This window comes from Coregonus clupeaformis, chromosome 26, assembly GCF_020615455.1.
Source record: "Coregonus clupeaformis isolate EN_2021a chromosome 26, ASM2061545v1, whole genome shotgun sequence".
Lineage (NCBI taxonomy): Eukaryota > Metazoa > Chordata > Actinopteri > Salmoniformes > Salmonidae > Coregonus > Coregonus clupeaformis.
This window is the reverse complement of record NC_059217.1, coordinates 43,322,802-43,394,890: the sequence shown is the minus strand read 5'-3', so window position 1 is coordinate 43,394,890 and position 72,089 is coordinate 43,322,802. Positions and strand designations below refer to the sequence as shown.

The window sequence follows — 72,089 nt, the reverse complement described above, 5'->3', positions numbered from 1 at the left end:
GTAAAAATAATCAAGGGTGTTCTTTCACATTCCTCAACACTGCATAAACAATATGCATTTCCATAAACAAATGAAATATCAGCTGAAAATACAGCATCTTGGTATTTGTTCAGATTGCAGGATCAACAAGAGCTTTTACCAAATTTTTTTGCCTCATGGTTGAATTGGAAATATGTGCACCTGAGCATAATTCACAACAAGCAAGCAGGAGCTTTTGATAGAGGCTACTGAAAACATTGATGCAAGTTATTGGTAATAAGACATTTTTATAGACTTCCATATTCTGCCCTCTTGTATAGATTTGTGAAAATGAACAGTGATAGACATTTTGCCTGAAAACAGAATTTGAAAGTAATTTCTAGAAAAGGTAAACACAGCTATCTGTATGGCTTTGTAAAAATGAACAACCATATTCTGGCCAATTGTATAGATTTGTAAATATGAACAACCATATTCTGGCCAATTGTATAGATTTGTAAAAATGAACATGAACAGATTATTTTTTTTTACTTTTTTTTAAATGAAAAATAACTATTTTAAACAACATCAACTGTGAACTGATTTGGGCGTGTGTGTGTTAAAGAGACAGACAGGGAGGGACAAAGAGAGAGAGAGGCTACATTACTTGTACTGAAACTGTTCTCTTCTCTGTTTCAATACAGCAAAGCGTTCAATGACTTTCTCATTGAAATCAGGCATGCTGAGGACTAGTTCCCTCTCCATGGAAAGCATGGCCAGTGCATTCAGACGTTCCTGGCCCATTGAATTTCGCAGGAATGTCTTAACTCGTGTCAAAGTTGAGAAACATCTCTCAGCTTCAGCTGTTGTCATGGGAGTAGTTATGAGGATGTTCAACAGAGTCACAGTCTCAGAGAACGTCTCCTGGAGGTTGTAGCTCATGAGAACCTGGTACAGTGCCAGTGCACCACAGCATCCCTTGAATTCAGGATTCTCATAGATCAGAGATAGTTCTGTCTTGAGCTTTGCCTTGCTCAGCATGGGGTATGCATTCACAGTGGCATTCAGAGCCTCATCAGGAAATGAATGGCAGTACCTTTCAAACATGTCTGCTTGCAGTAAGGTAGCACTCACAAGGTGGCCAGAGAAAGAGAACCTTTCTTTGGTGTGATCCAGGATGGTGTTGCAGACCTCTTCAGACAGCCTCTGCTTCTCCTCTTCTCTCAAAGCTGTTCTGGGTCTTTTGGCTCCTGTTGCTTCTTGCAGCTGCTGTTGAGAGGAGTCCCTGAAGGCAAACAGACCAATGTGTTTGTTGGCTTTGTACAGTATTGTTGTCTATGTGATGCACAGGTATATGCAATGTATCCATGTATAGTACAAATACTTCAGTTCCACTTAAAATGGGCAGGGATGCATAAAGTCTTTAGTGTTTAAGTTAGCCTTTGTGTCTCACATAGCCTGGATGTTCAGCACAGTATACAGTGGTGCTCATAAGCTTATGATCCCATGCTAAAGTTGACTAAAAATAGGAATAAAAAAGAAAAGAAAATTGGTGTCCTTAAAGGTTGGATTTTCCAACTTTTTTAATTAAGTCATTAAGATCAATTTCCAAAAGATGATTTTTTTATTTTTGTATTCCTCTTTTTAGTCAACTTTAGAATGTGTTCATACACTTATGAGCACCACTGTACAGTACACATAGTATATAAAATAAGCTAGATTACACCACTGGCCATATATAATGAGAATAATGTAATTTCAAACACAAATGCAGTCTCCTTTCATGCATACATTTTCAAATAAAGCTCTGCTTTGAGAAAGATCGAATGATATTGTTTAATCTTACCTTATGGCCTGCACACTGCTTGTGAAGCTGTCGAGGGCACGTTTGATAAAGACAGCATCGATGTCCTTCTTCTGTAGCTTCTGGTACAGAATGTCGACGTGGGGGCATGATTTTGTGGAAAAGCCGCAGGAAAAAATAAAATCTTCATCATGTAGCATCCTCACGTAGCCAGATGCCTCTCTCACGGTGGGCTGGTCAAATGAACCCAATGAACCCGTCCGAATGGCTTCAAAACATTCTATGAGGTCGTCTCGATTCTCGTAGACAGTGTTCACGACTCTGCTTAGTAGAAACCTGTTGAATTATTAAATTTGGTCTGGGAGGTCCTAATTGTTTCGTTGCCAATTTATCTTGATTTGTTCGCCGACAAAAAGGAACTTCTTTCAAAGAGACAATCGAGTTGCACTGAAGGCTAGCCATTTTGACAGTAGTAGTGAATTGATTGATGAGGCTACCCGCTCTTTTCTTAGTTACGTTCATGGTTATGTTACGTATGACGAAAGCGCGTAAGTGCAAGCCCTCAGAAACCCATAGAGATTGTATTGAAAGCTCTGATATTTGAAAAAATTTTATTTTACATTAGAGGCTATGAGAGACTTCTGGGCGATTTTCAACCTGACTGAAATCGCCCCAAAACGGGCGGGGACATTTGAAGCACGACTTTAGCCTGATTGGACATTTAGTGGCAGATCAGACGTCTAGATTAGAACACTGATAACTACTGTTGCCGTGATATAATTGATTAGAAAAAAAATCCCTTCATTTTCCCGTTTGGCAGTGCGTCGCCCATATCGCCCTAATGAACACACCGCCCCTGTGTATTACTAATAAAAAACGGAAATACCTTATTTACGTAAGTATTCAGACCCTTTGCTATGACACTCGAAATTGAGCTCAGGTGCAGATCCTTGATGAAAACCTGCTCCAGAGCGCTTAGAACCTCAGACTGGGGCAAAGGTTCACCTTCCAACAGGACAATGACCCTAAGCACACAGCCAATACAATGCAGGAGTAGCTTCGGGACAAGTCTCTGAATGTCCTTGAGTGGCCCAGCCAAAGCCCAGACTTGAACCCGATCAAACATCTCTGAGGAGACCTGAAAATAGCTGTGCAGCAACGCTCCCCATCCAACCTGACATTGCTTGAGAGGATCTGCAGAGAAGAATGGAAGAAACTCCCCAAATACAGGTGTGCCAAGCTTGTAGCGTCATACCCAAGAAGACTAGAGGCTGTAATCGCTGCCAAAGGTGCTTCAACAAAGTCATGAGTAAAGGGTCTGAATACTTATGTAAATGTGATATTTCCGTTTTTTATTTTTAACAAATTAGAAAACATTTCTAAAAACCTGTTTTTGCTTTGTCATTATGGGGTATTGTGTTTAGATTGATGAGGGGGAAAAAAACAATTTAATCAATTTTAGAATAAGGCTGTAACCTAACAAAATGTGGAAAAAGTCAAGGGCTCTGAATACTTTCCCGAAGGCACTGTATATAACAGCATATATGGATAGCTTTCTGCCACAGAGATCCTCACTCTGTTGTGGTTTTTTTCGGCACTCAGACTGGCATCGCCAAACTGTCTGAGAAATGTGCAAATTTCAGCAGGGGAGTCAGCAGTTTACCATGGCTTTGGAATTAGACTGGCGCCATACTGACACCGTTATCTGCCAACTTGGGCAGAGGCTAACACAAACACACTTTGACAAACTGCTAAATCGCTATTTGATCTCTCACTCTCTCCGTGTGTGTGTGTGTGTGTGTTGTTCTCAAAGTAGGTGATAAGCTACTGAAAATAAACTTTGAGATGCTGCCGATGTCAGCACATTGGTAGTTTGGTATTTACAATTTACCTTTGAGATTTCAACCTAATCATAGTTTTTGGGGGGCTCACCATTTCCAAAATCAAAGGTCCTACCCCTTGGACGTGCAAAGGTCCTACCCCTTGGACGTGCCCGATCACTCAATATGTGACATCATCCTGCTACATGGGCCTTTCGACCAATCAAATGGAAGTAAATAGCTCAAAAAGTGAACGTTCGGATAGCCCTGCTAACCCTCCTCCTACTGCACACACAGTGCTTGTGGAAGTTGTCATGGAGATAGAACCATCCCCGGCGTCGGCTCGCTGGGGTGTTGCCATGGAGATTCCTGCTCGAGGTCCGCTCAAGGCAGTGCAGGAGGAAGAGAGTAGCTCGCGGCTGGGGTCGGAGAAGCGAATTCAGGACCTTGGAGAGCAGCGGCGCCGAGGACCCCCTTTCAGCCAAGGGAACTACTACATGCTCATAGTGATCGGAGAGATAGCGACAGACCACCAGCTGCAACGCGCCAGAGACCACTTAGAGCGGGGTGAGTAGCCAACTTCAACTACTCTCACTTTTACACACTAATTCTGTAATTCCAGCATGCATGACCTCCAATATATATATATAAAATGATAGCATAAAAAGGATTGAAATGTATAAGATGCAATTGAAAGATATGAAGAATGTGCTGCCGGTTTCCTAATAAAAAAATGACGCATTAGGCATATTGAATCAGCAGTTTTGCACAAACGAATAGCCTACTACGCCACTTTTTAGTGGAACGAAAACGTTGTGTAGCCTTGCCTACACGTTTCACATTCGTTTTATAATTATTTGATAAAAAAATCTATACATTTATTCGTTTTTCAAATAGGGACACAAACAGACAATTATCATGGCTTCCCAGAAAATGTATGCATGTTTTATATAGCCTCCAAAATAGTATGTAGCCTTCAGTTTTTTTCTACCACATGTATTTACAAAAATGTGTGTGTGATCCTAAAAACCAACATGGTCTCAGAGCATTTCGTATTATTCTGTACATAAATCCGAGACACTCCATTTAGTATGACATGTTACATTTTGTATGGTACAGTATGTATTAATTTGTGGATGACATCCATTTCGTATGATATGTTACGAATTACAATTAGTATGATATGTTATGAATTGCAACTCGCACAATATGTTATGAACTTGCAAACGTATGATATGTTGCAAATTCCTAGCTGGCTAACGTTAGATAGGCTAGGGGTTAGGGTTAAGGTTACGGTTAGGAGTTAGGTTAAAGAGTTAAGGTTAGAGTTAGGGAGAAGGGTTAGCTAAAAGGGTTAAGGTTAGGGTTAGGGGAAAGGTTAGCTAACATGCTAAGTAGTTGCAAAGTAGCTAAAATGTAGGAAGTACTTGCAAAGTTGCTAATTAGCTAAAATGCTAAAGTTGTCCGTGATGAATTTCAAACATTCCACCTTTGGGTTGCTAGATGTTTGCGTTATATGCCCACCCTTCTTTCATTTTTGCCTTAAGTAAACTTCTGTCTTATGTAACCATACCAAAGTAACATATCATACTCATTTGAGTGGCTCGGATTTACATGTATTATGTTACGTCTAGTCTATGAGACCAGTCTGTACTAACTGACATGTAGCCTGCCATGAGAGGGCCTGCTACAGGAAGAAAACAGTTGCACACATTCTCAGCAATGGTGTGATAGAAAAACAACAACAATATGGAAGCCTAAATAGACCATGAAGGGGACAATCCGTAGACTAACTGGTTTGGCTTGTTCAAAATGCACACTGCCAAACTCCTGGGACATTGCCCTCATAAATAATGAGTCATCCGTCGCACTAAAGCATTCAGAATGATGTTCAGTTAAATACAGTAATGTTGTTGTCTTGTTCAAAATCATGGCTGTCATGTTCTTTCTGAATCAAGGTAACCCAGGGTTACGCCAATTGTTGCACATACAGAAAATCTTCAATATGAGCTAAAAAAAGGGCCAGTTGGATGATAGAAAGTTGGGTACAAATGGAGGGTGTTGTCCAGTGTTTCTTGACACATAGGATCTGTGTCCTAAAAGTCACCCTCTTCCCTTTATAGTGCACTACTTTTGACCAGGGCCCAATAGGGTGCCATTTGGCTCACACTCATGGTGTGAAATATGCTAGGTGTTTACACAGGAGTTTACTGGTCACCAGAGTCGGCCAATGAGGAATCACCCTATTAAGTGCCAGGCTGGCACCATGGCAACCGCCTCATTACCATCGTTACTAAGGACCGTGCCCACCGTTATACTTTTTCTCAGGATATGAGAGTTTGTCATCATCATCATATTGTTTGTCATACAGAGTGATATCAAAATAGTATGAATGCCAGTCTGTTTCCACTCATGCCAACTTGTTGTTGAATGCCAACAGTGTCATTGTTGAAGGCAGAATGAGCCTAACATACAACTGTAATTGAACACTCTCCCTGCTAGTTTCATTAGGCTTTTACACTGTAAGACTTGTAAATCTGTAGAGCAAAACAACACTGATCTCTCCATTCTCTTGTAGTCTGAAAGTGACGTCAATACCTGGTACCTTTGATGGAGATGAGTGGTCACTTTGTGCTGCCTTGGATCAGACCACTGGGCCCCAGATGGGTTTATTCCTCTGATAAAGTTCTGAATGATGGTACCACTGGGCCCCAGATGGGTTTATTCCTCTGATAAAGTTCTGAATGATGGTACCACTGGTCCCCAGCTGGCTTTATCCCTATGATAAAGTTCTGAATGATGGTACCACTGGTCCCCAGATGGGTTTATCCCTCTTAAAAAAGTTCTGAATGATGGTACCACTGGTCCCCAGATGGGTTTATTCCTCTGATAAAGTTCTGAATGATGGTACCACTGGTCCCCAGATGGGTTTATTCCTCTGATAAAGTTCTGAATGATGGTACCACTGGTCCCCAGATGGGTTTATTCCTCTGATAAAGTTCTGAATGATGGTACCACTGGTCCCCAGATGGGTTTATTCCTCTGATAAAGTTCTGAATGATGGTACCACTGGTCCCCAGATGGCTTTATCCCTCTTAAAAAAGTTCTGAATGATGGTACCACTGGTCCCCAGATGGCTTTATCCCTCTGATAAAGTTCTGAATGATGGTACCACTGGTCCCCAGATGGCTTTATCCCTCTGATAAAGTTCTGAATGATGGTACCACTGGTCCCCAGATGGCTTTATCCCTCTTAAAAAAGTTCTGAATGATGGTACCACTGGTCCCCAGATGGCTTTATCCCTCTTAAAAAGTTCTGAATGATGGTACCACTGGTCCCCAGATGGCTTTATCCCTCTTAAAAAAAGTTCTGAATGATGGTACCACTGGTCCCCAGATGGCTTTATCCCTCTTAAAAAAGTTCTGAATGATGGTACCACTGGTCCCCAGATGGCTTTATCCCTCTTAAAAAAGTTCTGAATGATGGTACCACTGGTCCCCAGATGGCTTTATCCCTCTGATAAAGTTCTGAATGATGGTACCACTGGTCCCCAGATGGCTTTATCCCTCTGATAAAGTTCTGAATGATGGTACCACTGGTCCCCAGATGGCTTTATCCCTCTTAAAAAAGTTCTGAATGATGGTACCACTGGTCCCCAGATGGGTTTATTCCTCTGATAAAGTTCTGAATGATGGTACCACTGGTCCCCAGATGGCTTTATCCCTCTTAAAAAAGTTCTGAATGATGGTACCACTGGTCCCCAGATGGCTTTATCCCTCTTAAAAAAGTTCTGAATGATGGTACCACTGGTCCCCAGATGGCTTTATCCCTCTTAAAAAAGTTCTGAATGATGGTACCACTGGTCCCCAGATGGCTTTATCCCTCTTAAAAAAGTTCTGAATGATGGTACCACTGGTCCCCAGATGGGTTTATTCCTCTGATAAAGTTCTGAATGATGGTACCACTGGTCCCCAGCTGGGCACAGATGTCATTTCAATGTGAAATCAACAAAAAATGTCACCATGTCATTGAATTCAGGTTAAAAGTTGGGTGAAAAAAAGACAACATTTCCTTACGTTAATGACTTTTTTCAAATTCAATCCGTTTTCCATGTTGATTCAATAGCATCACATTACATATTTTTGTTGAAATTATGTGGAAAGTTTTTGCCCAGTGGGTAGGCTTTTGGCCTATTGTTGCATCTCGTGCCAGCCAACCCAAGTTGACCACTGTCTGAACTCTTATTAGCAGGGACAATTAGCTAGCAAGCTCCCGGTGGCCATGAGCGGCCTACCATTAGCAAAGTTTGCGACCCACTGCCTTTTGCTCATGGGGTTAACGGCAGGCTGAAAACAACAAGCTATACTGAACTAAAATATAAAACGCAACATGCAACAATTTCAAAGATTTTACTGAGTTACAGTTCATGTAAGTAAAATCGGTTAATAATAAATTCATTAGGCCCTAATCTATGGATTTCACATGACTACAGCAGCGGCGGTCAGTGTCGTTTATGATGACGGAGGACCTTTTTTTTTTCTCATGAGAATGGTCTTATTTCTATTACAGCATATTGGATGACTGTCATTCACATTCCATTCACCCAGTTCATTGTAAAATCGCTAGGTTTAGGCTACTACGTGATACTCAAATTTTCCCTATATCCATCATGAGGTTGCTACAACCTAGCCTATGAATGAAAGTTTACAATGTAGGTGCACACAGGTTGAGAAAATGTTGAGGTGACAGACAGTGACACATGGACAGACAGTGACACATTCAATACCGCCTTGCACACTCTTGCCTGCATCTAGGTGATCTAGGGTGTAATTATTAGTCCAATAGTTGCAAACGAGAATTTCTATTGGACAAATTCAGGTATGCTTATCCCCGTTTCGTTCTGTTTTCTTCCGTTTAAGAAACGTTTTTCAACAGAATCGGCAGAATGAATACACCCCTGATCACGTGTGAACACAGTTCACTTTCATAGCAGCCACGTTGTATTCCTTCTCTCATCTATGCGCTCTCCTCCTCTTACCTTTTTCCTTCATTTGTGGATTTCAATGTACAACACATCAGCTGTATGTGACCAGGCGAAAAAACCTTTCCAAGCCAAACCATATCATAAGGGGTGTATCACAACCGGCCGTGATTGGGAGTCCCATAGGGCGGCGCACAATTGGCCCAGCGTCGTCCGGGTTTGGCCGGTGTAGGCCGTCATTGTAAATAAGAATTTGTTCTTAACTGACTTGCCTAGTTAAATAAAGGTAAAACAATATATAAAATAAATAACTGCTACACACAGCCTACATCGTTGTCACAATATTATTTAAAGTAACGTCATAGTCAACATAGCTAATAGAACAAATGCGTTAGTAAACCCGCTACAATCATGCAATAACGTTACAGTGTATAGTCAGCAAGCAGTTTAGCAGTTACACCGGCAGGCCCAGGTGGCAATAAATTCATAAAACCAAAAGCTTACCTTGACTTGGAAGAGTTCCTGTGTTGTGTTGGATACATTTACATTACATTTTAGTCATTTAGCAGACGCTCTTATCCAGAGCGACTTACAGTTAGTGAGTGCATACATTATTTTTATTTTTTCATTCAGTCCCCCCGTGGGAATCAAACCCACAACCCTGGCGTTGCAAACGCCATGCTCTACCAACTGAGCTACATCCCTGCCGGCCATTCCCTCCCCTACCCTGGACGACGCTGGGCCAATTGTGCGCCGCCCCATGGGTCTCCCGGTCGCGGCCGGCTACGACAGAGCCTGGATTCGAACCAGGATCTCTAGTGGCACAGCTAGCACTGTGATAGTCATAGCCAGCTAGCTAACATAGCATCCCTCTGTTTGAGCAGGGTGTTTGAGTAGGCTAAACTAGCTAGCTGCATTTGCTAGCTAAATAAGTGAAACTGAAAGTGAAAAGTGAAAAAATTATGAAATCTCTCTCTTGCTTCTCCTTCATTTTTGAAGAAATGAATTTGTTCAAAACTGATCAACTATGGTCTTTCTCTCTCTTTGAGTCAACTACTAACCACATTTAATGCATTGCAGTGCTAGCTAACTGTAGCTTATGCTTTCAGTAGTAGATTGATTCTCTGATCCTTTGATTGGGTGGACAACATGTCAGTTCATGCTGCAAGAGCTCTGATAGGTTGGAGGACGTCCTCCGGAAGTTGTCATAATTACTATGCAAGTCTATGGAAGGGGGTGAGAACCAAGGGCGTCCTAGGTTTTGTATTGAAGTCAATGTACCAAGAGGAGGACGGAAGCTAGCTGTCCTCCGGCTACACCATGGTGCTACCCTACAGAGTGCTGTTGAGGCTACAGTAGACGTTCGTTGCAAAACAATGTGTTTTAATCAATTATTTGGTGACGTGAAAATATTTAGTATAGTTTTATCTAAAAAGGATAACTTTTTTTTTAAAGTAACTTTTTTATGAAATTCACTGAGGAGGATGGTCCTCCCCTTCCTCCTCTGCGGAGCCTCCACTGGAATACAGATATGCATCTGTTGGTCACAGATACACTATATATACAAAAGTATGTGGACACCCCTTCAAATTAGTTGATTCAGCTGTTTCAGCCACACCCGTTGCTGCCAGGTGTATAAAATTGAGCACACAGCCATGCAATCTCCATAGACAAACATTGGCAGTAGAATGGCCTTACTGAAGTGCTCTTTGACTTTCAACGTGGCACCGTCATAGGATGCCACCTTTCCAACAAGTCAGTTCTTACAATTTCTGCCCTTATAGAGCTGTCCCGGTCAACTGTAAGTGCTGTTATTGTGAAATGGAAATGTCTAGGAGCACCAATGGCTCAGCTGCGAAGTAATAGGTCACACAAGCTCACAGAACGGGACCGGCGAGTGCTGAAGCGCGTAGCACGTAAATATTGTCTGTCCTCGGTTGAAACACTCACTACCGAGTTCCGAACTGCCTCTGGAAGCAACGTCAGCACAAGAACTGAACTTCATCCGGAGATTCATGAAATGGGTTTCCATGGCCGAGCAGCCGCACACAAGCCTAAGATCACCATGCACAATGCCAAGCGTCAGCTGGAGTGGTGTAAAGCTCGCCGCCATTGGACTCTGGAGCTGTGGAAATGCGTTCTCTGGAGTGATGAATCACGCTTCACCATCTGGCAGTCCGATGGACGAATCTGGGTGTGCCAGGAGAACGCTACCTGCCCCAATGCATAGTGCCAACTGTAAAGTTTGGTGAAGGAGGAATAATGGTCTGGGGCTGTTTTTCATGGTTCGGGCTAGGCCCCTTAGTTCCAGTTAAGGAAAATGTTAACGCTACAGCATACAATGATATTCTAGAAGATTTTGTGCATCCAACTTTGTGGCAACAGTTTGGGGAAGGCCCTTTCCTGTTTCAGCATGACAATGCCCCCGTGCACAAAGCGAGGTCCATACAGAAATGGTTTGTCGAGATCGGTGTGGAAGAACTTGACTGGCTTGCACAGAGCCCTGACCTCAACCCCATCGAACACCTTTGGGATGAATTGGAATGCAGACTGCGAGCCAGGCCTAATCGCCCAACATCAGTACCTGACCTCACTAATGCTCTTGTGGCTGAATGGAAGCAAGTCCCCGCAGCAATGTTCCAACATCTAGTGGAAATCCTTCCCAGAAGTGTGGAGGCTGTTATAGCAGCAAAGGGGGGACCAACTCCATATTAATGCCCATGATTTTGGAATGGGATGTTCATTGAGAGAATGCCAAGAGTGTGCAAACCTGTCATCAAAGCAAAGGGTGGCTATTTGAAGAATCTCAAATATAAAATATATTTGGATTTGTTTAACACTTTTTTGGTTACTACATGATTCCATATGTGTTATGTCATAGTTTTGATGACTTCACTATTATTCTACAATGTAAAAAATAGTAAAAATAAAGAAAAACCCTTGAATGGGTAGGTGTGTCCAAACCTTTGACTGGTAGTGTAAATACATTCATGATTTCTTACTCAAAGCGGGCGGCCATTCGTGTGCCAAGTATATGGTTACTGTAGGTGAGAGTAGTTTCTGAATGTACCAATGTTAAGTGTCTCTGTCCCTCTCTCTAACCCTCTCCATCGCTTCTTTAACAAGCAGCCATGTTGTTGTCATTCCGCGTATTCCAACGTATTAAGTCTCAAGTCAATAACCAGCGCAGTGTGTGTGTTTATCCTGTGTTCCCATTTAATTAGCTAGTAAATAAATAATTAAACCAATTTGTGTAGTACTGAATCATAAGAAGGCTCAGGTTTTTGCAGATGCAAGGAGGTTACGACTGTTCAGAATGAAGATATGATATGAGGTTGTGATTAATAAGTTGACTGTTTATAGATGTGATAGGTAAAGACCTTTTAGAGTTTAATTAGGAAGATGGTGACTCTTTAAAGAACTGCTCTCGTGGTGCCCCCGATCGTAATGAGTTAATTGTTACATGATTAATTTAAATTGGGTAACAATTAAACATAGTTAGTTCGATAAATAACAGTCATCAGATTATTGTTAAAGTCACGACACGACACACTCTTGTTCCCAACCTCTCGTGTCGTACAACTAACAATGACATTTCAGCTGAAGCTTTTGACTTCCTCCATTTCAGCTGGAGCTTTTGACTTCCTCCATTTCAGCTGAAGCTTTTGACTTCCTCCATTTCAGCTGGAGCTTTTGACTTCCTCCATTTCAGCTGGAGCTTTTGACTTCCTCCATTTCAGCTGGAGCTTTTGACTTTCTCCATTTCCTCCTTCTGGTTCCTAAGAGAGAGATAGCACAAGACTTGAAAAGCAAAAAGAAACACAAAACATAGCAAGTATTAATAATGCGTTATGTAAATAAGGAATGTCTTTTTGTTATTTTTAATACATTAATAAACATTCTAATAACCTGTTTTCACTTTGTCATTATGGGTTATTGTGTGTAGATTGATAAGGATTTTTATTTATTTAATCCATTTTAGAATAAGGCTGTAATGTAACAAAATGTGGAAAAAGTGACTGTAATGAGTATTTAATCGACCTCTTCAATGGTGCTAATTGGCTCTGAGCCAATCAGTTGTTGAGCTGCAGTGTCATTCAGTGGGTGGTTGGTGGTTAGTCAGAGAGCTCTCCTGAACACAGTTTTCCTACGACTATTGAGTGATCTCACACACTCTCACACATACACACACACACACACACACACACACACACACTCACACACCTTCCCCCAGTCCAGGAAATTACATTTTAGGCATGTCTAAACATGTCAAGTTGTCTGTCATAATGATCGATGTCATTGTCACCTCTTTGAGAGGGGTTTTGTCGGTGCAAACACAAAATGCCAATTTCAGCAAGGCGCATTGAGCCCTTTACCAGAATTGATATCAGGTGACACAGCATTTCTGAGAATAGACCGCAGTCGTCTGCAGCAGGGGAACATTTCTCTCTCTCTCAGTGAATCAAAACAGAGGCTGGACAAAATCCAAAAGAACCTAAGTACAGTCATCCTCTTCTTATTGAGGCATGGGGAGATAAGGGGGTGGAGGAAAGGAAATTATATTCATCTCCTATCCCAGACTCAGCCAGTGTATCCACCAGTGAATAGGATCAGAGACAGGGTTCTCCTGCGGTTAAGGCCCTGTTGAATGAGATCTGACGTAGATTTCTCTCTGAACTTCTGAGAATCTTCGCTCGAATCCAATCTGACAAAGGCTCTCCCTAATGTTGGGTGGAATGAGGACGTTGACTGGAACATTATTGACAATCGTTGTACCCCCTTCCTTGTACTGAACCCCCTGCTCTTTAATCAGTGTGTCTGTTCTGGTAACACCCAACTTTAAATCCAGGTATAATGTGTTATGATGCAGTTATAATGCATTGTAAGACTTGTTATAAGCATGTATGACCCCCAGGAACATTGCTTAGAAATACTGAACCCGTTGCTCCTTAATCAGTGTGTCTGTTCCAGTAATATACTTTAAAGTATGTATAACGCGTTATGATGCAGTTATATTGTAAGTCATGTCATAAGGATATTACCCCCTTATAATGCCATAATGATTCTGACAGTTATTTTCAGGTAAACTCTGTTCCTTAACTAAATGACCAATGTTCTAGTCCAGTACATTCATAAAAAAATACATCTATATTATAGAAAACATCATATCTGTCTGGACCAGCTGTTATTCTTTACAGTATCAATGGGGGTTAAATTAAGTCTTGGAGAAATGAAGTCTCCCATGAAACGGAGAAAACAATTCACACTGAAATATAACAAAATAATAAGGTTACAGAGATTTAAGAGACGTTGGTTGTTTTCCAATTTCCTTTCCCCGACTTCCTATCCTTGTGCCCTTGCACAGGATCTGCAGATAATGAGAAATACTCAAATGGAAGTTTAGTGTTTTATACAGTTATTTTAGATGGTTTCTCTCCATGAAAGTAGTCTATGGGCCACTATTGCATGGTTACCCTAATCACGTCCATTGAAGTTAGTAGTGGGCTGTTTAATAAAGAAAACTAAACGATGGATTACAGTTTCTTCTGGCCCATAGACTACTATCAGGATAAGGAACTATATAACAGTAAGGTCTAAAATAGCCAACTCGTCCTTTAATGTCACATAACCCTCTTCTTCTGTCTCGTTATACCAGGGATACGCTCCTGGGACGTCAGCCTCAAGTCATGTGACCTGGACCAGCAGCTGCAGCTGTTTGTGACGCGTCACTCCGCCCAGTTCTCCGCAGAGGTCAGAGGTCAGTCAAAACCTGGGTCATGTGACATCACATATCATGACGTTGGACTATATGGGCCTGGTCCCAGATCTGTTTGTGTTACCTTGCCAACTCCTATGTCTTTGTCACGCCAAACAATGACAATGACACAGGAGTTGGCAAGATAGATCTGGGACCAGGCCAGGTTCTAACACCTAGTGACAAGAATTAATGTTAGAATAAATAAGATGATTACTTCATTATTACTTCAGGTACAGTAATAGTACTCTGGTGCAAGGTGGGTTGAGGTACTCTATAGAGACTTGGGTCCTTCCATCTTCACACATATGAGATGTTTCTAGTACCACTGTAATGCATTTATTTAATGATAAGTCATGATAATAATATGAACTTACTCATGTATCTTTATCAGATAAATTGAGCTGTTGAACACAATACTAGGATGGCCAGGGTTTGAAACTGCATCAGTAAGGTATTTTTTATCAATTATTTAACTATTTAGATACATACATGGTGTGGTCCATAAACGTTTGAAATATTATCCCGCATTTTGTTGTGTTACAGCCTGAATTTAAAATGGCTTATTGTAATTCTTCAAGCTCTGTTAAATTGGTTGTTGATCATTGCTAGACAACCATTTTCAGTTCTTGACATAGATTTTCAAGTAGATTTAATTCAAAACTGTAACAACACAGCCACTCAGGAACTCACCGTTTTCTTGGTAAGCAACTCCAATGTAGATTTGGCCTTTTGTTTTAGGTTATTGTCCTGCTAAAAGGTGAATTAATCTCCCAGTGTCGGGTGGAAAGCAGACTGAACCAGGTTTTCCTCTAGGATTTTGCCTGTGCTTAGCTCCATTCCGTTTATTTTTTATCCTGAAAAACTCCCAGTCCTTAACGATTACAAGCATACCCATAACATGATGCAGCCACCACTATGCTTGAAAATATGGAGAGTAGTACTCAGTAATGTGTTGTATTGGATTTGTCCCAAACATAACACTTTGTATTCAGGACAGAAAGTGAATTGCTTTGCCACATTTTTTGCAGTATTACTTTAGTGCCTTGTTGCAAACAGGTTGCATGTTTTGGAATATTTGTATTCTGTACAGGCTTCCTTCTTTTCACTCTGTCAATTAGGTTAGTATTGTGCACTTTTCTCCTGGCACAAACATTAAACTCTGTAACTGTTTTAAAGTCACCATTGGCCTCATAGTGAAATCCCTGCGCGGTTTCCTTCCTCTCCGGCAACTGAGTTAGGAAGGACACCTGTATCTTTATAGTGACTGGGTGTATTGACACCATCCAAAGTGTAATTAATAACTTCACCATGCTCAAAGGGATATTCAATGTCTACTTTTTTTTGTACCCATCTACCAGTAGGTGCCCATTCTTGCGAGGCATTAGAAAACCTCCCTGGTCTTTGTGGTTGAATCGGTGTTTGAAATTCACTGCTCGACTGAGGGACCTTACAGATAATTGTATGTGTGGGGTACAGAAATGAGGTAGTCATTCAAAAATAATGTTAAACACTATTGAACACACAGAGTGAGTCCATGCAACTTATTATGTCACTTGTTAAGCACACTTTTACTCCTGAACTTATTTAAGCTTGCCTTAACAAAGGGGTTGAATACTTATTGACTCAAGACATTTCAGCTTTTCATTTTGAATTCCTTTATAAACACTTTGAAAAACATAATTCCACTTTGACATTATGGGGTATTGTGTGTAGGCCAGTGACCAGAAACCTACATTTAATCCATTTTAAATTAATGAATACTTTCTGAAGGCACTGTAATTGTAATTTTCTTATCTTCAAAGTATTTATGATTCATCTCCACAGCTAGGAAGAAATATTATGGTCTCAAGGCACAGTATTTCAATGCAGTCTGAATTCATTGCTCAAAGATAACATAAGCCACACTTTGCTACAGTGGACAGGTCCTAAACCACACACATCTCCTGTGATGGTGATTGATACTTATGCATCACATCCAGGGGCTTGACTGCTTTCCCATAACCTCTATATTGCGCACACACACACACACACACACACACACACACACACTGTAAATAGGAAACTATAGGAGTGCTGGGCTACATCGGAGCCAGCAGAAATGACACAGCATTTTTCAAGAGGAAGACATCCAGAGAATGTCCTATCTTATAAGAATGCTTATTTTCAGTGGTGTAACTTGTATTCGGACCATCCCTTCCGGGTTTCCAGGTGGCTATAAGGTGTCGAAAGCGTCAGTATGGATCATAAATACACACTGACGCTGTGCTGCATAAGCCCTCTCCTCTATCAGTGACCTTGTTTGGGCAGCTTTGATCTAAAGTCAATATTTTCTTAGCGATCTGGTCGCAGAGGACCATTGCTCTGAAAGGGGGGCTGAACTCATCGATTTCACCTGGGATTTTGTCCTCCTCATTAAGAATATAAAATGATTTGCATCTTGGGGGTGTGGTTTGATGTGGGTGTGTAATGTCCGTTATATCCTTCCCTGGCAGTTATGGTTGTTTGTTCCTCTTCACTCACCGCAGTTGAGTTATCACTGTAGTTGATTATCTCTGTAGCAGATTATCTCTGTAGTTGATTATCTCTGTAGATGAGGAACCACTGTACTATCTATTGCTGGCTAAAGGAATGACAGTAATAATAATAATAAGGTGGGTTGTTATATTTGTCCTATTTCACACATGTGCAAGTGTGTATTAATACGCATGTGTGAATTGAAAATTTTGCTTATCCCAATTCTCCATGAAACATCCTCGGAGAGTGGGGTCACGGCCAGTCATTATCAATGGCAACCCTAGAGCAATTAGGGTTAATTGCCTTGATCAAGGGCACATCGGCAGATTTCTCACCTTGTCGACTAGGGGATTCGAACTAGCGACATTTATAAAGAACAAGTCTGGTTCTTTAACATAACTTTGGGGGCGATGTATTGTAGCCATGTCTGCCTCTTTAACATAACATTGGGGGCGATGTATTGTATCTATGTTGCGTTCATTGTCTCATGTCAATCAAACCCCAAAGTCTGTGTGTAATTGGGCAGTTCTGCTGTCTGTAAAGAAATGTGTGGGCTGTGGGTTGATTCTGCTGCTATGATTGGATGCAGCTGTGATCTGATTGATTTTGGTGCTGCCAGGCAGCGGTCCCGTGTTAGTGGGCATGTGGGCATGACTGAAATCTTAACCCAACAAAAACGACAACGTCTTCGAATTCTTAAATCTCACAAAACACTGTTAAAGGAAAATACTTAACATTATGTCAAAATGTATCTGACATTTTTTTTGTCCGTTTTGGGACTACAGATGTTTCTGACTACTATCGATGACCACATAGGCCATTGTCAACCAGAGAAGTCGATTTTTTTTGTTCAGACGCCCTTTAAGAATTTCATAACAATGTGGATATTTACTGTGATTGAATGTGATTTTTTTTTTTATATACTTGGTTTCAGCCCAAGGGAACTATGATATGTTTACAAGCAATTTAGCACTTATTTACTTCAATAGAAGTGGCAAATTGGCCTTGACACAATAATGATGATGAGTTAATGGACCATACTGTCACCTCTCTCTATTTGGTGTTTAACGTTCAGCTAGGTTTTCCACTTAACTTTGAACTGTATTTTATTGATTCATGCCATTTGCAGAAACTGAAGAAATGCAGAATACTCCGAACATACAACCATGCCGGTGGCTTTTTGCAGTTGCTGGATGTCCAGAAAAAGTATCTCAAGTCAATATTACGCTCTCAAAGGGGTTTATTCTGTCAACGCTTGGGTTGAAACACTGACATAATAAAGAGTTGAAAAAAATGGTCCCATACAGTGTGTATAGCTTAGTGTGTTGTTTTAACCTTAGACCACCTCTGCATTTCCTCACATCTGCATGCTGGTCCACCAGGTAGAGAGGGGGTGAGCGAGGCCACCAAACCCAGTCAAGGGCACTCGGGAATGGGATCAGATTGTGTTGAGTCTGGGCTTTGTGGTGAAGAGTGGAGACACAGGGACTGCTGGTTCTCTGAGGCAGCTTAGGTTGAGTGGGGCTGGAGCTTCTGAGGAGCGGGAGGGCCAGGGATGGCTGGGATGGGGGCTGGGTAGAGAGGGGGGCTGGTGATGGCTGGGATGGGGGCTGAGTAGAGAGGGGGGCTGGTGATGGCTGGGATGGGGGCTGAGTAGAGAGGGGGGCTGGTGATGGGGGGGGTAGAGGGGGGGGCTGGGGATGGTGAGGATGGGGGGAAAGAGGAGGGCTGGCGATGGTGAGGATGGGGGTAGAGAGGAGGGCTGGCGATGGTGAGGATGGGGGGTAGAGAGGAGGGCTGGGGATGGTGAGGATGGGGGGTAGAGAGGAGGGCTGGCGATGGTGTGGATGGGGGGTAGAGAGGAGGGCTGGGGATGGTGAGGATGGGGGGGTAGAGAGGAGGGCTGGGACTATCGATTGCATTCCTCTATTCAGCATGAGAAAGGCTACAACGCAGATCAATGGCACTGAATGTGGAGGGGAATTCAACACTACAGAAATAGATAAAGTGAGCATGTTGCTCAGAGTCGATGAAAAACACCCCGGGACTGTTTCCCGGACACAGATTAAGCCTAATCCCGGACTAAAAACCAATGTCCACGTCCACAAAGTGAAGGCTTGTCTTAGCATCTTCTAGCATGACACAACCTAAGGCTGGGGAATGCAATTGGAAACTGTGATGTCATTTATGTTGTGGTACAATACGTGACTCATGTTGTCAGCCCTGTGGCCTTGAAGGTCCAATGCAGACATTTTTTCATCTCAACATCAAATCATTTCTGGGTAAAAATTAAGTACCTTACTGTGACTGTTTTCAATTAAAATGGTCAAAAAGAAACAAAAATAGCTTTTTAGCAAAGAGCAATTTCTCAAGCAAGAATTCTGCTACACTCAGAAAAAAGGGTTTCAAAAGGGTTCTTCAGCTGTCCCCATAGGAGAACCCTTTTTGGTTCCAGGTAGAACTCTTTTGGGTTCCATGTAGAACTCTCTGTGGAAAGGGAACCGGAACCGGAAAGGGTTCTACCTGGAACCAAAAAAGGTTATCCAAAGTTCTGCTATGGGGACAGCCAAAGATCTGTTTTAGATTCTAGATTGCATCTTTTTTTCTAAGAGTGTAGGACTGTTTAGGAGTGGTCTGAGCGGGGAGGGGAAAACTGAAAACTAGCTGTTATTGGCAGAGAGGTTTGGAACTCTCTTTAATATTGGTCTATTAACTAATTTATTAACTCCATACCACCAAAACAGGCTGACATTTTAAGTAGTCTTTTCACAATTTGACAGTATTATTCCAACCTCATAGTGTGGAAATATATAAAAACACAGGAAAATCACGTTTTTGACTGCACTGGGCCTTTAACCCTATTGAAACTGTGTGTGATTCATGTCTGGCTTTGAAGCTTGTGTTTTCCTTATTTAATCTAAATGTTCCATTTGTTCCATAGAGGATCACCCTGGTTACGTCCCAAATGACACCTTATTCCATACTTCCCTAGAGAATACACTATTTTTGACCAAAAGGGCCCTTTGCCAAAGCAGTGCATTATAGGAGTTAGGGTGCCATTTGGGACGTACCCTGTGACATTTCTATTCAGGTCCTTTAGAGCGGTCTTCCTGACTGGCTTCTTCTAACGCACATACGTTACTTTAGTGACCTTGGATTTTGAGTTGGCGCCCTCAAGTCTTGGATGCTAGAATTGCAGAAGTGAACGCTCTCCCATTCGCCTCCTCAGCTGGAACGGATGTCTGCAGCGTATGTGGCACCTTGCTGCATTTTTTCAATTTTGCTCAATCTGTTTATTCATTTTGGCATCTGTCCTCTACAATAAATATAAACTTTGTTTTTACAGCTTTTTATTTTGTTGTTACAGGTGCATTCTACACACATGGCATTTTTTTTCTTTTAACTAGTTACATAGCAAGAATAAAGTAATTTGATATTTGTATATAAATCGTGTTCAGTCATAACTATTATAGAACATGAGCTTCTAAACCCCTCAGCTACTCTCAGTCCATCCCACCTATCACCCTAACCCCACCCCTCAGCTACTCTCAGTCCATCCCACCTATCACCCTAACCCCACCCCTCAGCTACTCTCAGTCCATCCCACCTATCACCCTAACCCCACCCCTCAGCTACTCTCAGTCCATCCCACCTATCACCCTAACCCCACCCCTCAGCTACTCTCAGTCCATCCCACCTATCTCTGTAAACCACCCTCTGATTTCCATGTGCCATATATTTTTCAACTGTACTGTGATGTTTCACATAAATTCTGAACCTGTCTAATCACAGTTTCTACAGATTGTAAGTTAAAGATAAATATTTTTACTAAAAGTATTATTATATTGTTGATTGATTGACGATGGTTTTCCAAATCTCCCAACAGTGCTATTTGTAGAGTTAATTTTAGATAGATGTTGTGATTTTTCAGCCATTCCTGAATCTGTGACCAGTAACAAGCTACATAGAGGCAATACCAAAATAAGTGATCTAGTGATTCTGTCTCTTCGTAGTTAAATCTGCAGAGCTGAGATGGTTGTATGCCCCATATACATAACATTATGTTTGTGGCAAGAATTTTGTATGACAATTTGAATTGAAAAACTTTTGAATCAAGCGTTGTTTTGTGTATCAGTTCATAAACCATGTGCCGCGGAATCGGCACATCCAAAATCTCGTCCCAACTATTTTGCAACCTTTATGGTGCGGTGGTCAACATTTTGATCCTCAACTAAAACTGCTATATATTTTTTATTTATGACAATTTTTTTTTAGCCATTTTTGGTCTTTAATAAAGGGCAAACAAACAAGTTCCCCACCTTCTCCCCCTTCCACTTGCCTCCTCCATTTTTGCAGTAATGCTGCAATCAGTTGGTTGTAATTATGGATAGAGCAAACATTTCCATGTATGTTTGTTAACTGCACATGTGACATAACTCCACCTTTCCTATTCATAATATCATTAACAAAGATAATTCCTTTTTTTTCCTTCTTCATAAATGTTTTATTTTAAAATCAATTAGTGGGGGAAAAAAGTATTTAGTATTTAAAATGATGAGAGAGGCCTGTAATTTTCATCATAGGTACACGTCAACTATGACAGACAAAATGATAATATTTTTTCAAGAAAATCACATTGTAGGATTTTTAATGAATTTATTTGCTAATTATGGTGGAAAATAAGTATTTGGTCACCTACAAACAAGCAAGATTTCTGGCTCTCACAGACCTGTAACTTCTTCTTTAAGAGGCTCCTCTGTCCTCCACTCGTTACCTGTATTAATGGCACCTGTTTGAACTTGTTATCAGTATAAAAAACACCTGTCCACAACCTCAAACAGTCACACTCCAAACTCCACTATGGCCAAGACCAAAGAGCTGTCAAAGGACACCAGAAACAAAATTGTAGACCTGCACCAGGCTGGGAAGACTGAATCTGCAATAGGTAAGCAGCTTGGTTTGAAGAAATCAACTGTGGGAGCAATTATTAGGAAATGGAAGACATACAAGACCACTGATAATCTCCCTCGATCTGGGGCTCCACGCAAGATCTCACCCCGTGGGGTCAAAATGATCACAAGAACGGTGAGCAAAAATCCCAGAACCACACAGGGGACCTAGTGAATGACCTGCAGAGAGCTGGGACCAAAATAACAAAGCCTACCATCAGTAACACACTACGCCGCCAGGGACTCAAATCCTGCAGTGCCAGACGTGTCCCCCTGCTTAAGCCAGTACATGTCCAGGCCCGTCTGAAGTTTGCTAGAGTGCATTTGGATGATCCAGAAGAGGATTGGGAGAATGTCAGATGAAACCAAAATAGAACTTTTTGGTAAAAACTCAACTCGTCGTGTTTGGAGGACAAAGAATGCTGAGTTGCATCCAAAGAACACCATACCTACTGTGAAGCATGGGGGTGGAAACATCATGCTTTGGGGCTGTTTTTCTGCAAAGGGACCAGGACGACTGATCCGTGTAAAGGAAAGAATTAATGGGGCCATGTATCGTGAGATTTTGAGTGAAAACCTCCTTCCATCAGCAAGGGCATTGAAGATGAAACGTGGCTGGGTCTTTCAGCATGACAATGATCCCAAACACACCGCCCGGGCAACGAAGGAGTGGCTTCGTAAGAAGCATTTCAAGGTCCTGGAGTGGCCTAGCCAGTCACCAGATCTCAACCCCTATAGAAAATCTTTGGAGGGAGTTGAAAGTCCGTGTTGCCCAGCGACAGCCCCAAAACATCACTGATCTAGAGGAGATCTGCATGGAGGAATGGGCCAAAATACCAGCAACAGTGTGTGAAAACCTTGTGAAGACTTACAGAAAACGTTTGACCTGTGTCATTGCCAACAAAGGGTATATAACAAAGTATTGAGAAACTTTTGTTATTGACCAAATACTTATTTTCCACCATAATTTGCAAATAAATTCATTAAAAATCCTACAATGTGATTTTCTGGATTTCTTTTTCTCAATTTGTCTGTCATAGTTGACGTGTACCTATGATGAAAATTACAGGCCTCTCTCATCATTTTAAGTGGGAGAACTTGCACAATTGGTGGCTGACTAAATACTTTTTTCCCCCACTGTATTTATATATAACCATATTTGTTGTAATATTTGTTCTGTCTTTTCTGGAGCATGAAACTGGAATTGGAACCAGCTTTGTATGGCTTGTTTTCGAAAGGGCGATATTTTTGAAAAAGGTTCCATTTTCAATTTCCTGAAAGTGAGAGGTTGCAATCTGGATAAAGGCGAAAAGACCACACTTTCTCCCTCCTGCTGACGGATCTAAAAATGATTTGACTGCTAAAATGTGCAGTATCCTTTCTGGTGGGCTCAACCACCCCCCCTTCCCCTCTAACACCCAGCAGAGAAGCAAAGCATGAGGCATGGATTACTGTCAGCTATTTACTCTGATTAAGTCCCCTATGCCTCTAGGTTTAGGGCTCGATTCAATCCGTAGCGCAAAATATCTGCATTGTAGCATAGTTCACATGTAAAGGTAATTTCTGATTGAACCGACATTTGCAGCGTTTTTACTGTGAATGCAGTCTCCGCGACCGTGGGAACATTGCCTTTATTTGTCAATCGTGCTATAAAGCGGATCTTCAGCGCTGCAGATTGAATTGAGGCCTTAGTTAAGCCACACCGATACACACAGAGGTGTGTAGGCTGAGCCCTGCGTGGGGAGTATCGATGGCTCTCACCGGGTCCTCGTCAACAGAAATGACTCAATTTCCTCCCAAACTATCAAACAAACAGCTATGGGAGCAGTGGGCTATGGTAAATGAGGACGGACACAGGCTTCAATGCCCCCAAAGGCCTGTGGGGTAGTTGAAAGTGAGGACATTTATTATTTTAGTAAAAGGGTGGTGTTGGAGGAAGGTGGAAACGAAAGCAGCTGTAATCACATCAAATCAAATTTTATTTGTCACATGCGCCAAATACAACAGACCTTACCGTGAAATGCTTACTTACAAGCCCTTAACCAACAATGCAGTTCAAGAAATATAATTAAGTAAAAAATAAAATAAAAAGTAACACAGTAATCGCCTTACACGTCCACAGGTGGAGAGGAGGAGAGATGAGATGGGATAGTGTGTGTGTGTGTTTGTCAGATATGGTAAGCCCTGTAATAACAATCCCCACTAAGTAGATCATTAGATGAGATGGTTCCAGAATGATAACACAGAACAACATGCTAGGACAGGATATGAGAAAATAGGATAGGAAAGGACAGGGGTCTCCAACAGGTAGATCGAAGCCCACCTATGAGTAGCTCGCCAAACTATTCTAAAAGTACATGCAATTTTCACGTGTTCCACCGCAAACTGTCATTAACAAATCTCACAAGTATCAGACACAGCAAGCTCCCAGCTACTATCTAATCAACGCAACTTTGACATTATCCCACCCCTTGTTAGTCACTATTGGCTTAAAAAGCCAAACCTAACACAATATCTGCCAATACATTTCCAGCAATATTGCCCCTGTCTGTCTGTGTAGTGCGAGCGTTTATCTATCACTCCGTGTGAAGCCAGTTGATGTGATAACCGTCTTGTGGGTTGACAGAAATACTTCCCAAAACCTTCTCAATTAAATGTTAACTGCAATGTAGGCTTACCTGGCAGAAGTATATCATGAGGAAGTATATCATTATATCATTTCTATCTATTATTTGTTATTTTCAAACTTTCCCATGAAATGAGCAGCAGCGGTACAGAACCATCGCTGGACCGGCACATTAGATGGCACATTCCTCACTCGCTAGATGCACAATTACAGGGACAGATGCGCAATTAAAGGGCCAGATGCGCAATTAAAGGGCCAGATGCGCAATTAAAGGGCCAGATAAGCAATTAAAGGGCCAGATGAGCAATTAAAGGGCCAGATGCCAATTAAATTGCCAGATTCGCAATTAAAGGGGAGTTAAACAAAAACATCGAAATGTGTTAATTTCCTTCCAGACCAAAAACATTGACATCGACTCAGAACATTCAACTTCGTTGTTTCTCTATGAGTTTTATTTATTTTGAGAGTGAAAGGGCCCCCCTTAGAGTTGTTTATGAACCATTATTTTACCATGTATATTGACAGAAAACATACTGCACTATTTTCTCTACACTAAGGACCCGGGGAAGAGTTGCAGGGGAGAGGAGAAGAGAACAATGGGTCTATTTGATGCTAGAATACATTTTTTTGCTAGCTAAATGTTTTTAAAAGTAGGTCTCATACTAGAAAAGGTTGGAGTCCATGGGATAGGATATGCTGAGATGGGATAGGATGTGCTAAGATGGGATGGGATATACTAAGATAGGATAGGATATGCTAAGATATGATAGGATATGCTAAGATATGATAGGATGTGCTAAGATATGATAGGATGCTAAGATATGATAGGATAGGATATGCTAAGATAGGATAGGATATACTAAGATATGATAGGACATGCTAAGATATGATAGGATATGCTAAGATATGATAGGATGCTAAGATATGACAGGATATGCTAAGATATGATAGGATAGGATATGCTAAGATAGGATACCATACTTTGGTCCAGTATTTATCTTAGGTTGACACAGTAACAAGAAGACACAATCTCAGAAAACCCACTAAATCGGTACATACATTATATTACTTGTACAGTGTGACTCCAATGTATTTAATAAATCAAAATACACTTGCCATTTTAGTAATACCAAAATGATATTTTCAACTTTAAAATAACCTCTGCAAAAACAAGAATTGTGTTTATGCCAACTAACGATGTCCTTTGAAGCCCCAAAAGGTATCTGGAAATCCAGACCTACACACAGAACCACATTATCATAATCACATTGTGTGACATGACAGAGGTTAGAGGTGACCTGAGAGTAGCGGTGGGGTGATGATTAATAAGATACCTGGTCGATGGTTCCAATTTGCTTGGTTGAATCCATGTTCCTCTTCTTCAGCCATGTTACCATGGTGACCAGGATGACACCTCATTGACCCTGACATTGACCCCTGGAGGTGTCAGATGAAAGGTTAACGATTGGCCTCTACGTTTACCGCAATATTGGAATTATTTTCTGTGTCTGGATCTCTCTCTGGATCTCCGCATCTCTCTCTGGATCTCTCTCTGGATCTCTCTCTGGATCTCTGAGTAGCTAGTGTTGTTTTCCTTGTCCTCTCTGTGTCTCTGGATCTCTCAGAGTTGCCAGACAGAGTTGCCAGACAGAGTTGCCAGACAGTCTCCCACTGTGTCATGATGGTGGCTGGGCCTGGAGCTCCTATCTCTCCTTCTGCTTCTTCCTCGGGAGGAAGAGGATGAGGAGGAAGCTGCAACACCCCTCTTCTGCAATACCCCTCTGCTTGTCCCCAGCAGACACTATAGGTGACAGGGGAAAACTAAAGAAAACACTCAAATACAATAATTACATTACCGCTCTAAATACAAGACCAAAACTCCTTATTACCTGTGACCTTCTGCAGATTGGGGAGATGTTTGGCCTTGATAGGGTTTGTAAAGGACTTCTGAATCTCATCCGCTGGTTGACAGGGATATGATAATAGGAACATTGGTACATTGCAGATCACTGTGTCTATTACATTAACTTTTTGAAATGGCATTTCCTGTCAATTTCGGTGTCCTTGTCAGTAAGTGACTCGGATGCCGAAAGAAAACCTCATCTTCTTGCAGGTCTTTGGGGGACAATTGGATGGGGAGCCATTACCTTACACATTCTCTTGCACAAGCCATTTTCTCACAGTGCAGTTAGTGTTCTGATTTGAAGCACCTCTCTTCGGTGTAGAATGCACATTTGGCGTTGGTTCTGTTTCCAGGGAAACCCACTGTCAAATTCTAAACTCTTATACGTTTATTTATGATGTCATTGAGGCATCTTTTAAACAGATTAGATGTTGTTTTGGTAACGTTACAATTATCTCCAAGGATATTACTGTAGGTTCGAAAAATAACAGGCTAGAGGAGTTGAAACAAAGTGCTCGCCGTGGCACTGTCAGCAGCGCTCTCCGTGGTGCTGATCGCTGTTTGATCCTCGCTAGATTTATTATCTCAACGGGAAACTGTTGATCATGCTCCCAGTTCACTTATTTGTTGCTTTCCAAATAACATTTTAAGTTACTTTAATTGAGAATATAATAGCACAATGTACAGTATAATGCTCGTATAGTGGAAATGCTCTATGCATTATGCTATCATAATCTCAAATACTGCCTTAAATTTAAAAAATATCAGTGTATTCCAAATAGTGGAGTCAGGAAGGTCCTTTGGATTTTTATTCAGAAAAATTGAAACGATTCCGCCGAATATATCCGTCTATCAACTGATTATTTCCCCCCCATCATAATACCCTGGGCTACCTATCACCCCCCATCATAATACCCTGGGCTACCTATCACCCCCCACATCATAATACCCTGGGCTACCTATCACCCCCCATCATAATACCCTGGGCTACCTATCACCCCCCCCACATCATAATACCCTGGGCTACCTATCACCCCCCCATCATAATACCCTGGGCTACCTATCACCCCCCCACATCATAATACCCTGGGCTACCTATCACCCCCCCCATCATAATACCCTGGGCTACCTATCACCCCCCACATCATAATACCCTGGGCTACCTATCACCCCCCCATCATAATACCCTGGGCTACCTATCACCCCCCCATCATAATACCCTGGGCTACCTATCACCCCCCACATCATAATACCCTGGGCTACCTATCACCCCCCACATCATAATACCCTGGGCTACCTATCACCCCCCCTCCTCTCCGCCCGTCTGCCTTTGTCCAAGTTGGATTTTAGTCCATTTTATCGAGTCCCTGTGGTATTTCTACCCAAACAAGTGCCCCCCCCATCATAATACCCTGGGATACCTATCACACCCCCATCATAATACCCTGGGCTACCTATCACCCCCCTGGGCTACCTATCATACCCCCATCATAATACCCTGGGCTACCTATCACCCCCCTGGGCTACCTATCAAACCCCCATCATAATACCCTGGGCTACCTATCACCACCCCCATCATAATACCCTGGGCTACCTATCACCCCCATCATAATACCCTGGGATACCTATCACACCCCCATCATAATACCCTGGGCTACCTATCACCCCCTGGGCTACCTATCATACCCCCATCATAATAGCCTGGGCTACCGATCACCCCCCTGGGCTACCTATCATACCCCCATCATAATACCCTGGGCTACCTATCACCACCCCCATCATAATACCCTGGGCTACCTATCACCCCCCATCATAATACCCTGGGCTACCTATCACCCCCCCATCATAATACCCTGGGCTACCTATCACCACCCCCATCATAATACCCTGGGCTACCTATCACCACCCCGCATCATAATACCCTGGGCTACCTATCACCACCCCCCATCATAATACCCTGGGCTACCTATCACCCCCATCATAATACCCTGGGCTACCTATCACCCCCTCATCATAATACCCTGGGCTACCTATCACCCCCCCCATCATTATACCCTGGGCTACCTATCACCCCCTCCCATCATAACAAATTGTCTGTCACAGGCTTCATTACTGTGTGCTTGGTTAGATTTAAAGGTTGACAGTAATGAAGATTAGTGTGAAAGGTTAAGAGGTTGTAATCAGACTAAATGAGCCATTAACAGTATGAGATTCCTAGCCATAGTAACACCAGCACACTGAATCCGTATAAGGAGTCAAAATAGTATAAACATCATTTTTAACAAATATAATACAAATGTCATCCATACTCTTTCCCCCATTTTATTACACGGTCACATCATCCATATCTGTTTCTGACAGTCCCCATCCCCATCCTTATGACAGGAATCCTCTATTGGACAGAGGGGAGACATTTTTATTACTGTTAAGCTCTGCTAGATTGCAGAGAAGTAATCGATTGCCAACAGGCAGTCAGAGTTATGGTTAGGAGTTGAAGGAGATTGTTTCCCTATCACAAGGCACCACAGCAATATTGCAGACTGTTAATTTCCTCTCCTCTCTACACTCCTCTTTAAAGCTCTTCAAGTGCTTTCTCACCTTCTCTCCTCTCGTTCCCTTCAAAGATGTGGTCTGTCCTTAGATTGCTATGGGATTTTGATAACTGAACAGCAATAACAGTGAGTGCAAGTTTCATAAATAACAGTTTATGATATACAGTGCCTTGCAAAAGTATTCATCCCCCTTGGCGTTTTTCCTATTTTGTTGCATTACAACCTGTAATTTAAATTTATTTTTATTTGGATTTCATGTAATGGACATACACAAAATAGTCCAAATTGGTGAAGTGAAATGAAAAAAAATAACTTGTTTCAAAAAATTCTAAAAAATAAATAACGGAAAAGTGGTGCATGCATATGTATTCACCCCCTTTGCTATGAAGCCCCTAAATAAGACCTGGTGCAACCAATTACCTTCAGAAGTCACATAATTAGTTAAATAAAGTCCACCTGTGTGCAATCTAAGTGTCACATGATCTGTCACATGATCTCTGTATATATACACCTGTTCTGAAAGGCCCCAGAGTCTGCAACACCACTAAGCAAGGGGCACCACCAAGCAAGCGGCACCATGAAGACCAAGGAGCTCTCCAAACAGGTCAGGGACAAAGTTGTGGAGAAGTACAGATCAGGGTTGGGTTATAAAAAAATATCAGAAACTTTGAACATCACACAGAGCACCATTAAATCCATTATAAAAAAATTGAAAGAATATGGCACCACAACAAACCTGCCAAGAGAGGGCCGCCCACCAAAACTCACAGACCAGGCAAGGAGGGCATTAATCAGAGGCAACGAAGAGACCAAAGATAACCCTGAAGGAGCTGCAAAGCTCCACAGCGGAGATTGGAGTATCTGTCCATAGGACCACTTTAAGCCGTACACTCCACAGAGCTGGGCTTTACGGAAGAGTGACCAGAAAAACACCATTGCTTAAAGAAAAAAATAAGCAAACACGTTTGGTGTTCGCCAAAAGGCATGTGGGAGACTCCCCAAACATATGGAAGAAGGTACTCTGGTCAGATGAGACTAAAATTGAGCTTTTTGGCCATCAAGGAAAACGCTATGTCTGGAGCAAACCCAACACATCTCATCACCCCGAGAACACCATCCCCACAGTGAAGCATGGTGGTGGCATCATCATGCTGTGGGGATGTTTTTCATCGGCAGGGACTAGGAAACTGGTCAGAATTGAAGGAATGATGGATGGCGCTAAATACAGGGAAATTCTTGAGGGAAAACTGTTTCAGTCTTTCAGAGATTTGAGACTGGGACGGAGGTTCACCTTCCAGCAGGACAATGACCCTAAGCATACTGCTAAAGCAACACTTGAGTGGTTTAAGGGGAAACATTTAAATGTCTTGGAATGGCCTAGTCAAAGCCCAGACCTCAATCCAATTGAGAATCTATGGTATGACTTAAAGATTGCTGTACACCAGCGGAACCCATCCAAGTTGAATGAGCTGGAGCAGTTTTGCCTTGAAGAATGGGCAAAAATCCCAGTGGCTAGATGTGCCAAGCTTATAGAGACATACCCCAAGAGATTTGCAGCTGTAATTGCTGCAAAAGGTGGCGCTACAAAGTATTGACTATGGGGGGGGTGAATAGTTATGCACGCTCAAGTTCAGTTTTTTGGTCTTATTTCTTGTTTGTTTCACAAGAAAAAATATTTTGCATCTTCAAAGTGGTAGGCATGTTGTGTAAATCAAATGATACAAACCCCCAAAAAATCTATTTTAATTCCAAGTTGTAAGGCAACAAAATAGGAAAAATGCCAAGGGGTGTGAATAATTTCGCAAGCCACTGTAAGATACCAATAACATCATAATAACAACAACTAATCAAGCCTTAATCATATGTATTGGTCAGCTGGTACTTTATTAGAAATACCACAATACGGTCAGTACTATATACTTATTCAACATTCTTACCATCTGTGCTTGTTCTTGTTTTACATGCCTTTTGTTTCAAATTAATCTCAGGCCAGAGTGGTAGAGAACAGAGTGATAAAACTGTGTGATAGAGTAATCAAGATGTCCTGAGTCACTTCCTGACTCTATTAACGACACTTCCTGGTTCTATTAGTGCCTTGTGACTCTGCACAGCCCAGTTCTCTGACCTCATTCGGGGCCCGAGACTGGCTGTGCATCATTACCCTGCTAGCCCCCGGTGTTCTGACTGGGTCACCCTGCACTCTCAGTCTTACCATGCCCCAATGCATTCTCCTGAGTAGAAGCCCAGGTTGAGCTGTGGGTTACTTCCTTAGAGGGAAGGTAGTGTTACACATGTGGCTGTGAACGTCCCTTAACCTTACGTCTGCTACCCACTTTGTCCTGCTCATCTTAGTCCTCTGTACACACACACACACACACACACACACACACAAATTCAAATGGAGGGTGTAGAGCTGCCAGCTTCCATTCCATGTCAGTAGTCTCTAAATCAACAGAACATGGCCTTGGCTGTCTCTTTTTCCACCTCCCTGCACATTGGGTTGACTTGTGCTTTCTAGGAAGCGTTTCTGCTCTACTACAGTGCCTTAGAGCAAGGCAGGAGGTGAGAGAGAGTTTACAGGGGTAAAGACAGAGAGACAGGGGAATCAAAATGACATCCAAAGGAGTACATAGGGAGAATCCAGTGAACATTGTAATAAGCCAACAATGGGCTGACAAACTATGAGCATTAGACTTACGCTGATAAATTATAGACTGTGTTCCAAATGGCACCTTATTCCCTACACTCTTAGAATAAAAAGGTGCTATCTAGAACTTTAAAGGGTTATTCGGGTGTCCCCATAGGAGAACCATTTGAATAACCTTTTTTGGTTCCAGGTAGAACCCTTTTGGGTTCCATGTAGAAACCTTTCCACAGAGGGTTCTACATGGAACCCAAAAGGGTTCTACCTGCAATCAAAAAGGGTTCTCCTATGGGGACAGCTGAAGAACCCTTTTGGAACTCTTTTCTAAGAGTGTACATAGTGCTACACGGTGTAGAGAATAGCGTGCCATTTGTGATGCAAGTATAGCAGGTAAGTACTCAATGGGCCCTAGCTACTAGTAACTGATGTACATCCCATCTGCTGCACCTGCAATGCCAAAAGCAGTAAAATGCAGTGTCATCATGTAGAACCCGATGAATTACTATTGATTTCATACAAGTGTAGAACCCAATGAATTACTATTGATTTCATACAAGTGTAGAACCCAATGAATTACTATTGACTTCATCCAGGTGTAGAACCCCATGAATTACTATTGACATCATACAGGTGTAGAACCCCATGAATTACTATTGACTTCATATAGGTGTAGAACCCCATGAATTACTATTGACTTCATATAGGTGTAGAACCCCATGAATTACTATTGACTTCATCCAGGTGTAGAACCCCATGAATTACTATTGACATCATACAGGTGTAGAACCCAATGAATTACTATTGACTTCACACAGGTGTAGAACCCCATGAATTACTATTGACTTCATACAGGTGTAGAACCCCATGAATTACTATTGACTTCATACAGGTGTAGAACCCCATGAATTACTATTGACTTCATACAGGTGTAGAACCCCATTAATTATTATTGACTTCATACAGGTGTAGAAAAACAACAACCATGAATACCAATAGAGAATCAGAGTCACCTGGCGTAAGAGCATAATCTCTCCAAAATGGTGTGTGTGTGCGCCCATGTGTCATGCATTATTGAAGTAGCTGTTGAATAATTCAAAACACTACTGATATTGATCCCAGGGACTGATATCACTGCAGAGAGAGAAGAAGAGAGAGAGAGAGAGAGAGAGAGAGAGAGAGAGAGAGCTTTGTTCAAACGGACGACAACCCTCTCATCATCCCATTGATCTCTCAGACCATTCCCACACATCAATGGTATCCTGGAGGGCCAAACAGAACCCAACACTGGGTTTACAGGGGGGCCAAACAGAATCCAACCCTGGGTTTACAGGTGAGCCAAACATAACCCAACCCTGGGTTTACAGGTGAGCTAAACAGAACCCAACCCTGGGTTTACAGGGGGGCCAAACAGAACCCAACTCTGGGTTTACAGGTGAGCCAAACAGAACCCAACTCTGGGTTTACAGGTGAGCTAAACAGAACCCAACCCTGGGTTTACAGGGGGGCTAAACAGAACCCAACCCTGGGTTTACAGGGGGGGCTAAACAGAAACCAACCCTGGGTTTACAGGGGGGCTAAACAGAACCCAACCCTGGGTTTACAGGGGGGCTAAACAGAACCCAACAATGGGTTTACATGTGAGCTAAACAGAACCGAACCCTGAGTTTACATGTGAGCTAAACAGAACCGAACCCTGGGTTTACAGTTGAGCTAAACAGAACCCAACCCTGGGTTTACAGGGGGGCTAAACAGAACCGAACCCTGAGTTTACAGGGGGGCTAAACAGAACCGAACCTTGGGTTTACAGGTGAGCTAAACAGAACCGAACCCTGAGTTTACATGTGAGCTAAACAGAACCGAACCCTGAGTTTACAGTTGAGTTAAACAGAACCCAACCCTGGGTTTACTGGTGAACTAAACAGAACCGAACCCTGAGTTTACATGTGAGCTAAACAGAACCGAACCCTGAGTTTACAGTTGAGTTAAACAGAACCCAACTCTGGGTTTACAGGTGAGCTAAACAGAACCCAACCCTGGGTTTACAGGGGGGCTAAACAGAACCCAACCCTGGGTTTACAGGGGGGCTAAACAGAACCCAACCCTGGGTTTACAGGGGGGCTAAACAGAACCCAACCCTGGGTTTACAGGTGAGCTAAACAGAACCCAACCCTGGGTTTACAGGGGGTGCAGCAGGCCTGAACAGATAACAGGACACAGAGAGTCCATGGAAGGAATTTTTACTTTTAACATTCACACTTTACATTATAAAGAGATAGCTCCGCCAGGAACATCTGACAAGAAATTGAAATGAGAGTGCAAACATTACTAGAATGACAAACTTATCGTATCACTTTCCTTTTGAAACCGCTTTTCAGAAAAGCAAAGACAACAAACTGAATAATGGATCAGGTCAAATCAAAACAGTGTTTGTGGCCAAACATGAGTGTGTGTGTGTTATCAGGCGAGGTCTTAAGAGAGCAATGCTGAGCAGTGAAATGAAAAGAGCAGTGCTGAGCAGTGAAATGTAGCATACCTAGTGAGATGTAGGTCTATTGCAGTGATACAATAGACCTACAGTGGCGCAGTGGTCTAAGGCACTGCATTGCAGTGCTAACTGTGCCACTAGAGATCCTGGTTCGAATCCAGGCTCTGTCGCAGCTGGCCGCCTCCGGGAGACTCATGGGCGGCGCACAATTGGCCCAGCGTCGTCCAGGGTAGGGGAGGGAATGGCCGGCAGGGATGTAGCTCAGTTGATAGAGCATGGCGTTTGCAATGCCAGGGTTGTGGGTTCGATTCCCACGGGGGGCCAGTATAAAAAAAATATATATTCACTAACTGTAAGTCGCTCTGGATAAGAGCGTCTGCTAAATGACTTAAATGTAAATGTGTTGATGAAGTTGCCCCAAGACACTGATCTCGGGTCAGTTTTACATTCCCCCCCCCACTAATGGTTAAGGTTAGGAATGGTGGAGGGGAAGCTGATCCAAGATTTGTACCTAGGGGAAACTTCAACCCAGGATTTAATACATTTACAAGAGATGCTAATGACAATGAGTTTTGGATGACCCTCAGAATTACACCAGTGCCACGTCTGACTCTGTAGCTGGCAATCTCTGTCAGCATTCCAAACCGTCTGCAATCTGCAATCAGTCTTGCTGCACAAATTTGATTGAATGCCACATCATTTACATTGCAGTCGGGCATCAGATAGCAATATCATATTGAGGAGGTTAATGACATGATCAACAATTGTCTTGGTGTTGAGAGATTTGGTGCACGACTGCAATGTCTGATGCTGTAAATAATAATAATATGCCATTTAGCAGACGCTTTTTATCCAAAGCGACTTATAGTCATGCGTGCAATTTTTTTTTTTTTTTGTGTATGTAGATATCTCAGCTATACTGGCAGACAGTGGGAGTGACAATGGAAAGGAAGGGGCGTGATTTCACACACACGCCATACTTGAATGGGCTATGATGATCAGAGCAGCTGTTGCCTTGTGTCCCAATAACAACCATAGTGTGGAGGAGGGAGAGTGTATGTGAGAGAGAGAGAGAGAGAGAGAGAGAGAGAGAGAGAGGTGGGGAAAGGAGGGAGAGAGAGAGAGGTGGGGAGAGAAAGACAGGTGAGGAGAAGGGGGAGAGAGAGAGAGGGAGGTGGGGAGAGGTGGGAGAGAAAGAGAGAGGTTGGGAGAGGAGGGAGCGAGAGAGAGGTGGGGAGAGGAGGGAGAGAGAGAGAGAGAGGTGGGGAGAGGAGGGAGAGGAGGGAGAGAGAGAGGTGGGGAGAGGAGGGAGCGAGAGAGAGGTGGGGAGAGGAGGGAGCGAGAGAGAGGTGGGGAGAGGAGGGAGCGAGAGAGAGGTGGGGAGAGGTGGGAGAGGAGAGAGAGAGGTGGGAGAGGAGAGAGAGAGGTGGGAGAGGAGAGAGAGCGAGAGAGGTGGGGAGAGGAGAGAGAGCGAGAGAGCGAGAGGTGAGGAGGGAGAGAGAGTGAGGTGGGAGAGGTGCGGAGAGGAGGGGGGAGAGAGAGAGAAAGAGGTGGGGAGAGAAAGAGGTGGAGAAAATGAGAACACTAACCTCCATATTTGCTATTTAAAGATAAAACAAGCAGAGCCAGCATTGCCAGCTGAGTGGGAGTGTTAGAAAGGTAGAAAATAGCTGTGATGTTTGTAAAGGGAGAGAGAGAAAGAGGATTGTGTGTGAAAATAGGTGCAGTAGCGGTCCCTTTGCACCAAACAGCTGCCTGATGTAGTCTTCTATCTGAAATAAAGCCCACACACACGGTGCAGGCACGCACGCACGCGCATTGTTACCCTGTTTGGATTTGCTATGTCATTAGATTGTTGTTTTTATGCCTTGCTGGACAAGATGGCCTATTTGCTGCATGCCTCTCCATATGAACCCATTCACCCCAAAGTCAATGTCATTATTTGCGTCATCATACTTCTATTTGTATCAGATTGCTTCCAAATTATGAGCTGTTCTGTCAAGAAACCTGCCTGGTAAATTCCTGTTAAAACATTTCCACTGTCAGATTCGCCAGAATGTTTTTTTTCTTTAGTCTGAGTTTAGGCAGTGAGTTACCGCTGGTGCAATGAGTCGCATAGCGCCCCTCCCTGGCTCCAAGAGTCGTAGCTGAACCATAGGCGGCTGGCTGCAGACGACGTTGCCGCATCCCGTCCCGCTTTGCCTCAGGCCTGCATTCGTATCCAAATCTGCCAATCTTCTCTCCAGTCCCTCCCTCCCTCTCTTCCCTCCCCCTCCTCCTCCTCCTCACCCCGCCCGCAGACCACCAACACTGCTCTCCAGTTTCTAGACACACGACTCTCCAGTAAAGTGGCTCTGCATCGTTCTTATCATACCTCAGTGCTCTGCATCGGTAACGGTATGTATATGTCTATAACGAGTTATCTTGGCTAAACGGTTTTGCAAAAAATATATGGAATGATTAGCCTAGCCTATAGGTTTTGCGTTTTCTGAGATTTAGTTTGTTTTCCTCATGTTTGCATTGAATTGATCACTGGTAGACTTTTTACCGACGTGTACGGTACCGATAGACTCGTGACGTAGGGTGGTGACTGTCTCCTCTCCCGTTATCTATCCTCAGATGACCGCATTTAATTTCAATGTATTTTATCAGAAACTTCATGAACACATTTTTAAACGACACCTCCGAGTTAACCATCGGTATGCTATTTCCATTTACTGTTTGACTTTTTAATACATATTTAATTCATATGATTTAAATATCATATTTACCGTGACAGTAATTTGTTGAAAACCAACAAAACTTGCCAAAGACAGTATTAAGTCATTAAATAATCAGACTCATTTAAACCTACCTTGACATATGGGACAGCAGTACAGGCTACATTCAGGTGACGGATTTCAACCACACCGTGCCTTTATCCAAAGTAACTGGATTAAGGGTCTGTAAGGTGAGGTTTGCACGCACGCATGTGGTATAATGCGTTTTAATATTGAACTGTATCAGGTTGACGAATGTAGCCTTTGTATTCATTAGAATTTAGTATTGAATAGATTGAGATATGAATACGATTAAATAAATTGGCGCAGTAGATTGCTGTTTTGTTTCTCCTGGGCGCCTTGAGCTGTAGTTTGATTCCTTCTGCTTGATTGGAAGATGTACGTTTATTGAACTGTGGAGATCGACCTTGTTAGCTGTCTGTCATAGCTTGCCTCTCGGTTCAGACGAGGACAATTTAGAATCTCACAAGGACGCGCAAACGCCCCTATAGCCTGCAAAATGGACTATCATAAAGTGTTAATGCTCGTGCACGTTCCTCAGAATGTGCACGAGCATAACGTTTACATTCGCTAAAGATATTAAGAGCATTAATGGTAAACTAGATGAATTAGTCTCATTTGTCAATGTCAGGTATTTCTCTTAGTCAGTGCAGGGACTGAATATTGGTTAACTGGCCATTCACTCTGTTCAATGTGGTTCTTTGTTCAATATGACCTTCTGCGTTGTGTTTATGAATGAAAAATAATGTTGTAAAGATAATGTGGGAGATAATTTTTCCTGCTTTTGAATCGATGTGATTAGTACCCTTTTCGTTTGAGATTCAGTAGCAATGTTGTTACCTATGTTACTATGGATACTAGTGCTGGGTGCATTGGGAATATCCCAGGCCTCTCCAGTGACTCAGCAATGGTTCCTGTGACTCAGACAGCCTGTGTGTGTGTATGGCATATGTCTGTTTGTCTGCCTGTCTTTGTGTGTGTGTGTGTCTGGTTGTGTGGCTTTCTGCCTGCATGACTTGAAGGATGATGAATGGAAATACTGATCAACAGCAGGGATGACAGAGGGATTCAAAGGATGTTACTCTAACCTGAATTGAAAGGATGCCGCATTAATGCTCCTACTGCAACATAATGAAGGTTTATGTAAATTAACGAATTAACCTTTAGTATGACTGTAAAGTGGAGACGTTTCTTTAAAAAAGAAAATATATGTATTTTTAAATAAAATTATCAGGCTCGCAGGCACAGATTTTGGGGTGATGTTTTGAATCCCAACGTACGCGCACTGAACAATCTAAACATACTGTAGCTTTCTTACCCACCAGGGTCAAGTGAAAGTGCACTAGATTAACAGTGAGCTAAATGTGTCTGTCGGCAAGAGACACCGGTCATTAGATAAACCTGTTTGGTTGCTCTCTACGAGCTAGCTATATCAATCGTAACCTTTTGTTTCTCTGACCTTCGTAGAGCTATTTGCTAGCTTAGCAAGGCTAGGTAAGGCTAACATATGTTAGCCTAAGGCGTCCGCATGCTTCCCATCCGAAACAGTTTGTGCATATATTATGACAACATTTTGTGACGTTTTTGTTAGTTTTGGTCTTCAGCAAGGTTTTATTTGGCTCTTTGTGCACATAAAAACATTTCTCGAGGCAAGCCGAAGTTCAGAGCCGAGGTCTACGCTCCTTCATCGGTCATTGGTCAACAAAAGGGATTCTTCAATGAAACATGCGGAAGCCTTAAGTCTGGGCGCTGTCCTGATGGTTAACGTTTAGACATTTGATAACTGCAGGCAACAGAGATTACGGAAGTGTGTTGCCCTTTTATTATGGATTGTGGTGCCATCTGTAGATTATGGAGTGTATTGCCCTTTTAATTACGGTCCCATTCATTCAATTGTGATCACCAGGTTTCTAGGAAACCGAGGGATTTAATAACCATATCCATAACAATCTGGACATTCCACATCCACAGACAAAAGCTTGATAAACAGTAATGGCCTGCCAAGTCATTTAGGAGGAAACTGGCAGACACAATCAGGTGATCCTACTTTATCCACTTTAAAGTCCATTTCTAATTGAAGGACATTGTGATTACCGTCGTTATTATATGTGTACATTTTGCTACAACGACTTAGCTACTCAACAGGGTGCTTACTTCCTAATCTGTCAGGATTTGGGATTGGGTTTGAAACAATGAGCCACTCTCACTCTGGAATTAGGAGTGTTGGTTCACGACCTTGCCGACAGTTGCACGTCTGGGGAAATATGTCGGAACTTATGTAATCGCTGCCTGAGACCTAATTTAGATCAACTAATGCAATCTATGAATAACTACAGGAAATCATACACACACACACACACACACACACACACACACACACACTGGCAGACAGGCACAAGGAGGAAGGACATTGTGATTACCGTCATCATTAAACGTGTATAATTTGCCACAACGACATACTGCATGGGTTCAAAGATGGGTCAATAAGCTTTACATGAGGCTGTGATTTAGTCTAGCTAGACTTGCCTTGCTTGGTTTAACAGACTGAATGCTGTGCCACCATTGTTTCACTCAGCATTCAGTCGGATTTACCCAGGCTAAGATTTTCCCTCAAGCAGGCCTCTGCATTGAGTTTCCTCATCAGAATCTCTGATTAAGTTAATCAGCTATTAGACCACTGAAGAACTCCTCTACTGCAATATTATGAAGTAGATTACAATACTCTCCTATTATTGAATGACTATTATGTAAATGCAGTAACAGTAGCTCTCAAATCAGCTTGGACCGTTTCACTTACATCCCAGTCAGACTTGAGCCATAGAGGGATGGAGAATGACTAGGCTCTCATTTTAGTTCCAAACCAGACCACCTGGTTCCACTTATCAGTGTATGTATGACCGCCGCTTGCCATTTTACCAGACAACGGCTGGAACACTTCCTGTACCTATACTACTTGTATCTCTACTTCCTGTACCGCTACCTCCTGTACCTCTACTTCCTGTACCTCTACTACTTGTACCTCTATCTCCTGTACCGCTACCTCCTGTACCTCTACCTCCCGTACCTCTACTTCCCGTACCTCTACTTCCGTACCGCTACTTCCTGTACCTCTACTTCCTGTACCTCTTCTACTCGTCTTTTCTGTCATTCTTTTCTTTTTTTCTCTTACATTTACATTTTAGTCATTTAGCAGACGCTCTTATCCAGAGCGACTTACAGTTAGTGAATACATATATATATATTTTTTCATACTGGTCCCCCGTGGGAATTGAACCCACAACCCTGGCGTTGCAAACACCATGCTCTATCAACTGAGCTACATCCCTCCCCTACCCCCTACCCATCCCTCCCCTACCCTGGACAACGCTAGGCCAATTGTGCGCTGCCCATGAGTCTCCCGGTCGCGGCCGGCTGCGACAGAGCCTGGATTCGAACCAGGATCTCTAGTGGCACAGCTAGCACTGCGATGCAGTGCCTTAGACCACTGCACCACTCAGGAGACTCTTCATCTTCTTTCCTTCATGAGTACCGATAGGTAGAAGCACCGAATATATTTCCATCTTATTGTGAACACCTCTCAATCACATTCAGTAGAAAGAACGGGTGTCTGGCTCAGAGAGTGCAGTAGTGAGCAGTCTCCCTGCCTGCTGTGTTGAGGTACAGAGAGTGCCAGCTTTCTAAGGCTACTGTGGTGTTGAGGGACTGTGTGGGCGTTCACTCTCTCGCTCTCTGCAGTGAGTAAACTCTCCTTTTGAAATGCAGTGGGTAGGTAGGCACAGAGCAAATTTCTATCTCTATCTTTCACACACACACACACACACACAAACGTGTGCGCACACACGATCACTCTCATTCTCTCTATATGGTCTGTCTTGTGGTAAAGGATAGAAATATTGTCTTTCTCATTTCTCTAGACAGAGCGAGAGAGAGGGAGAGAGAGAGAGAGAGAGGAAGGAAGGAAGGAAGGAAGGAAGGAAGGAAGGAGGAAGAGGGAGGAGGGAGAGAGAGAGGGAGGGAGGGAGAGAAGGAGGGAGGGAGGAAGAGAGAGGGAGGGAGGGGGAGAGCGGGATGGAGAGAGGGGGAGAGAGCGAGGGAGAGAGCGAGGGAGAGGGGGAGAGAGAGGGAGAGAAGGAAGGAAGGAAGGAAGGAAGGAAGGGGAGAGAGGGGGAGCAAGAGCAGACAGACAGAAGTCACATCACAGACAGGCATTATTGCTGAAAGCAAGCATATTGGGCTGAGGCGATGCTTCCCATCCCTTCCGTTCCCCTTAAGCGGTGCAGTACAGCAGTAAACATTGATCCTCTACTGAAAAGCTCTATTCCCATTGGGCGTCCTGCTCCATCTCCCCTCCTGATCCCAGATCTGCTGACTGGACCTGGGGCACCAGGCGTCCAATTTGCCTGACACACCTAGGCTCTAAGGAGCTTGGACTCAAACAAGCCGTGCAAGCAAAGCTCAGTTTCATGGAGGCTACAGCTCTGACTTTTTTGACGTAGAGTTCCATACTGAAATTCTCCCTGAGGAAACGATATGATTAGGTTTGTCACCATGCTGGCTTGGCGCCGTTCTCCTGATATGTGTTGCAGCTATTCTTGATTTTATTTGTGTATTGTGTTAGCTTTTAAAGGAATAAAAAACATGCCTCAAGCTTTAACAAAGATAATCATAAATTCCAACACTCCAACGAGGGACAAAATCAAAATCCAGTGAGAGACAAAACACCATAGTGGGCTGAGAGTTCTGAATACATAACCATCATAACCGCCACGTCACTAGGAAATCCGTTGTCCAAACATAATCCTGTGTACATATTTTACATATGTTTTAGCGCTCAACATTCACTTGAAGAGGCATATCAATGGGGTTGTTGTTTTAAAATAAGCTGGTTGCAACTATCCCGTTGCCCCAAACTGCCTACTAGCAGTTCTCAAATCCACCCTAAGCTGAGAGTAAATCCCCAGGCCCACTTCCTCTCCATGAAGACTGACTGAAAGGCCGAAAGGCAAGCAGTGGTTTGTTCGATAGACACACCAATTTGACACCAAATTAGTTTTTTTTAGAGTTACTTTTTTTTAGGGGAATTGCTATCTCTGTCAGCTTCCTGAACTCTGAAGGATTCGGAAGGACAGTGTCCTGAAATAATTTGTGAGATGGGAAAGAATGTTCTTTCTCTTTCACTGGGTTTTCTCACCTTGAACGATGGTATCATGGTATCACTTGTCATTGTGTTAAAGGTCACGATGACAGTTATTTTTCATAATACCTGTCCCCTGGTTGTCTATTTGACCCCATGACCCTGTCTTGGGTTGTCATGAAGATGGATGACATGTCACTGTGCATCAACTCATTGGTGACCTGAAACCTGACAACCTCGGGCCTTTTGTGATGTCATAACAAGAATATTGACAAGTGATGACAAGCTTTATTTTTTGTCATACAGTGAAAATGCCCAATATGTTACTGGCTGTGTAGGCTGTAGATTAGTTGTGGTTACACAAGCACAACATTGTGGATGCAATTAGTATTCATTACCAACTTCTTATCATTTGTATCCTGCGGCCTCATGCAATTCACTTCCCTAAATCTTAATTATTTTATGAGAGAAGTCAAAACAAGTTTTTTTTTATGACTGTTCCGTCTCCCCTCGCTGCCTCTTACGTAATAGTCAAACAAACTCCCTAGTAGCCTACATAGAAATAGAATGGAATAAGGGGAAAATTAAGAGATGGTTTTTATGAAATGTAGTAAAATGGGAGTGAAAGAGATGGTTTGATCAGGAGAGACGGAGGTGAGATATTTATTGGAAGTGTTTCTATGACCTTTGACCCACACAGTGCCTCTATAAGCCCCCTGGGTGGCAGTGGTGATGTCATGGTTGGCACAGTGTGGGCATCCCAGGCCTCTAGGAGACGATTGCCAGAGCGCCAATCCCGTACTGTTGCCCTTTTCTGGCTGTCTGTTGTCAGTCAGTCAGTCAGTCAGTCTGTCTGGCTGTCAGTCTCGCTGTCTGTTTGTCTGGCTGTATGTTAGTCGGTCTCTGACTGTCTTGACATTCTTGACTGTCTGTTGTCTGTCTGTCTGGCTGTCTCTGACTGTATAGTTATGTATCTCTCCACTCTCTTTACTGTCTTTACTGTCTGTCTTTACTGTCTGTCTGTCTGTCTGTCTGGCTGTCTCTGTCTGTATAGCTATGTATCTCTCCACTCTCTTTACTGTCTTTACTGTCTGTCTTTACTGTCTGTCTGTCTGACTGACTGACTGACTGACTGTATAGCTATGTATCTCTCCACTCTCTTTACTGTCTGTCTGTCTGTCTGTCTGTCCTAACTATCTCTCCATCCTTATACTCTCTCTTGGTTTCATTATTTTACTGCTGTGCCCTCTATCTCTCCTTGTCTCTCTGTTTTGATACTGATGAAGGTAAATACACTTAGTTTGATCCTTTCATTTGTTGTATATTATTATAACATATCCTTCCTCACTGGTCAGAGATGATTGGCATGTGAGAGCAGTATGACGCCAGCCCAGCCTATATGGTATATCCAACTATTAGCTTCCTGGAGTTTATTCTGTCTTATCCGTGCAGTAAGGTAAGGAGCCTTACATGCCAACTAAACCGGGCACGCGCGTGAGTCCTGTGTGCACAATCGCGCGCATGTTGATTTTGCCCATCCACACCAGACGCGATCAGGACACGGAGGTTGAAATAATAAAACAACGAAACTCTGAACCAACTATATTAATTTGGGGACAGGTCGAAACACATGAAACATTCATGGACATTTAAGATAGCTAGCTAGCTTGCTGTTGCTAGGTAATTTGTCCTGGGATATAAACATTGGGTTGTTATTTTACCTGAAATAAGTCATTTTTTCTGGATTTTTGTAGAATTTTTACCCATTTTGAGTCACACAAAATCGTGTGTTCTCTGCTCCGACAATTAATCCACAGATAACAGGGGAAACCTAGTTAGTTTCTAGTAATCTCTCCTCCTTCAGTCTTCTTCTTCTGTGGACTTTATATGGCGGTTGGCAACCAACTTTAAGGTGCATTACCACCACCAACTGGACTGGAGTGTGGACCTCAGTTCATCTTTCAATCACCCACGTGGGTATATGCTCCTAAAAGCCAATGAGGAGATGGGAGAGGCGGGACTTGCAGCGCGTCACGCGTCAAAAATAGAACCAAGTTCTATTTTAGCGCCTGGCTACGCAGACGCTCGTGAGCAGTTTGGATGAAATGATTGAATAACATGTATGTGTACATTTATTTTGCAACGCTCGTGCATTAGAAACACTAATTTTCCGTTGTCCATTCGCGTGCCCTTATGAACACGCCCACTACCCAGTTGAGGGTCTGAGATTGGGACAGATTAGGACAGTTTGGGACAGATTTGGATAGCTTGGAACTCGAAAGCCCAGCTGTGATTAACGTAGAGAGGGTTTCACTGGCTTAGCAGCAGAAACATCCAGCGCTGCCAAATCACAGGATTACGGCCAGGAACTGGGACATATACTTCCTGTTCGGCTTTAAGGTGCAAGGTGGCGAGCCAATCGACACCCAAGAAATGGTTGGCTGGTGTTAGGATCGTGCTTGTTTAGGAGAAACAGTGGATGGCTGTCTGTACCTTACTCTAAGTCCTTGATAGACTGTCAGTCACAGCTGCCTTAGCAAGGTCATAGGAGATGCTAAAATATATCTTATTTATTTTCAGGACAAGATGTCCCAAAAGTTAAAAGCCAAAGGTTTTTAAGTTCAGGAGAGTGCAACATTACCTACAGTAACATTTAGATGTAACGTAGAGATGTGTTTTGTGGAACCGACATGTTTCTCAATCATGTTGAGTAAATATATGGGTCAGCTTTATGCAATAGATTTATATGGTCTGTCTATATGGTCTTTCCACTGAATAAGGGTGTATAGAGACATTTGAGGTGATAAAGCTAGAATCCTTAATTTTTCAAGGCGCACTCGTGCTCCTAAATAGGAATTCCAGGTCGCACAGCAAAATATTTAGGCGCATATGCAAGTAAAATGGCCGCCCTCTAGAGCCCTGTTAGCTTTGTGCAGATATTATACATCAGTGGTTCAGCATCTGATAAGGAAGCCTACATGAAAGTGGACTTTCACTTGAAATGTAATACTTGGTGGTCTGTGAAGGTTGCGTAATGACCTTTTGGCTATTGCCTTGTCTTGCCAACTTATAGTAAAGATAATGGTCCTTTGTCCTCAGAAGGGAATTAAGTCACATTAGCGAAATTAGATTAGTGGCGCTAACCCTGTTTTGACGTGCCTCTTTACCTTTGGTTACTGCGATGGACGGCTTTCGAATAAGATGGCCCGGCAGGCATCAAGTTAAAATTATCTTCTTACTTTTCCCTGTTGGGTGCCGGTGTTGCGTAAAAGCCCACCTTGTCACCTTGTCTCAACGAGTTAAGAGTGACTGGAGTAAACAAGAGATGACATCATCAGGTCACCGTCGTCAGGTGTAGCTCTCAGAGCTTTATCTAAACGCCTCGTGGGGTGCCATGATGGCCCGATACAAGCCAATCAGTCTCTCATCCATACCCTACTCACACTACTGAGCCGAACCAGGCCCAAACCCAGCTGTATTTGGCACGGTAGTGTGAAAAGGGTACCAGAGAGTTTGAATATATGCAGGCTTATGAAGTCTCGTCTAAAGAGAATGCATCAGATCTCTATCAGGTACCAGATCTATGCAGGTTTGTATATTTTTCTGTGTTTGGATAGAGGATCTTAGCCCAAACACAGGCTACTGCATGAGACTGTATCTGTATCTAATGCTCTTGATAAGAGTAGGTACATATCTAACCATTATGTAGTTATGGGGGATCTGTAGGTACATAGCTAACCATTATGTAGTTATGGGGGATCTGTAGGTACATATCTAACTAGTATCTAGTAACGGAGAAATGCAAAACTGACCCTAGATCAACTGTGTCCTACGCCGTACCTCACATTCTGACAACTCTGTGCAACGTGTTTTATCATTACGAGAAGCACGTCGGATGCCGAGCATCTAACATTGATTCAACATCGTCTCAGGTCTAGCTCAGCTGCAGCTGGTACAGCTGGCTACACTGAGACAGAGTTAGATGCTGCCTCTGAAGACCAAAAGCCAGACAATTTTAGATGCCTTCTTTTTAAATTCCTTGAACATCCTCACAGTCCCTGACTGTGCTAAATGTGGAGCAGGCTATGTGGAGCAGGCTATGTGGAGCAGTGCAGCGGCTGAGCCGTGGTCGAGCTGCTTTTAAACAGAGTGCTCTCATTTCCAGAGTTCAGATGCAGGTATTTATATCAAGCAGGTCAGCTGAGGTAAAGGAGGACCGAGGAGAGTAACAGCGAGTTCTGTCTGAAAAACAACCTTCTGTCCTCCGGGTCCTGGAGTGCTGTATGGAGAGCCAAGTCAAGTCGAGTCTGGAGATAAGAGTTTAGTTCCTCCTGAGGTTCTGAAGTCAATCGCTGACCAAGCGGACGTGATCCAACGTCAACAATGTTGCTTTAGTATCTGCTCTTGTTTCACTGGCTTCCCATTCAAGTTCTTGTGAATGTGAGTGTCTGTGGGTGGTTTGGGTCTTTGAGATTATGTGTGGGTGAGTTCATATGGGATTTTATTATGTGTATCGTCAAGAAGTCAGTACCACCCTTGTACAGAGAAGTGAGGACACAAGCTAATGATATGGTAATGTCCTCCTCTGTGATCCTCTTTGATCATGGGGAAACAAGCCTATTGCTGAATGTGTGATGGAGGCTGCTTTCAGATGTTAACAGCTTCTGAATACTTTTTTTGTACATGTCAGGAAATGACGCAGAAGTGAGGTGATAGAAAATCCAGCAGTCTGAGTATATTGAGCAGGAAACTCAACCACCAAATGCATTTGTTCAGCCTTAGCCTCTTTTTAAGACTGGAGTTTCGACATGCCTTTGGTGGGATGTGAGTTACCGTGAAGTGGGATGCTTTCGCTGTTTCTGGGATGCTAGTTAAAGGAAAAGCCAGAGTGATGAATAGAGGAGGGGAACTTGGCTGAACATCCTGCTCTTCAAAAGGACTGTTTAAACAAAATGGCAAAGCTGGGAAACAGAGCTGTCTGACGTGTACTGATGATTAAGTTTGACGTGTTTATATTACTAAACATGACTTAATCATGGTGGACTACATCACTGAGTGTAGTCTTTGTATATATTCTCCTTTTTATTTTATTTTTTAAAGTTTATGAATAATATACACTGATGTCTGTACATTTAACTCTAAATATATTTACTTAATGTACCATTGACATTCTACTCTGCACCGTTGTACAGTATTAGCATTGCTGCTACTTACGGTGTGGTCTCCTTCACAGTACTGTTGAATGTTATATAACGAACTAAACCTTCCTTCTTAACTTCCTGCTGTTTTAGCAAACTTTTTATTTCGGAATATACTGTAGGACCAGAGAGTTACGTAACCAACTTTGTTACCACTAGATGCTTTCTGGCTGAGAAGTGAGAGCAATGGTAGCCTGTTTGACGGGCTTGATTCAATCCGTAGCGCAGAAGATCAGGGGTGTAGCGCGATTGACATTCAAAGGCAATGTTTCCGCGTTCGCTGAGACTGCAATCACGGTAAATGCTGCATATGTCAATTCAATCGAAAAAATTACCTTTACATTTTAACTGCGCTACAACTACAGCTGGGAATTGTCAGGGACCTCACGATACCATAGGTGCCGATACGATATGCATTGAGATTTGATGTTCCAAACATATTGCTCACCATATGTCTGCTGCAGAGAGACAAGAGAGAGACATGAGAAAACACATTTTGATCAGTCATGGAAATAAAAAAGTGATGAAAGCATGTTAGTTTACTACTTTTTTTTTTTTTTGATGGAGAACAAGCTATAGGATGAAAAATACTGGAGTTTTAGCGCAGATACAGCCGACTAGCACTAGCTAACGCTACCTACTTTAATTGTTTTTTTACAAACCGATACTTGGAGTCAAATATCGATATAATATCATCCCAAAAATTATATTGCGATGTATAACTATCTATTTTCTCCGCATCGCTAGCTACAACACAGATCTTCTGCGCTACGGATTGAATCGAGCCTTAAGTCTCTCCCGTAGGGTATTATTCCCCCTGTCTACCTACTGCGCAGTATAGACTATTCTAGAAAGTCGTTGATAACTTTTCTCTAATGCTACTTGCTGCAAACTCATTTCAGTAAGGATAGGATTACTGGAGTTTTCCTATTATAATTCTGAGTGTGGATTTGCAGGCATGTCTTTGGGCTGGTTTACTTCAGAAAATGTGGGGGTGGAATTGAGCTTCTCGGTTCATTAGCATGAGCTGGTTCCTCAGAGATTACCACAAATTCTAGTTCCACTTTAACCCTTCAGATACCAATATTGACCCATTAGATACCAGTTCTGATGTGCTTCAATTCAACAACCCCATTTTAGAGTTGGTGTGAGACAGGGACACACATCATTACCATTTTAGAGTTGGTAACTGGTGAGGGATGTGCACGTGATGCCACTCCACTGAACTGGTATGGGATACCTCTGTCCTGTGGTCCTCTGTAGCTCAGCTGGTAGAGCACGGCGCTTGTAACGCCAAGGTAGTGGGTTCGATCCCCGGGACCACCCATACACAAAAAAATTTATGCACGCATGACTGTAAGTCGCTTTGGATAAAAGCGTCTGCTAAATGGCATATTATATTTATTATATTATTATACCCATTTACAATCAGTAGGGATGCTAATTACCGTACTCTTAGTCTTAACAACATCAGGGAGTTATTAGGCTGGTCCCAGATCTGTTTGTGCTGTAAAGCTCCTGTGGTCATGGTGATGCATGACAATGATCCTAGGAGATAATGACCATAGGAGATATACGACACAAACAGATCTGGGGCCAGCCTAATGAGTTCTACTGTTGTTGTTGTTGTTTCTCTTACATTGGCAGACTGACCAGCCCTTGACTGACACAGACTCTCTTTGTTCATTGAGTATCACACTGTACCAGTTTGCGACGTCAGAGAGGGGTCATCCTTAAGGGACAAGCAAGCTGATGCAATCTCCTCTGTTTGACCTGAGAGAGCACATCAGGAGGGTGAAGGGACACGCTGACGTCTCTCCTCTTATTCTTATCTCTCTAGGTCTGATATATATCATCTTTGCTCACGTATTCTACTAGGCCCATGTTTTGTATATTCCCCAACGTCCCAATTGTATCATGTCCCTGTATTCTGTACTCCCTTACCGCTTCTGGAAGACATCAAAACAAAGTGATGGAGCACCATGCGGTGACATTTCTACCCCACAGTCTGTGGGCAGCTAGGCTGAAGTGGGCCAACACTCATCGACCGCTCTTCCAGTAGGCTCTGATGAACAGGGGTTCTCTCATGGTAGCTCGCTGCGCATCTATAGTTGGCCTATGCAGTACAACTTACAGTAGCTGTCCCTCTCGCAGTGTGCCTGGTCCCAGATCTGTTTATGTTTTCTAACCAGCTCCTACGGTTATTGACATGACAGAACAAACAGATCAGGGACCAGACTAACAGTTTGCTGATTCCTGCAGCTAATAGCAGCACTTGGTCAGTTCTGTAGCAGTGGCCAGGTCACCTGAAGCCCCAGGTCCAATCTCCTTTCCTCTCTCACAGACTAATGCTGCATTGCGTCTCACAGAAATAAAACACAAGAGGCCAAGTCAGGGTAACGATGAGAAATTTGGTCAATTTCCAAGGCAACGGCAACCAAATGAGCCGTGTCCTGTGGTCGGAGTGCTTTTGTTCCGAAATGCCTCTGAATTGTTACCACGACGTCCAGAAATGTTAATATTCCTTTTTTTATTTTATGCCTGTGCTGGTCGGTTTCCACTCTCCAAGTTCTATTAGCGTTCAGTAGTAATTACTACTAATAAGAGGGGACAGAATGTCTGTTCATCAGTGGTGTAATGATATAGCCAGCATCCTCATCTAAGAGTAACAAAGCTTACTTTATCATTGACAATGAAAGCTCATTATCATCTCAACCATTCAGAAGAGGTTTCACTTGGTTTTGTATCAGCCAATTATTCTGTTCCTCATGGGTCAACTGACTGACTGACCCCAACCAATCACAGCATCGCCCTGATGATCACTTAATTTACACGTCTATTTTTATTAATTTGTTTACATCAATATGCATAATACCTGTGACGTGGGGGGGTAGCTATTCAAATGCACATTTTCTATTTTGGAAATGGATCGAAAGTATCCATCTTGATTTTGGATCAAAAGTATCCATTCTGATTTTGGATCAAAAGTATCCATCTTGATTTTGGATCAAAAGTACCCATCTTGATTTTGGATCAAAAGAATCCATCTTGATTTTGGATCAAAAGAATCCATCCTGAATTTGGATCAAAAGTATCCATCCTGATTTTGGATCAAAAGTATCCATCCTGATTTTGGATCAAAAGTATCCATCCTGATTTTGGATCAAAAGAATCCATCTTGATTTTGGATCAAAAGTATCCATCCTGATTTTGGATCAAAAGTATCCATCCTGATTTTGGATCAAAATAATCCATCCTGATTTTGGATCAAAAGTATCCATCTTGATTTTGGATCAAAAGTATCCACCGTCTGTCATATCAGGTTGTCCACCACCTAAGCCTGTTGGCCTACATTTTATCCCCTAATGTAGGGATCTATTCAATCCGTAGCGCTGAAGGTCCGCTTTGTAGCGCGATTGTCAATTAAAGGCAATCCCAGATCCCTGCGCGGTCGCGGAGGCTGCATTCACGGTAAACGCTGCATATGTCGGCTCAATAGGAAATTCCCTTTACATTTTACCTCTGATCTTCCGCGATACGGCTTGAATCCAGGCCTTCATCTTTTACCCTGACTCACCTCAGTCTATAATCCAGTAATCACTACCTTGCAGGTGGCCGGCAACATGAAGCCGACACTCTGTAGAGGTCTTTCACAGCAAACGGATTACAGTGCATTTACCAAAATGTCGCAGCCTGGAAAACTCAGGGGATGTATAGGAATCCTTATTAGTCTGCATTGGTCCTTAAAACAAAAGGGAATTAAATGCTTATCATCACACTTTTGAATTTAATGGGTAGAAATGCTGACATAATTATATCCAATCGGCACAGGGACATTCAGCATCATATATACTGAGTAGCCTTGTATTCTGTATTATATTTGCCCTCTTTCTTTGTCGGTGACTTCACACCCAATTATGTCAGTTCTCTACATTGTTCTCAGTGTCTAAGATATTGACCTGAAAACCATATGCTCGCAGCCCTTGTGATGGTGATTGCCAAACATTCTGAAATACTGGGCCACATATGTTACAAAGCCATGCAATTCTAGCATGTAAATAACATTTTATTTATATATTTATTATTCCCTTGCATTACAATACCAATAGCTGTTCTCAACTTTGTTCTGTTCTAAGAAGCTCTGACTTCAAGCCGCAGCCAGTAGACATTGGTGACCTATTTCCTATTCCAACTTTTGTTCTTGCCTTGACGCACTGTCTCTATAAGTGTCTGGCCCACATACAGGCACCATGCAGTACACAGGACTAAATCTCCCTGACTCAAAGACTGGATACTCTCCAGCAGGATGTCTTTGGGGCAGACTGTTCAGACTCTGCCAAGATTCTTAGTAGCCTCTTAAGTTGTTGACCTGTGCCAATGTTGCTTACGTCTAGAAGGATTTGAAAGCAAGCACAGGAAAGATAGACAAAAACACGTACTCTCTCCTCATGTTGTTCGATGTTCTTGCCCCTGTAGGACAACGGACTCTCCACCACAAAAGTGATGTCCTAGAGACTGTGGTGTTAGTCAACCCATCTGAGGATACGGTTGCTTCAGAGGTGCGTTTCTAGATTGAAAATACATTTAGGAAAATCTGGTCTTGTGCTTTATTTAGACCTATCAATCATTATATGTATTTTTAAACATTAATTGTCATGAAGATTTAGAATCTCATGCATAAAAACAAAAAAATCCTGAAAGAAAACAATTTTCTCTCACTGTGATATAAGTGGCATACCATAATGGCTTAATGAAATTGTAAAACATTTGATTAAATTCATAGCTTAACCAAGTGTTTCCCAACTCCGGTCCTCCAGTACCTCCAACAGCACACGTTTTTGTTGTAGCCCCTGACAAGCACGCCGGATTCAACTGTCAACTAATCGTTAAGCCCTCAATTAGTTGAATCAGGTGAGTTTGTCCGGGGCTACAACATAAATGTGTGCTGTAGGGGTACTGGAGGACTGGAGTTGGGAACCACTGCCCTAACCCATATAAAAAGATAAAAGTAATATTGTCTTTATCCTGTGCTGTGTCCTATAATTATCCTCTGTCTTGCTCTCTTCCCCAGATCCAGTCTCTAGTCACAGACTCAGCAGGACACAAGCTCCTGGTCCTGAGTGGGCAGCACGCAGACCACGGTGACCTGCTTCTCCAAAGTGGGGTTTTCACCTATCAGAGCTTCTCACGAGTCGTAGCTGATCCTGGGGTAAGCTTTTACTGTTCAGAACAGCCTTTTCTGGCATTGTTGACTCTAGTCTGTAGCACTGAAAAGCTTATGTAAAAAAAAAAAAAATGAAGATTAGATTACCAATGAAAAAACAAATCTTAAATATTACTCCCATGAACTGGAATTGTGGATGAAAATCATAACAGCAATGTCATTGAGCAATTTTTATACATCAGCACTGACCTTGGGGCTTGTCTCTGTCTGTCATTCTCCTGTAGGTCAGTGATTTGCTGGGCGAAGCGGCCCCCGAGCAGCGGGCCACACTCACTGTGTCCTGCCGTGCGGAGGTGGGCTGGAGCTCCCTGGGGCAGCAGCAGTACTTACGGGAGTTCCTGGAGTACAGACTGAACCCTGAGCCTGTGCTCCCCAAGATGGAGGGAGTCACAGAGTTCACAGAGTACATCTCTGAGACAGTAGACGTGCCTTCGCCCTTTGACCTCCTGGAGCCGCCCACATCTGGAGGCTTCCTGAAACTGTCCAGGCCCTGCTGCTATGTCTTCCCCGGGGGGAGGGGCGACTCAGCCCTGTTTGCGGTCAACGGCTTCAACATCCTAGTGGATGGAGGCTCTGAAAGGAAATCATGCTTCTGGAAGCTGGTCAGACACTTGGACCGCATCGACTCGATTCTACTCACTCACATCGGTGCAGACAATCTGCCAGGCATCAACGGGCTCCTTCAGAGGAAAATAGCAGAGCAGGAGGAGGAGCAGTCACAAGGTTCCACCAGCTACAACGACTGGATGAAGAACCTGATCTCTCCAGAGCTTGGTGTGATCTTCTTCAATGTACCCGAGAAGCTACGTATGCCAGAATCAAACCTAAAGGTCAAGCGCAGCATCGAGGAGGCCTCACTCACGTTGCAGTACCTCAACAAACTGGGAATCAAGCCAGAGCCTCTCTGTAGACTGGTCAGCAACCCTATTGAGCCCTTCACTCTTTTTCATAAGATGGGAGTGGGCAAGTTAGACATGTATGTTCTGAACCCCGTCAAGGACAGTAAGGAGATGCAGTTTCTCATGCAGAAGTGGGCGGGTAACAGCAAGGCCAAAACTGGCATCGTGCTGCCCAATGGAAAAGAGGGAGAAATATCCGTACCTTACCTGACATCAGTTACAGCATTAGTCGTCTGGCTTCCTGCCAATCCTGCAGAAAAGATTGTCAGAGTGCTGTTCCCTGGAAACGCACCACAAAACAAAATCCTGGAGGGGCTAGAGAAATTAAAGCACCTTGACTTCTTGCGATACCCAGTAGCCACACAAAAAGACATTGCCTCAGGAGCTCCACCCTCTGTTGTAAAACAGACAAAACTGAAGCAAAGGACAGACAGCAAAGAAAGTCTTAAATCATCTCCCAAGACTACCAAAGCCCCAAAGAAAGAAGCAGACGATGAGGTTTCGGCAACCACAGAGGCAAAGAGTGACTCTGTAAAAGAAGAGAAGAAACTGAAAGAGAATGAAAAACCCACAAAAATACTAAAATCCAAGACTGATGGACCAGAAAAGAAAAAACTATTGAAGGAGAAGTCCTTGAAAAAACACTCAAAGGAATCCAAGATGGCTGAGAACAAGGAAAAGAAAGAGATCAAGAAAGTCAAGAAAGATGACACAGCTAGAAAAGAAGATAAAAAAGACTCCAAAGTTGATAAGAAAAAGGACTCGTCCAAACCGGAGTTGAGAAAGATAACAAAACCTGACCTAAAACCCCTAACACCAGAGGTCAGAAAGACCCTGCACAGGGCAAAAGCGTCAAGTAAACCCAAAACCGACAAAAGCAAAGTCAAAGCGGCCAAGGCAGAGCCTGCTGAACCCAAACCTGAGGAACTAGCAGCAGATATCATTCAGCCTGAGCCACTACAGAATGGGGCTGATGAGGGCATGTCTGCTTCCTCCACTCCAGAGGATCGTACCAAGTTAAAACAAGATGAGATACGATCAGAGCCACCAGAGAGTGCAGTGGAGACACCAGCAGAGAAAAGCATGTCCGGATCCCCTACCCAGGAGGAGGAAAAAGAACAGGAAACTGTCTCTCAAACTCCACCGGGCACAAAGTCTCCTGAGAAGGGAGCAGCCACAGAAATGGAAGTTGAGACTGAATCTCAAAGCAAAGAGGACAAATTAGCAAAAGAGCATAAAGAAGGATTACAAGCACAGGATGTGGATATCTATGAGGATGAGGATGATGAAGATGAAGATGATGAAGAGGAGGAAAAAGAAGGCCTGATAGCAGAGAGGAAAACGGTAGAGGAAGATATGGGGATAGGGGAGGAGGAAGATGATGCAAAAGATAACGGACTAGACAGGAAACATGAGGTGGAGGAAATGGAGAAAGCTGAAAAGCCCACAGCTGTGGCGGTAACAAAAGAGGAAAGCGGAAAGCCCTCATCCCAGGAGGAGGAAGAAGATGTTGTTGAAAAGGCCGAGCTGGAAGAGGTAGAAGACTTAGACGTGATAGCTGATGAAGAGGTCAAAGACAAACCTGAAGCAGGAGAGAAAGAAACATTGGCCAAGAACTGGGAAAGCAAAGCAGTGGAACAGACTGCTGGAGCCAAAGAGGAGGATGAGGAAGATGAGGAGGGCTACATCTCAAATGTGGGTGGGGCTACAGCTGACATAGTATCAACACTGCAAGGAGCTGCTGCAGCCGAGCCTATCTCATTCATTCAAGACGAAACCATTCCCGGCTACTCCGAAACTGAACAGACCATCTCTGATGAGGAGATTCACGAGGAGGCTGAAGACAGGATACCACACCTCCAATACGAAGTGGGCGCATATGACATCTCTGTCCCAGATCAGACAGGCTCCTTTGACACCATCCACGGGATGAAGGAGATGCAAGCAGCAGCTATGGCTGATGTAACAGCCAAAGGTTTCATTAGTGGACAGGAGCAAGTATCAGTATTCACTAACATCATGTCTGCTCCCTTGGCTGAGGAGGAACTTGTTTCCTCAGCCACATCCATCACAGAGTATGATAAATTGTCTTCCTTCCCTACCTCTATTGCAGAGGACCAATTGGTGACTTCCGTCACTACACCTCAGACTGAGGAAACGGACAAAAGCTCACTGCTTCACGATACTATTAACAGCGTTCCCCTGGCAATTCCAACCGAGGCCACACATGGGAAAGAACACTTCCACTCTGCTGGGACCATCTCACCAACATCTTCCTTGGAGGACGACAAGTGCTTGAAGTCACCTCCATCCGAGGAGTGCCTGCCTGTTGTCTCTGATGTGAAGACTGAGGATAAGGTCATCAAGGCTCACGATGAAGAGGAAGAAGATGAAGACCAAACTCCTAACATTGACATTTCACTTGGAAAACTCCAGGAGAGCTATGCCTCTCCTCAAATGCTCAAGGATAGAGAATGGGATGTGGAAAAGCTCCCCGCCTCTGAGTCTCCTGTCTCCAAACCTGTTCAGGATTTGAAGCTGGATCACCCACCAGTTGAGGAGGAGGTACAGCTCTTTAAGTCCAAAGAAGACATCTCAACGGCAGTGCCTTCAAAACCCCTTTCACCACCACCCTCTTTCTCAAAGCCATTTAGGTCAGACTCAGTTACTTCGGAAGGTGAAGAGCGATGCTTCAGTCCAGACGACAGCACTGTGAAAATGGCCTCTCCCACACAGTCTGGACCTCCCAGTGCAACCCACTCTCCAACTCACTCTCCTCTTCATCAGTCGCCTGTGGAAGAAAAGACCAAAGGCTTCCCAGGACTGGCGCATCAAACACAGGAGGACGTTCAAGATTCAGCCACCAAAACCGATGATGAGGATGCAAAGAAAAATCGCACGGAAAAGGAAGACAAAGAAGATAATCATGAAGAACTAGATGCTGACATCCAGAAAGGAAATCAACATGAGTCAGACACACCACCATCTGGGGAGGAATCATTTGAAAAAGACTTGCCGGTTACAAAAGTGGAAGAAAAAGATGGTCTCTCCGCTTCCAAAGATGAGATCCAACAGAAACAGGTGACAGCTCCTCTTGCCTCTGAGTCAGTCACAAGGAAAGACGAAGCGTCCGTATTAGGAAAGGGATCTCTGACAGAAGACATTTCTAGTGGTAAGGCTATACTGAGACACAGTGATGAGGAGGATGATGATGACCATCAACAGAAAGAATCCAACGTGTGCAGTAAGGCTAAATTCCCAAAGGAGAAGGAAAGTAGCTTCTTAGATGATGACGACGGTGAGGATGATGATGATACTTCTGATGTAAAACCCATAAAACTGGACATGAAGGAGAATGAGACTGAAAAACATGACACACATGAGGCTGAAACCACCAAGGAAGAGAAGAAAGAAACAGAAACAGTTGGTACTACTGAAGCTGAAACCACCAAAGAAGAGAAGAAGGAAACAGAAACAGTTGGTACTACTGAAGCTGAAACCACCAAGGAAGAGAAAAAAGAAACAGAAACAGTTGGTACTACTGAAGCTGAACCCATCAAGGAAGAGAAGAAAGAAACAGAAACAGTTGGTACTACTGAAGCTGAAACCACAGAGGAAGAGAAGAAAGAAACAGAAACAGTTGGTACAACTGAAGCTGAACCCATCAAGGAAGAGAAGAAAGAAACAGAAACAGTTGGTACTACTGAAGCTGAAACCACAGAGGAAGAGAAGAAAGAAACAGAAACAGTTGGTACAACTGAAGCTGAAACCACCAAGGAAGAGATGAAAGAAACAGAAACAGTTGGGACTACTGAAGCTGAAACCACAGAGGAAGAGAAGAAAGAAACAGAAAAGGTTGGTACTACTGAAGCTGAATCCATCAAGGAAGAGAAGAAAGTAACAGAAACAGTTGGGACTACTGATGCTGAAACCATCAAGGACGAGAAGAAACAAACAGAAACAGTTGGTACTACTGAAACTGAACCCATCAAGGAAGAGAAGAAAGAAACAGAAACAGTTGGTACTACTGAAGCTGAACCCATCAAGGAAGAGAAGAAAGTAACAGAAACAGTTGGTACTACTGAAGCTGAACCCATCAAGGAAGAGAAGAAAGAAACAGAAACAGTTGGTACTACTGAAGCTGAACCCATCAAGGAAGAGAAGAAAGTAACAGAAACAGTTGGGACTACCGAAGCTGAAACCATCAAGGAAGAGAAGAAAGAAACAGAAACAGTTGGTACTACTGAAGCTGAACCCATCAAGGAAGAGAAGAAAGTAACAGAAACAGTTGGTACTACTGAAGCTGAACCCATCAAGGAAGATAAGAAAGTAACAGAAACAGTTGGTACTACTGAAGCTGAACCCATCAAGGAAGATAAGAAAGTAACAGAAACAGTTGGTACTACTGAAGCTGAACCCATCAAGGAAGAGAAGAAAGAAACAGAAACATTTGGTACTACTGAAGCTGAACCCATCAAGGAAGAGAAGAAAGTAACAGAAACAGTTGGGACTACTGAAGCTGAAACCATCAAGGAAGAGAAGAAAGAAACAGAAACAGTTGGTACTACTGAAGCTGAAACCATCAAGGAAGAGAAGAAAGAAACAGAAACAGTTGGTACTACTGAAGCTGAACCCATCAAGGAAGAGAAGAAAGAAACAGTTGGGACTACTGAAGCTGAACCCATCAAGGAAGAGAAGAAAGAAACAGAAACAGTTGGTACTACTGAAGCTGAACCCATCAAGGAAGAGAAGAAAGAAACAGAAACAGTTGGTACTACTGAAGCTGAACCCATCAAGGAAGAGAAGAAAGAAACAGAAACAGTTGGTACTACTGAAGCTGAAACCATCAAGGAAGAGAAGAAAGAAACAGAAACAGTTGGTACTACTGAAGCTGAACCCATCAAGGAAGAGAAGAAAGAAACAGTTGGGACTACTGAAGCTGAACCCATCAAGGAAGAGAAGAAAGAAACAGAAACAGTTGGTACTACTGAAGCTGAACCCATCAAGGAAGAGAAGAAAGAAACAGAAACAGTTGGTACTACTGAAGCTGAACCCATCAAGGAAGAGAAGAAAGAAACAGTTGGGACTACTGAAGCTGAACCCATCAAGGAAGAGAAGAAAGAAACAGAAACAGTTGGTACTACTGAAGCTGAACCCATCAAGGAAGAGAAGAAAGAAACAGAAACAGTTGGTACTACTGAAGCTGAACCCATCAAGGAAGAGAAGAAAGAAACAGAAACAGTTGGTACTACTGAAGCTGAACCCATCAAGGAAGAGAAGAAAGTAACAGAAACAGTTGGTACTACTGAAGCTGAACCCATCAAGGAAGAGAAGAAAGAAACAGAAACAGTTGGTACTACTGAAGCTGAACCCATCAAGGAAGAGAAGAAAGTAACAGAAACAGTTGGTACTACTGAAGCTGAACCCATCAAGGAAGAGAAGAAAGTAACAGAAACAGTTGGTACTACTGAAGCTGAACCCATCAAGGAAGAGAAGAAAGTAACAGAAACGGTTGGGACTACTGAAGCTGAACCCATCAAGGAAGAGAAGAAAGAAACAGAAACAGTTGGTACTACTGAAGCTGAACCCATCAAGGAAGAGAAGAAAGTAACAGAAACAGTTGGTACTACTGAAGCTGAACCCATCAAGGAAGAGAAGAAAGTAACAGAAACAGTTGGGACTACTGAAGCTGAACCCATCAAGGAAGAGAAGAAAGAAACAGAAACAGTTGGTACTACTGAAGCTGAACCCAACAAGGAAGAGAAGAAAGTAACAGAAACAGTTGGTACTACTGAAGCTGAACCCATCAAGGAAGAGAAGAAAGTAACAGAAACAGTTGGTACTACTGAAGCTGAACCCATCAAGGAAGAGAAGAAAGTAACAGAAACAGTTGGTACTACTGAAGCTGAACCCATCAAGGAAGAGAAGAAAGAAACAGAAACAGTTGGTACTACTGAAGCTGAACCCATCAAGGAAGAGAAGAAAGTAACAGAAACAGTTGGGACTACTGAAGCTGAAACCATCAAGGAAGAGAAGAAAGAAACAGAAACAGTTGGTACTACTGAAGCTGAAACCATCAAGGAAGAGAAGAAAGAAACAGAAACAGTTGGTACTACTGAAGCTGAACCCATCAAGGAAGAGAAGAAAGAAACAGAAACAGTTGGGACTACTGAAGCTGGGACTACTGAAGCTGAAACCATCAAGGAAGAGAAAAAAGAAACAGAAAAGGTTGGTACTACTGAAGCTGAAACCACAGAGGAAGAGAAGAAAGTAACAGAAACAGTTGGTACTACTGAAGCTGAACCCATCAAGGAAGATAAAGATTTGAAAGTGAAGGAAAAATATGATATTCATGAAGCTGAACCCATCAAGAAAGATGAAGATTTGAAAGTGAAGGAAAAATATGATATTCATGAAGCTGAACCCATCAAGAAAGATGAAGATTTGAAAGTGAAGGAAAAAGATGATATTCATGAAGCTGAACCCATCAAGAAAGATGAAGATTTTAAAGTGAAGGAAAAATATGATATTCATGAAGCTGAACCCATCAAGAAAGATGAAGATTTTAAAGTGAAGGAAAAAGATGATATGCATGAAGCTGAACCCATCAAGGAAGATAAAGATTTGAAAGTGAAGGAAAAATATGATATTCATGAAGCTGAACCCATCAAGGAAGATAAAGATTTGAAAGTGAAGGAAAAATATGATATTCATGAAGCAGAACCCATCAAGGAAGAGAAGAAAGAAACAGAAACAGTTGGTACTACTGAAGCTGAACCCATCAAGGAAGAGAAGAAAGAAACAGAAACAGTTGGTACTACTGAAGCTGAAACCACCAAGGAAGAGAAGAAAGAAACAGAAACAGTTGGTACTACTGAAGCTGAAAAGGAGAAAGAGGATATTTGTGGGGCTGAGCTCATCAAGGAGGAGAAGTGTGAACCTACGAAAGAAGAAAAACAGAAAGAAATAGAGAGTATATTAACTTCTAAAGATGAGCTAAGCTCTTGTATCTCTACCTCTAAAGTGGAGACAGCCTCAGTCTCCACCACTACACAACAAATAGTGCAAGAGAAAGATACCTTTGTGGCTGAACCCATGAAAGGTGAGACGAAAGAGAAGGATGATACTTGCAAGACTGATGCCATCGAGGAGCAAAAGATTGAGAGAGAATGTCCTCTTGTGTCTGAACCCATGAAAGATGAGACGAAAGAGAAAGATACTTTTGACACTGAACCGACTAAAGAAGAGTACAGAGAGAAAGAGAAGGGTGATACATGCACGGCTGAATCCACCCAGGGAGACAATAAAGAAAATGATTTGTTTTTTGAGATTGAAGTCAGTCAGGAAGACAAAATGGAGAAAGATGATACTCATGTGGCTGAAGTCAGTAAAGAACGGAAGATGGAAAATGAGCAAGAAAAAGATGATACTAGTGATTTAGAAGACGTCAAAGATGAGGAGAGAGAGAAAGATAGAGATGAAGCTGACAAAGTCAAAGATGAGAAGAGCAAGGAAGAGACAGAAAAATATGATTCTCATGAGATCGAACCTGCTAAAGAGGCGGAAGAGGAGGTGCCAGAGAAATATATACGAGAGGCCTTACAGCGCACCACACTGACAAGAACAGTAGAGAAACTAGAGGTGACGTCTGCGACAAAGCTTGAGTCTACATTTCAGGTTCAGTACTCAGATGGAGATGAGGATGAGGAGGAAGAGGAAGACAAATCCATTTGCATGGCTGGTGCAGGCTCAAGACCTTTATCGGTGGAACCTAGACAATCAGAGCACAACGTCATGTCTCAACATCTGCTCTCAACTCAGCCATCAGAAAATGTGCTTAGTGACCAAACGAAGGACAGCTACTCTGAACAGACCACTGGGCTTGTGTCTTCATTACCGAAATGGGAGGCCTCTCCTGATAAAGACATCAAAGAGCAGCATAAAGATCGACAACATAGACTCTCCCCTGAACTAGAAAAGGACAACAGGACAACTGAGACCACATCAAGACCGCATCTCAGCCAAGAGCCCACCATTGGTTTCCCTATCTTGAAAGAGGAGCCAGTCTCTGCTATCTCTACCACCAAAGAAGAACCAGTCTCAGACTCCAACACTACAGACAGCCAGGCTATAGGTTCAACACTATCAAGCACTGACAGCCAGGCTATAGGTTCAACAATATCAAGCACTGACAGCCAGGCTATGAGTTCCACTCTCTCTAGCACCGATTGCCAGGCAGGTGTGGAGGAATCCACCCAGCATGAAACACTGCTGCCTTCTATGACAACAAGCAAAGAAGCATCTAATATGGATGAAAAGACAAAGCATGTTTTTCAAAAAGGAGAGGAGAAACCAGGCAAGGAAGCTGAGAGGGAATTGGAAACAGAGCGGGAAGTTGCTTCTCCAGGGCACACACACCCTTGTTCATATTTTCTCTTGGATAAAGATTCTGCTGAGTTTCCGGAGGAAGTGGGCCACATTGACGCTACAAAAGCAGACAGTGCCTCCGAAAAAGTGGAAGGTTTTGATAAAATGACAACAGAGAAGGAGGCTATCAGTGTGAGCTTGCAAGAACAAAATCAGGGCTTTGGTATGTCTAAGTATGAACCCTATGAAAAGCACATTTCAAAAGAACAGGCATCAGACTATAAAGAAGACAGTGAGGTTTCTATAGAGTTTGATCGGTCAGCACAAATTGGCATTGATGATAATAGGAGAGCACGGCAGGCAGATGCTGCACTCTACTCAGAGGACGAGGAAAAAGAGGAAACGCTGTCATTCAGCAGAGTTGATTACACCCCGCCCCCTTTCGCAGAGAGCGAGGGAAGCCCCAGTTGCAGCCCAAGTGCCTTCCCTGAACACAACGACAAAGAGAAAGGTCAAGAGGAAGAGAGTGATAGGAAGGAGGGACAAGCTATGCCACATGTGGAAAACAGATTTGCATATTCAGAGACTCAAGACAACAAAACCACCCCTAAAGCTGAGCCATGCTCATTTGCGTTCAGTCTCAAAGAAGAGAAACCTGAAAAAGTTGAGAAAGACGAAATGAAGGACGATGCCTGGTCAGCCCCTCAAACATCTACAGGAGAGATGGACAAGGCTGGAGCATCTCCCAGTTTAGAGGAGTATCTGCCGGTCCAGTCAGGCAGAAAGGAAACAGCCTCTCCCTCATGGGGCCAATCCAACCACAGTGCCCAAGCTACTGCAATGCCTTTTGAAGACGTCCCTGAGAAGCAGACAACAGAGAAGGAAAAAGATGAGCCAGTGAAAGACAAGTTGGATTCATCGGACAGTGAGAGAGGAGACTCTCCCTCTGGTCGCTACTCACCAGCGGAGAAAGACATGTTACCTCATCAAGCTTCGCCTAAGGAAAAGGACAATCAGGCTACTGCTGCCCCCCTGGCCGCATATTCAGGACATCTCATAGATGATAATGTTCTTGCGTCGGAGTACACTCAAATTGGCAGCTCTATCACCAGTAAATCTACAATGGGCTATTCTGAGAGAGAAGACACTCCGGACAGTGTAGATAAGAGGCTACTGGTGGTGGGAGAGGATTATGATGATGATGATGATGATGAGGAGGATGGTGAAGATGAGGAGGAAGAAGAAGAAGAAGCCAGTGATGTAGATGTGGAGAAGGGGGCGAGAGAGCAGTCTGAAAAAGAAATCTGTAAAACTACATCGGATGATACCACGCCTTCTAAACATCTTGTTACAGAGGAAGAGGACAAGAAGGCCCTCTCACCCGAACCCAGCCTCCTCAAAAAGGAGGAACCTTCCCATTCAATTACCAAAAGCAGCCCTCCACTGGCAGATACTGCAGATTCCCTTTTGAAGAATTTAGTTTGTGCCTCGCCACTCCAGTCTGGCAGTTCCACTGCGATGGAACAAACAGGATCTGGAGGATATCCTTCTGAATCTTCAGAGTATTCTGAGGACAGCCAGCTGGGTTTAAAGGGGGAGAGGTTTGACAGTCCTGACCTATCTCTGCCCACCAAGTCCAGTGAAGATAAACATTACAGTCAGGGAGACATTGAAGCTGAGAGGCACAGAACCCCAGATACTGCTAGTAGAAAACCGGAGGAAGCTCCTTCGTCTTACCTCCCATCTGCCTCAGCTTCTCTATCAACCAGCCACCAGTTTCGAGAGGAGGTAGAGACTCCCGTCACAATGTCTAGTGCCCCCTACAGGATAGATTCTGAGGGTGCTTCCGTCAAGTATTCTTCTTTCAAAGATGGAGACTCCTCAGTCAGGCACTCAATCCTCTCAACCTCAGGGGTAATGTTAAAGGAGGAGTACCTAGAAGCCTCTGAAAAGCTTACCTCAACAACTACAACTACATTCAGTCTGAAACAAGTCTCTCCAGTCTTAGCTACTCCAGCCAAAGACACCATTCAACAAGACACATCATCCAGCCCTGAAATGTACAAGGGTCAGACCTCTGATACCTTTTATAAACTTGAGAGCATTGTTGAAACCAAAACCATAACGTTGTCTGCCGGGGCTTCAGAACCATCAACCATATCCACTTCAAGGGCTCTCTTTGATGTTTCCCCATTGCAAAGAGCTGACTCTCCTGACAGAGAATCCCAGGGCTCAGCGGGCAGCAAAGAGTCCTACACTTATGAAATGGAGGACAGTACTCTTCCATGCCGCATTGAATGCCAGAAATCTTCAGTGACAGAGCCAAAAGAAGGCATGCTGTCCATGACTGAGACACACATGGTCACCATCACCTCCAGTACAACCACAACAGTCACCCAATCTGATGTGGTGACAAAACCACAGGAGTCAACTGAAGCCTCTTCCAATGGGCCTACTGAGGTTAGCATGAGTGCCCAAGAAGTCTTCGGTGGAGCTAGCAAAGCCTCTTGTGCCACAACGTCAGATCTGCCTAAATCAGATCTGCCTAAATCTGATCTGCCTAAATCAGATCTGCCTAAATCAGATCAGAAAAAGGAGGAAGAAGAAGAGACAAAGAATGAGAAAGATAAGATGGAAATGAAAGATGAGGAGAAGAAGGAGAGCAAGGTAGAGACCCTAAAGGAGGACAAGGAAATGCCAGATCAGAAGGAGGAGGATGAGGAGAAAGAGATGGATGAGAAGGAGAAGGAGGAGGAGAAGAAGAAAGACAAGACTGATGAGGAGAGTGAGAAAGAGAAGGAGATGAAAGAGGGAGAGAAAGACGAAGTAGAGGATAAAAAAGCAGAGAAACAGGTAGAGAAGACGGCCGAAAGGAGGAGGAGTAGCTTATCTGACTGGGAACTCATACAAGGTCCAGGCCCAAGCTCCCCTCCAGGAGACGACAAGGAAGAAGATGAGGAAGCGTACGAAACAGAAGAAGCAGAAGAAGCAGAGGAAGAATATGGTCAAGAAGAATGGCTAGCTCCAGGCCAGCCCATCCGTCTGTCCACAGCAGAACATGCCCACAATACGGAGGCATCTGCAAAAGCGGATGGAGAATCCAGTCGTCCCACTGACCTGCATATGGAGCCTACCTCCTCATCCCCCCCTGGCTACTCCTCATGTGACTACAAACACCGCAAAGGAGAGATCTCCCCATCCTTCATCAACCCCAGTCCACACGCCCTCTCCAGCGATGATGACGAAGACGACAAAGAGGGTGATGAAGATGACTGCGAGCAACACTCGGTCAAGAGGAGGTCTCACAAGCAGAAGCGACATCTCACTCAAATTGGAGCTACTGGAGCTGGAGAGGGGTCGCAACCAGTTTCCATGCCTCCTGGTGGCATGGCAACTGGACTCGGGGTGATGCTAGCTGGAGAGGAGACGCCCCCCACATCAGTGAGCGACTCGTTAGCGTCACAATCTGACTCGGACGTACCTCCAGAGACAGAGGAGTGCCCGTCGATTACAGCAGAAGGAAACCTGGACTCAGACGAAGATGCAGAACACCTGCCAGTGGATAAACTATCTGCCTCCGCCACAGGAGGGGGCCACCAACCCCCCTCGCCCAGATCAGCTGCGAAGGTCCACGACCCCCCACCTGCCCCTATGAAGGACCCCCTCCCCCACCCGCCTCACCCTGACGTGTGCATGGTGGACCCAGAGGCCCTCCCTAACGACCAGAGCAGCACAGAGAAACTTCTCAAGAAGGACCACAAGACCACCAAGAGCCTGCGGAAGGGCCTGGGTAAGCCTAAGTCTGCGTCCCCAGCCCGGAAGGGGAAGAGGTCCATCACCCCTGTGAAGCAGGCCTCCAAGGACTCCTCGCCTCGATCAGCCTCTCTGAGGAGGAGGGACACGGAAAGGAGCTCCAGGCTGACGCAGAAGTCCGAGGGCCTGGGATCCAGGGGGGACCTACACACTCCAGGGAAAGGCCTGGTGAATGGCGTCAAGAGCAATTTGGGTAAAAATAAAGAATGATGATATGACTCCATATTCTGTAGTAGAGGAAACTTAAAAAACTTCAAAGATGATAGAAATGTAATGCCTTGTAACCTTACATTTCAAAAATCATCCTCAATGGCTTGATGACACACACTTCCCCATTCTAATTTACCCTTGATTTACATAGACATAGATGTCTGAGTTTCCCCCCAGTCAAACAGGGGAAATGTCATTAGTCATTCTGAAGTCATTAGAGACTTCTACAGTTTTACATTATGGTCCTCCTCCTCCAGGTACCAACTCCCAGAAATCTAGTTCAGCCGTCCCCCCTGGGCCTCCAATCTATGTGGACCTGGCCTACGTGCCCAACCACTGCAGTGCCAAGAACGTGGACCAGGAGTTCTTCAAGCGGGTGCGTGCTGCGTACTACGTGGTGAGCGGCAACGACCCGGCCGGTGGAGAGCCCAGTCGTGGGGTCCTGGATGCCCTGCTGGAGGGCAAGGCCGCGTGGGGCTCCAATCTTCAGGTACTCTATGTCTTTATCTTAGTCTCTCTCTGTCTGCATACATGCGGTCTCTGCTGTTTTTCCACATTGTTTGTTCATTTTGTTTGACTTTTCTTCACATTCTGTTTGACTTTTCTCCACATTGTTAGTTTTGTTTGGACTTTATCTCCACATTGTTAGTTCGTTTTGTTTGGACTTTTCTCCACATTGTTAGTTCGTTTTGTTTGGACTTTTCTCCACATTGTTAGTTAATTATGTTTGAGTTTTCTCCACATTGTTAGTTCGTTTTGTTTGGACTTTTCTCCACATTGTTAGTTCATTTTGTTTGGACTTTTCTCCACATTGTTAGTTCATTTTGTTTGGACTTTTCTCCACATTGTTAGTTAATTATGTTTGGACTTTTCTCCACATTGTTAGTTAATTATGTTTGAGTTTTCTCCATATTGTTAGTTTGTTTAGTTTGGACTTTTCTCCACATTGTTAGTTAATTATGTTTGAGTTTTCTTCACATTCTGTTTGACTTTTCTTCACATTGTTAGTTCATTTTGTTTACAGGTACTCTATTTCTTTCTCTTAGTCTCTCTCTGTCTGCATACATGCGGTCTCTGCTGTTAAGTAAACGTTGTAACTTTTTTTTCCACATTGTTAGTTCATTCTGTTGGACTTTTTTCCACATTGTTAGTTCATTTTGTTTGACTTATCTTCACATGTAGTTTTTTATGTTTTTCCTAATTTTGTTTTGACTTTTCTCCACATTTCCATTTAGCCTGTGCTTTCTCGCTGCGGAGACATTCTGCACCACTGCTAATCTCAGGATCCAGAGGGATATATTCAGAATCACTGATCTGAATCACTTGTAAAATGGAAAATTGCACACTTGGTAGTGTAAACAGATGCTTGAAAATGCTTTAGACAATGTATGCCATTGTTTACAGCCACTGAGACGGACATCATTATTTGACCATTCACAATGTAACTGTCAATGTTGTTCTAGAGTCATTTGCATTCTGGCAGTTTTCATAATGACGATGATGTCCACTGAACAAGGAGTATTTCTGTCTGTAATGGAGCCCTTTTGTGGGGAAAAACTCATTCTGATTGGCTGGGCCTGGCTCCCCAGTGGGTGGGCCTATGCCCTCCCATGCCCACCCATGGCTGCGCCCCTGCTCAGTCATGTGAAATCCATAGATTAGGGCCTAATGAATTTATTTAAATCGACTGATTTCCTTCTATGAACTGTAACTCAGTAAAATCTTTGAAATTGTTGCATGTTTTTTCAGTATTATTAACATTTCCTGTTGAGTATCGCACAATATTCCCGGTTGGCAAAACTGGTTGCAATAACATCAGTATGACATATTTTGTGACATCATGGTCAGGTTGTATACTGGTTGTAATATGACCAAAATGTCTTACAATTATTTTCCTGGTTGGTTATAATCTGCTTACATGATGTATTCTTACATTTTAGTCATTTAGCAGACGCTCTTATCCAGAGACCAGAAAAAACTGTTCATGACGTTATGCTGCCTAATTTTGACCGGCTGGGCTGATTGCTTGATCAATGTATTGGTGAATTTTGACCTGATACATGTCCTCTCTCTCTAAAACCTAGGTGACTCTGATCCCTACTCATGACACGGCGGTGACGCGGGATTGGTACCAGCAGACACACGAGAAACAGCAGGACCTGAACATCATGGTCCTGGCCAGCAGCAGCACGGTGGTCATGCAGGACGAGTCCTTCCCTGCCTGCAAGATTGAGTTCTAAGTTCTCCTGCTTCCCTTATCTGTAGCACTCCATCTTCGGATGTAGAGGTCCTGTGCTACTCTCTATTCTCCCATAGCCTTCCCTTCTGTCAGCTCTACACCCTGCCCTCTCACGATGTAAGATTCCATTGCATTTTGCTGTCGTCTTCAGCTTGTGCACTGGCTTCCAACTGGTCAATGTTATCTGACAACAGCCACCTATGTCAGGCAGAAACATTGCTAGAGTTTTGGGTCCATGGTACCTGTACAAAAGTATTTGTTTTAATTACGCTTTCCATTTAAACAACATAACTGCGCGATAAAAACACCTTTTTATTAGATTTGGTCTTAAACAATATAGTTTTTTCACATATAACCTCCCCAACATGCACATATTGTGATCACGCACGTCATCTGTGACGAGGATGATCCTCAATAGTTATTTCAGCTTTCAAATCCTACTGCACCCCAAATCCACATCTAAAATGGACAACACTTTGAAACTAAAAGTGCTATCTTAACAATGTATTGATTTGTCTGGCGTTGTTGGGGCATCTAGTGCCTAATGCTCCATTAAGATGGTGCACAGTTAAGTCACATTCAACATGTGAAACTTAAAACAGTCTTACTTATTGTCTTAAACTCAACAGAGAAATACAAAATGAAAATAAAATGTACATATTGCTTATCCAAAGGGCCAAAGTAAGTGCCAAAACACTCGAGGTAAGACCGTGGCTGTGTCCGAAATCTAGCTTGCCTACTACTTACCTAAACTGTATACTAATCGTACTACATACTAATTACAATGTACTTAGTAAAAACATATGCAGTAAGCAACAAATATCAACATACTACTCATCCATACTGAGAAGGCGTCATCGAATGCGCTATCGCACTTGTTCCCCGCCATTCGTTAATTTTTTTGTAGAGCGGTGTCGAACGAGCATGGGTGTGAAAAAACTATTCACTTCAATAGTGTGCAGCAAATTCTACCAGAACAACAGCCTAAATAAGTATGACATCTGGGCATTTCAAGTATACTCGATTTTTGAAATTACACATACTATAAAACTTTTTTTTCGCATACTCAAAAAGCCTACTATTTAGGATGCAAGTATGGATATTCGGACGCGGCCAGTGTTAACGCTCTCCAAAATAAGTCCAAAACTGTTACAAGATGGAACAGTTACTTGATCTAGCATGTACGCAGACTACGCACAATGTTGTATAATGGTTGTATTTTAGTAAGTATCCTAAGCTGAGGCTTTGTTTTTTCGTTATGAGACATTACTCCTGTTAGGAGATCTTATGTAAGATGCAGCCTCTCTATGCTAAAACGTTTGGCTTTCTCAGTGCTCTAACTACGTCAACTGGTGTTACAAAGGACTATTACCACATAGCTTGTTGTGAAGCTTTAGGAGGTGCCTGAAGGTGCCACTTTTAGTTTAAATAACTAGCTAGCTTTTAGGAATTATTTTCCTCAGTAGCTGAAGCATGATGCTTGCATTTAGCTCAGACTCCTTCCTCGAGGAAGTAGAGGGTTTAGTCCTTGCAGTCTCCAAGTAGTGAGTAGCCTATAAACGTGTTCCAATACCTTACCGTTTGGCTGTGTGTTTGCTGAAGTGAACGTTACACTGTAGGCACCGGGCAAAGAGATGGTACTCCAATGTTTACCATATTTCTGCTGGATGTAATAGTTCTTTATGAATATCTGAAGCAGTGGAGGCTGCTGAGGGGAGGACAGCTCATAATAATGGCTGAAACGGTGCGAATGGAACAGCCTCAAAACACCTGGAAACCATGTGTTTGATACCATTCCACTGATTGGCTCTAGCTGTTACCAGGAGCCCGTCCTCCTGAGATCTGAAGCCATTATCATGGTCTTTATTGGTTGTGTTAGATTAATTAAAACATACAGTATAAACATGATATATTGATAAATGGAGTGATTGTGTTTTAACACATTAGAGAAGAATGTTAAATGAATGCAGCTGATTGGTCGGGACAGAGGCAACCGAGATGAATGTATGGAGTATTAAGTTTGACGTTTTCTCCCGTTTTAGTTATATTATACTGTCTGTATGAAACTATTTAATGAAGCGATGGAAACTGCAGTGATCTTCCATGGCGAATGTAGCAATAGAGTCCGTCCCACTGAGCCTGGGTTGTGTGCAGGTTGTGTGGGTGATGACTGCGGTGGTAGACAGTCGCTCTCATGTGCCTTCTGGTTGGGGTATGTTGGTCAAGAGAAGGGTTAGAGTAGTATTATGAGGGCTTCTCTTTCATAGTAGCCATTGTGGAGACGGGAACCTGGATCCAGGGATAACACAATAAACTGTGGAGAGGGGAACCTGGATCCAGGGATAACACAAGAAACTGTGGAGAGGGGAACCTGAAAAATGCAACACTTTAGAATACAAATCAATAGTTGTTGTCCAGGAATACTGTCTAGTCTGATCCATATGGATGGATGCTCTATATGCACACAGTTGGTAGATGAAAAGGTCATTAGCCAGCACATTTTAGATTCAGTTACATCAGTTTATTGCTGGTTAGCGTTTGTCCCCTATCTTAAAGTGCCACCCAGAAAATGCATCAGACAATAACGTGATCAAAGAGCAAGAATGCACTTTTCAGAGGGAGAAGAGGAGGTTAGGAGTGGGGCTGTGGTTCTAGTGAGAAAGAGGAGGTTAGGAGTGGGGCTGTGGTTCTAGTGAGAGAAGCACACGTTTTATTTTTCATTGTTCTTTACCATAACGTGCACTATGGTAGCCTTTGATTTTAGAATAGGTAGCTAGAGCAAGCACTCCATACTGTATGTGAAGAGGTTACAAAAATAACGCAGGTAGCTATTTATCTAATAAATAAATAAAATAAAAACCTTGGTAGACTTTAACCCTAAGATCATATTTATCAAACGAACATGAACGTGATGGTTGTTGATTGTAGTGGGTAGAGATGTGGCATGTGTACCACAGGTCTTACAAGTAGAATTACGTTTTGTGTTGGAAGCATGTGCTTGAGTGACACACACAGAGACAGGGACAGCATAGTGTGTCTTCAAAATGACCGTGTGCAGTGGGTATTTCTGTTGGTTAGTAAGAGGTGGAGCTTCTCACTTTGTCGCACTGCTCATTGGAGCTCATTACAAAACGTGATTCAGATTTGTGTTCAATTCCATAGAGCTTATAGTCACTTTTGGATTATTTTATTGTACTTTTCTGGTAGTTTTTTTTGTAGTTGTATTAATCAAATACATTTATGCATAAATCATCAGTATTATATTTTTTTTATTGATTTGAATCGTTTTTCAATACTTCAGTTACATATAGGACTAACAATTATGATTGTCTCTTTTGTTTACATTTCTTAGATTGTATTTTTGAAAAGACGACTGGCTAAAAACGTATTTTATAATAAGCGTCAGATTTATCATTTTTTGCTTAGTGATTCTTAAATGTAACGTGTTTCTCTTTAGAGCTGCTGTGTTGTGTGTTAAGGGGCTCCTGAGTTGAGGCCAGAGAGAGTGGACTGGGTGGGGCAGACGGAGATTGCTGGAGAGACTGTCTATGATTCATAGTCATGGGCTCCCAAGTGGCGCAGCGGTCTGAGGCGCTGCATCTCAGTGCTTGAGGCGTCACTACAGACCCCCTGGTTCGATTCCAGGCTGTTACACAACCGGCCGAGATTGGGAGTCCCATAGGGCGGCGCACAATTGGCCCAGCGTCGTCCGGGTTTGGCCGGTGTAGGCCGTCATTGAAAATAAGAATTTGTTCTTAACTGACTTGCCTAGTTAAATAAAGGTAAAATAAAATAAAAAATAAATAGTCTGCAGACAGACAGAGATCCTTTACATCGACCTGCAAGGGGGACATTCTCCCCCTCTATCGGATCCAGAACCTAACTGAGTCTCCTCTCAGGCTAAACCCATAAAGCCACAGTCTGCAGCCATCTTGCGCTAGCCTGAAAACATATTGCGCTAGCCTGAAAACATCTTGCGCTAGCCTGAAAACAGTGCCATCTTTGTCGTTTTTCTGAACTTACTCAAATGTAAGCTGCTATAATAGTCTGCAGGACAGCTTCCCCCAGGTCTGTTCCTAGCCCGGCCCACTCTCTGACTAGCAACGCAGCAGAGCTAGCCAGACTCGCGGCTCCGGGTGAATGGTTTCTTTCAGTATTATTGAGATACTCAATTTGTAAGCTTCAGAGTTAGTATGCACTGCAAATGCGTTGATATGCCATGATATGTCAT

At 43.1% G+C, this 72,089-nt stretch overlaps 1 protein-coding gene across 1 annotated transcript; it reads left to right on the top strand.

The window, feature by feature from the left end:
* The first annotated feature begins 51,133 nt into the window (after positions 1–51,133).
* LOC121540107 (microtubule-associated protein 1B) lies at positions 51,134–71,498 on the top strand. Its single transcript, XM_045207637.1, has 6 exons — positions 51,134–51,665; positions 52,178–52,315; positions 52,555–64,326; positions 64,381–65,602; positions 65,877–66,109; positions 67,704–71,498. The coding sequence occupies exons 1-6, from the start codon at positions 51,555–51,557 to the stop codon at positions 67,857–67,859; spliced, it is 13,632 nt and encodes a 4,543-aa protein (XP_045063572.1). The 5' UTR covers positions 51,134–51,554; the 3' UTR covers positions 67,860–71,498.
* Positions 71,499–72,089: the final 591 nt, after the last annotated feature.

Bases quoted from the DNA above. Each gene is read 5' to 3' on its own strand.
- LOC121540107 (XM_045207637.1), top strand. From the start codon at position 51,555: ATGTTGTTCGATGTTCTTGCCCCTGTAGGACAACGGACTCTCCACCAC. The intron at 65,603-65,876 runs GTAAAAATAAAG...CTCCTCCTCCAG, and splicing joins TGGCGTCAAGAGCAATTTGG to GTACCAACTCCCAGAAATCT. The intron at 66,110-67,703 runs GTACTCTATGTC...TCTAAAACCTAG, and splicing joins CGTGGGGCTCCAATCTTCAG to GTGACTCTGATCCCTACTCA.